The sequence below is a fragment of the Papio anubis genome, chromosome 5 (genome assembly GCF_008728515.1).
Source record: "Papio anubis isolate 15944 chromosome 5, Panubis1.0, whole genome shotgun sequence".
In the NCBI taxonomy this organism is placed as follows: Eukaryota; Metazoa; Chordata; class Mammalia; order Primates; family Cercopithecidae; genus Papio; species Papio anubis.
This window is the reverse complement of record NC_044980.1, coordinates 94,930,590-94,995,079: the sequence shown is the minus strand read 5'-3', so window position 1 is coordinate 94,995,079 and position 64,490 is coordinate 94,930,590. Positions and strand designations below refer to the sequence as shown.

Below are 64,490 nucleotides of genomic sequence, written 5' to 3'. Positions count from 1 at the left end.
CTGCTCCCGGGAAAGTGTGGAGGGAGAGGCACCAGTGGGAACTGGGGCTGCTGCAGCGCTCGCGTTCCGGGTGGGCGTGGGCTTGGTGGCCCCACACTTGGTGCAGCAGGCCGGCACCTGCTGGGCTGGATCCAGGGACAAGCTCCCTCTGGGCTGCCAGAGTCACCGGGCTAGGTGTGGCAAAGTCCCAAGGTGAGTGCCATTGAGAGGTGAAGCCAGTTGGGCTTCTGGGTCGGGTGGGGACCTGGAGAAATTTTCTATCTAGCTAAAGGATTATAAACACACTAATCAGCCCTCTGTGTCTAGCTAAAGGTTTATAAATGCACCAATCAGCACCCTGTGTCTAGCTAAAGGTTTGTAAACACAACAATCAGCACTCTGTGTCTAGCTAATCTGGTGAGGACTTGGAGAACTTTTGTGTCTAGCTCAAGGATTGTAAATGCGCCAATCAGCACTCTGTGTCTAGCTAAAGGTTTGTAAATGCACCAATCAGTGCTCTGTCAAAGCGAACCAATCAACTCTCTGTAAAATGGACCAGTCAGCTCTCTGTAAAATGGACCAATCAGCAGGATGTGGGTGGGGCCTGATAAAGGAATAAAAGCAGGCCACCAGAGCCAGCAGCTGTGACCTGCTTGGGTCCCCTTCCACACTGTGGAAGATTTGTTCTTTTGCTCTTTGCAGTAAATCTTGCTGCTGCTCATTCTTTGGGTCTGTGCCACCCTTATGAGCTGTAACACTCACTGCAAAGGTCTGCAGCTTCACTCCTGAGGCCAGCAAGACTAAGAACCCACCAGAAGGAATGAACAACTCCAGATGTGCCACCTTTAAGAGCTGTAACACTTACTGTGAAGGTCTGCAGCTTCACCTCTGAAGCCAGAGAGACCACGAACCCACCAGTAGGAAGAAACTCTGGACATGTCCAAACAGCAGAAGGAACAAACTCTGAACACACCATCTTTAAAAACTGCAACACTCACCGCGAGGGTCTGCGGCTTCATTCTTGAAGTCAGCAAGACCAAGAACCCACCAGTTCTGGACACACCATTCCTTCTGAAACTGCTGTAAAGTATAGAAAAAGAGAGAATCCTCCCTAACTCATGTTATGAGGCCAGCATCATCCTGATACCAAAACCTGGCAGAGACACAACAAAAAACAAAAAATTTCAGGCCAATATCCCTGATGAACATCAATCAAAAATCCTCAGCAAAGTACTGGAAAACTGAATCCAGCAGCTCATCAAAATGTTTATCCATCACTATCAAGTTGGCTTCATCCCTGGGATGCAAGGCTGGTTCAACATATGCAAATCAATAAATGTAATCCGTCACATAAACAGAACCAACGACAAAAACCACATGATTATCTCAATAGATGTAGAAAAGGCCTTCGACAAAATTCAATAGCCTTTCATGCTAAAAATTCTCAATAAACTAGGTATCTATGAAAAGTATCTCAAAATAATAAGCACTATTTATAACAAACCCACAGCCAATATTATACTGAATGGCAAACACTGGAAGCATTCCCTTTGAAAACTGGCACAAGACAAGGATGTCCTCTCACCATTCCTACTCAACATAGTATTGGAAGTTCTGGCCAGGGCAATGAGGCAAGAGAAAGAAATAAATGTATTCAAATAGGAAGAGAAGAAGTCAAATTTTCTTTGTTTGCAGATGACATGATTGTGTATTTAGAAAACCCTGTCATCTTAGCCCCAAATTTCCTTAAGCTCATAAGCAACTTCAGCAAAGTCTCAGGATAAAAAATCAATGTGCAAAAATCACAAGCATTCCTATACACTAATAACAGACAAACAGAGCCAAATCATGAGTGAATTCCCATTCACAATTATTACTAAGAGAATAAAATACCTAGGATACAACTTACAAGGGATGTGAAGGACCTCTTCGAGGAGAACTACAAACCACTGTTCAAGGAAATAAGTGAGGACACAGACAAATGGAAAAATATTCCATGCTCATAGATAGGAAGAATCAATTGTGAAAATGGCCATACTGCCCTTAGTAATTTATAGATTCAGTGCTATCCCCATCAAGCTACCACCGACTTTCTTCACAGAATTGGAAAAACTACTTTAAACTTCATATGGAACCAGAAAAAAGCCTGCATAGCCAAGACAATCCCAGGCAAGAAGAACAAATCTGGAGGCATCATGCTACCTGACTTCAAACTACACTACAAGGCTACAGTGACAAAAAGAGCGTGGTACTGGTCCCAAAACATATATAGACCAATGAAATAGAACAGAGGACTCAGAATTAGCACCACACATCTACAACCATCTGACCTTTGACAAACCTGACACAAACAAGCAATGGGGAAAAGATTCCCTATTTAATAAATGGTGTTGGAAAAACTGGCTAGCCATATGCAGAAATCTGAAACTGAACCGCTGCCTTACACCTTATACAAAAGTCAACACAAGATGGATTGAAGACTTAAATATAAGACCTAGGACCATAAAAATCATAGAAGAAAACCTGGGCAGTACCACTCAGGACATAGGCATGGGCAAGGACTTCATAACTGAAACTACAAAAGCAATGGCAACAAAAGCCAAAATTGACAAATGAGATCTAATTAAACTAAAGAGTTTCTGCACAGCAAAATAAACTACCATCAGAGTGAACAGGCAGCCTACAAAATGGGAGACAACTTTTGCGATCTGTTCATCTGACAAAGGGCTAATATCCAGAATCTACAAAGAACTTAAACAGATTTACAAGAATAAAACAAACAACCCCATCAAAAAGTGGGCAAAGTATATGAACAGGCACTTCTCAAAAGAAGACATTTATGCAGCCAACAGATATATGAAAAAATGCTCTTCATCCCTGGTCATTAGAGAAATGCAAATCAAAACCACGATGAGATACCATCTCACACCAGTTAGAACAGCAACTATTAAAAAGTCAGGAAACAACAGATGCTGGAGAGGGTGTGGAGAAATAGGAACACTTTTTCACTGTTGGTGAGAGTGTAAACTAGTTCAACCACTGTGGAAGACAGTGTGGCAATTCCTCAAGGATCTAGAACTAGAAATATCATTTGACCCATCAATCCCATTACTGAATATATACCCAAAGGATTATAAATCATTCTACTATAAAGACATATGTACCTGTATGTTATTGCAGCACTATTTACAATAGCAAAGACTTGGAACCAACCCAAATGTCCATCAATGATAGACTGGATAAAGAAAATGTGGCACATATACACCATAGAATACTATGCAGCCATAATAAAGAATGAGTTAATGTCCTTTGCAGGGACATGGATGAAGCTGGAAACCATCATTCTCAGCAAACTATCACAAGAACAGAAACCAAACACCGCAAGTTCTCACATTTGGAAGTCGAACAATGAGAACACATGGACACAGGGTGGGAAACATCACACACTAGGGCCTGCCGGGGGTGGGGGACTAGGGGAAGGATAACATTAGGAGAAATACCTAATGTAGGTGACAGATTGATGGGTGCAGCAAACCACCATAGCACATGTATACCTATGTAACAAAAGTCCCCATTCTGTACATGTACCCCAGAACTTAAAGTATAATAAAAAAAGAAAAGCAAACAAACAAAAAGAAATACTGAAGTATATATACTCACATATATAAATTCTATCACAGAGTGAGTATATTTTTAGATTGAATTATTAAAAGTGGAATTGTGAGGCCAATGATTTGGTTCATTTTATATTCTGGTCAATATCAACAAATCATTCTCCATAAATGTAGTGTCTTATTACATCTGTACCAGAATGTGTGTGAACATTTCCTTATAATTTCCTTACAACTTAAAAGTGGAATTTGTAATGTCAGAAAGTCTTGGCAAGCAATAGGATTGTATAAAATAGTTATATTAATTAGAACTTATTCAATTGCAAATAACTGAAACAGTTTGAACTGTAATAAACCTAGCAAAATAATTAAAAGTAAATAAAATATTTATTCGAAAAATATGAAGAAGACTTGAACAAATAGATATAAAAAACAAAAAAGCTTGTTGTGTTTATAGATTAAAATTAGGAAATTATGCAATGTGGATCCTCCTTTGCAACTCCTCACTTTTTCTCTCAGGGTGCCACCTTCATTCCTTCAGACTTCTTTCCTTGATAAAGAGCCTGGCCCTGAGCATCCCTGAAGTCATGTTCTTTTAGTTTCTATCCAGAGGGAAGTTCTTTTTCCTTCCCTCTGAAAGGAAAAATTCAGCATCAACAGAAAATTCACCAGGATAAGATTCTATTTTGCCTGATTCATGTCTCTTGCCCCAAACTTAGCAAATATGAGTAGGGTGCTATTATTGGCCCAGCCTTGATCATCTATCCACAGATCATCTGGACAATAAGAACTGCTGCCACTGCAGGGGTGTCATTATTTGCTCATGAGTAACTTCCATTTGTCTCTCAGATCACACTGTATGGGGGGATCACACTTCTTAACATCTGGCTCTAGAGAGAGCAGAAGACAAAAGTTCTTGTGGCTGTGTGTGAAGAAGAGCAGGAAGAAGAGAAAAGGACAAGGAGAAGGGGAGGAGAGAGAAAAGACAGTAAAGCAACACCAGTAAATGAAGGAGAGAGATGGAGAAACTAGAGAAAGCAAAACAATGGTGGAGGATGGCGGATGATTGAACAAGGATCCTTATGGTAGTAAAGAAAAAAGTGGGTCAGGCATGGTGGCTCACGCCTGTAATCCTAGCACTTTGGGAGGCTAAAGTGGGAGGATCATCTGAGGTCAGGAGTTCGAAACCAGCCTGGCCAACATGGCGAAACCCCGTCTCTATTAAAAATACAAAAATTAACCAGGCATGGTAGCCTGTGCCTGTAATTCCAGCTACTCGGGAGGCTGAGACAGGAGAATCCCTTGAACTCGGGAGGCAGAGGTTGCAGTGAGCCAAGAAGATTGCACCATTGCACTCTAGCCTGGATGACAGGGCAACTCTGTCATTAAAAAAAAAAAAAAAAAGAAAAAGAAAATAAAAAAAGAAAAGAAAAAAAGATGGGGAAAGAAAGAACATGAATTATCAACAAATTGAGTATACAGTCCTGCTTCAGAGCTCTGTGCTTTAAGAAAAACTTACATGTCCATGGAAAATTGCAACTACACTTTGAAAAACATGCCTCTAGATGAAAAAGCACTGCTTATTTGGAAGACTAGGAAGGATATTTTGCTAAAATCTCTTTTGAGTCTTGCTGCCTGACTGGATATAATTGAAAATTGTTATTATCTTATAAGTGTTTTATAATGTGAGTAAAATGTGCCCTGAACTCAACCCCTTCAGCACACTCCATACATCTCTTAGCCATGAAGAGCAAAGCACCGAGTACATTTTATACTGTGTTTTGAAACCACGCATAAAGAGGGAGAATTGGTCTGCATATCTGAATTCTTTGACTAAGGCCATGGAGAAACATGATAAGATCTAAACCAGTTATTCCTCTCAAATCAATGATAAAATAAAATAAAATAAAAAAACCCAAGTATATCACGTAATTGGCCTCATGTCTATTTGTGAATAATTTTCTTAAGCTAGTAGACACATATTTATTTGGTGGTTAATGTGAACTCAGTTTCCATAAATATAAACATGTTGTCTCATAGGAGGGAGGCTGGAAATCTTGGTGGCATTTGGCTTTATTGATCTAAAGTGACATGAAATATTTGTGTACAAATATACTCTAAAACATATTGCAATGAGATTTTTGGCAAGGAATTCTTTTTTGAATATCAAACTTAATCTTAAAGTTTTCATCACAACACTTTGCAGCAAAACAGTTACTGTTTCTCTATGACTAATTAGATGACTCTTAAATCTGACCATCTGTATCCACTATTGCAGTACTGTTGTCTGATGAGTGTAGTCTTCTTTCTTCAAAAATAATGGTGCATTCATTGAAAGCAGGGAGAAAACGTTATCTTGCATGTGCTCTTAAAAACGTCTAGTGTAGATCTAAGCATGTGGTGTATACTTAATCCAACTTCATTGACTTGATGTGGTTTACCTTATCTTTTTTTTTTTTTTTTTTTTGAGACGTAGTCTGACTCTGTTGCCCAGTGTGGAGTGCAATGGCGCGATCTTGACTCACTGCAAGCTCCGCCTCCCGGGTTCACGCCATTCTCCTGCCTCAGCCTCCGGAGTAGCTGGGACTACAGGCTCCCGCCACCACACCCGGCTAATTTTTTGTATTTTTGTTAGAGACGGGGTTTCACCGTGTTAGCCAGGATGGTCTCGATCTCCTGATCTCGTGATCTGCCCGCCTCGGCCTCCGAAAGTGCTGGGATTACAGGCGTGAGCCACCGCGCCCGGCCTTACCTTAACATGACTGTCTACAATATGGTGTGGGTCAGCCTACAAAGTTACTTCTTTCCAGATAATACGATTGCCTAACCCCTCTGTCCTTGACATTCCTTTCAAGCTATCCAATATACTATCCCTGATCCTAATCTTGGTGAAAGCCAAAGGAGGGCATAAGGATATGTGAGTCACCTTATGTTCTTTCTCTTTATATCTAATTTTTTTTTTCCAGTCTATAGGGCCATATTATGCGACTTTTTTTTTCTGCTTTTATTACTGAAACTTCTCATTATATTTTTAGATAGATTAATGGCTTGCTATTTCCTCACTGTTGTATTTTTATAGCTGAATCAAGGCTCATGGCTCTGCATTGTGTTTTCTCATATCCAATTTGGCAAAGCAAGTCACACGGCTGGTCCTAAAATCAGAATTGGTACAGCTAAGGACTGAACTATGCCCTCCATCTTCCCAAACTAAAATTCACATGTAGAAGCCCTAATCACCAATGTGACTATATTAAAAGATAACCTAAATTATCTTTTAAAAGACAATTTAGGTTAAATAATGTCATATGGATGGAGCTCTAATTCAATATGACTGGTGTCCTCATCAGAAGACAGAGAGACACCAGGGATGTAAGAGACGGAGAAAAGTCCTGATGAGAACACTGTAATGAGATGGCCATTTGCAAGCCAATGAGAGAGACCTCAAAAGAAATCAAACTTGGTGGCATCTTGGTCTTGAATTTCTAATCTGCAGAACTGTGAAAAATTAATTCCTGTTGCTTAAGCCACCCAATATGTAGTATTTCTTATGGTAGCCCTAACAGACTAATGTAGGTGGGTTGTATAAAAGTTCAGAAGAAAAGGAATGGTTATATTATAGACAGGACATTAGTGTCATCAATGTATAAAATAAATCTGCAAGGATATTTTCTATAGTACCCTTCTTAGTGTATTCTAATATTTAATGCTAAATAGTTACTACATAAATACATACTATTTACTACATAAATATGTAAAATTGTACATATTTACATAACATAATCTGACATATAATACACAAAAAGAAAAATGCACAAATGAGTGTGAAGTATGACTTTTGCCCAAAGTTAACACACCCAAGTAATCACCATCAAGATTAAAATATACAACACTGATTCCTGTGTGTGTGTTTTGAGATAGCAATGAATTTATATTTAAATAGATAGCCAATAAATCATAAAAAAAGTGATTAGAAATATAGCTGTTTCCTACTGCATGCCAACTTTGCTGTAAATCAGGTTTGATGTGTGGTTCTCACAGCATATTCTGTTCTATTGTGCTATTTATACCAGTACCATATTCTCTTAACTGCTGTAGTCCTACAAATTTACTGTTCTTATTTAAGACAGCCTGAGGCATATCTGCTTTTTTGCCTTTTCATAGACATTTTAGAATCAGCATGTACATAAAAAGACCTGCTTAGGTTTTGATTGGAATGACATTAAATCTACAAATCAATTAAGAAAAAAATGATATCTTTACAATATTGAGTTTTATGATTCATCAATGTTTTATGTTTTTATTTATTATATCTTAATTCTACTCAGGGCTTTTAGTGTAGTCATCTTCCAAACAGCATTCATTGTACCCATTAAGTAATTCCTCATCTCCCACCCACCTACATTTCTGCTTCTTCACTATTTCTTCACCATTTATGTCCATGTGTGCACGTTATTTAACTCTCACTTATGAGTGAAATGTGATGTTTTGACATTCTGAGTTATTTCACTTAAGATAATGGCCTCTATTTCTATCCATGTTGCCACAAAAGATGTGATTTTATTCTTTTTTTATGGCTGAGTGTGCATACACATACAAACACACACGAACACATACTTTCTCTCTTTACACACACACACACACATGCACACACTCTTCTCTACACACACACAAACATACACACACACAAGCACACACCACATCTTCTTTATCCAACCATCCGTTTATTCCATATCTTTGTTATTATGAATAGGCTGCAAGAAACATGCATGCTGGTAGCTTTTTGGTATAATAATATTTTGGGGGGGAGGTAGATAACACAGTAGTGGTATTGCTGGATCAAATGAGACTAGTATTCAGTATTTATTTTAGGAGGAATATTCCTTCAGTTTCTTTCTATCTAAAAACATATTTATTGTGCATTGAATTCTAACAGACACTAATGCATTTTTTTGTTGTTGTTGTTTTTTTTTGAGGCAGAGTCTCGCTCTGCCGCCCAGGCTGGAGTGCAGTGGCCAGATCTCAGCTCACTGCAAGCTCCGCCTCCCGGGTTCACGCCATTCTCCTGCCTCAGCCTCCCGAGCAGCTGGGACTACAGGCGCCCGCCACCTCGCCCGGCTAGTTTTCTGTCTTTTTTTAGTAGAGACGGGGTTTCACCGTGTCAGCCAGGATGGTCTCGATCTCCTGACCTCGTGATCCGCCCGTCTCGGCCTCCCAAAGTGCTGGGATTACAGGCTTGAGCCACCGCGCCCGGCCTTAATGCATTATTTTAATTAATTTTTTATTTTATGGTAAATGTAGATTCATGTGGTATTGCAAAAAAATATATAAAGGTATTCGGTGATCCTTTATATCTTTTGTCTGATTTTCCAGATGCTAACATCTAGTAAAACTATACTGTAACATCACAATCAGGATATTAACCTTGATACACTCTACCGATCTTACTAAGATTTCCCCAATTTTGTTAATTTCCTCATTTGAGTTTGTATTTCTGCATGTATTTAATTATATGCAAGTTTATCACATGCACAGATTTAAGTATCCACCATCACCTTTTTTATTAGTCCATTTTCACATTGCTGATAAAGACATACCTGAAACTGGGAACAAAAAGAGGTTTAATTGGATTTACAATTCCACAGGGCCGGGGAGGCCTCAGAATCATGGCAGGAAGCAAAAGGCACTTCCTACATAGTGGCAGCAAAAGGAAATGAGGAGGAAGTGAAAACAAAAACCCCTGATAAACCCATCTCGTGAGACTTATGCGCTATCATGAGAATAGCACAGGGAAGACTGGCCCCCATGATTCAGTTACCTTCCCCTGGGTCCCTTCTACATCATGTAGGAATACTGGAAGATACAATTCAAGTTGAGATTTGGGTGGGGCACAGCAAACCACATCATTCCCTCCAAGCTTCTCCCAAATTTCCTGTCCTCACATTTCAAAACCAATCATGCCTCTCAACAGTCCCCCCAAAACTTAACTCATTTCTGCATTAACTCAAAAGTCCACAGTCCAACATTTCATCTGAGACAAGTCCCTTCCACCTATGAGCCTATAAAATCAAAAGCAAGTTAGTTACTTCCTAGATACAATGGGAGTACAGGCATTGGATAAATATAACCATTCCAAATGGGAGAAATTAGCCAAAACAAAGGGGCTACAGGCCCCACCCAAGTATGAAATCCAGCAGGGGAGTCAAATTTACACCTCCAAAATGAACTACGTTGACTCCAGGTCTCAGATTCAGGTCATGCTGATGCAAGAGTTGGGTTTCCTTGCTATTGGGCAGCTCCACCGTTGTGACTTTGCAGGGTACAACCTCCCCACTCCAGCTGCTTTCATGGTCTGGCATTGAGTGTCTGTAGCTTTTCCAGGTGAATGGGGCAAGCTGTTGGTGGATCTACCATTCTAGGGTCTGGAGGATGGTGGCCCCCTACTCACAGTTCCACTAGGTAGTTCCCCAGTAGGGCGTCTGTGTGGGGGCTCCAACTCTACATTTCCCTTCTGCACTGCCCTAGCAGAGGTTCTCTATGAGTGCCCCCCTCCCTGAAGCAAACTTCTGTCTGGACATCCAGGCATTTCCATACATATTTTGATATCTAGGCAGAGGTTCCAAAACCTCAGTTCTTGACTTCTTGCCTCCCTCTAACAGCCTGATCCTCACCCCAGTCAATAGCAATTGCAATCACTAATCTTTTCTTCATCTCTATACTTTCTGTCATTTCAAGAATCTTATATAAATGGACTCATATGGTACGTAACCTTTTGGGATTGGCTTTTTTCACTTGGTGTAATTGCCTTGACATTTATCCAAGTTGTTGTGTATGTCAGGAATTATTCAATTTATTACTAAATACCATTTCATGGTATAAATGTACAACACTTTGTTTAACATCCCCTCATTATAGAATATCTAGGTTGTTTTTAGTTTGGACCATAATAAAGCTACTATGAACTTCATATATACATTTTTCTGATGTTTTCATTCTCTGGGAAAAACAGTATATAGTTAGAAATATTATTTTAAATGTAATATTTTTTATTATTAAGAATTAGCATGTATACTAGGAAGAAAGTATACAAAATAAATATACTCATGTAATCACCATCCATGTCAAGTTACTGCAAAGATAATACCTATCTCATCTTTGAACACTCTGAGTTAGTTTTGCAAGGTTTTGAATATTCAAGAATTAAAACATGACATTCTTCTGTGTCTTATTTCTTCACAATATAGTTGCCACATTTATCCAATGATTTCATATAGTTGCAGCTCATACAATATTCTGTCATATAAATATCACACAATTTTTAAATTGACATTGTACTTGTTAAGTTGGGGAAATCACAGAAAATGCTGCTATAATTATTCTTATACATATTTTTTAGGCATACAGTTATCCATTTCTGTTCAGTACACACTTTGGGTAATAATTTCTTAGAATGTAATATGAGTATGTTCATAAATATGAGAAATTGGCAGTTTTCTAAAATAATTTTATCGATTTACTCTCCTTCAGTGGTGGATGAGAGTGCAAATATGGTTGCATTTCATTTGTGCCAACATTTGAAAATGTCTTAAAAATTTTAGCAAAACTTGTGGAAGTATAATGGTATCTTTTGTTTAATTTGCATTGTCCTGATAAATAATGAATTTGAATACCTTTTAAAATGCTTACTGATCATTGGTATATCCTTTAGAATATACCAATGCGTATGCTATGTTGTAGAATACCTTTTTAAGTCTGGTTTTTATTTTTCTGTTAGATTGACATTTTGCTGAATTGTAGAGATTGTTTTTGTATTTACATTTTAAGCAATTGTATTGCAAATATTATCTAAATATATAGATTGCTCACTTATTGTTTCAATAAGTTTTTAATATACAACATAAATTCATTTTCAGTACAATCTCAATTTATAATCTTTTTCTTTTTATGCTTTTTATGCTCCACTTGAGAAATATTTTTCTTAGTCAAATTGTGACAATATTACCCTCTTATATTTCAGAAACTTTATTCCTTTTATTTTTTACATGTAAGTCAGCAATCCTCTTGGCATTAAATTTTGTGTATGATGTGAGGTATGAATTAAGATTCATTTTTCCTCTCTTTGGGTAAATGATTAACTCAATAACATTTATTTTGAAAAACATTTAATGTTCTACATTATGGTATTTGTAATTAAATAATAAATCAACATGTCAATTCTGTTCATTCATCTATTTGTTCATTCTTGCACCAATATCACGTTTTAATTATTAATCTTAAAACTAAATATCTGTGCCTGAGAAATTAAGTTCTTCACTTATTTCCTCAATCTTCAATATTTTTTTATCTTTATGAGTTTTGAAGTCAATTTGTCAAATTTTATAAAAATCCTATTGGGATTTTGATTGGGTTTGCTGAATTAAGAAGATACTTTTGTAATATTGAGCCTTCTAATCCATGAATATGGTATATACCTCCACTTATTCTTATCTAGACCTTCCTTCATTTCTTTCAGAAATATCATATACTCTTATTATTAGCAATATACACTACATAATAGTGTATATCAATTAATATATAATAATATATATTATGTATATAATATATAGTATGTTAACATACATATAGTCATGTTTTGCTTAATGATGGGGATATATTCTGAGAAATCAATCAGATCAGATCAGATCAATCAGGTGATCTCCTGATTGTCTGAACACCACAGAGTATACCTACACAAACCACATATATTATATAGTTTAGGATATATCATATAACATAGGTGTGTAGTGGGCAATACAATTTGTGGTATTGCTCCTAGGCTGCAATCTTGTACAGCATGTTACTATGCTGAATGCTAGAGGCAATTGTAACACACTAATAAGTATTTGTGTGTCTAAACATATAACATAGAAACATAGAAAAGATACAATTAACATATGGTATACAAGATAAAAATTGGTACACCTATATTGGACACTTAAAAAGAATGAAGCTTGCAAGACTGGAAGTTGCTCTGGGTGAGCCAGGAAGTGAGTGATGAGTGACTGTGAAGCCCCAGGATGCTACTATAGAATTTAGAAATGCTGTACATTTAGTGTACAGTACATTTATAAATTAATTTTTCTTTCTTCAATAATAAATTAACCTTAGCTTACTATAACATTTTTACTTTACAAACTTTTTTATTTTTTCAACTTACATATTTATTTATTTTGAGACAGCATCTGGCTGTGTTGCCCAAGTTGGAGTACAGTGGTATAATCACAGATCACTACAAACCTCGATCTCCTGGGCTCAAGGGATCATCCCAGCTCAGTCTCCTGAGTGGCTAGGACTACAGGTGTGTGCCACCATACCCAGATAATTTTTTGTAGAGATGAGAATCTCACTTTTTTGCCTAGACTGCTCTTGAACTCCTGAGCTCAAGTGATTTTTAAAATTTTTTGACTCTTTTGTAATAAGACTTGCTTCAAACACAAACACATTATACATCTGTACAAAAATATTTTCTTTATTTAATCTTTATTATGTAAGTTTATGTCTATTTAAAAGAGTTTTTTATTTTTTACTCTTTAAACATTTTTGTTAAAACTAAGACACAAAGTCACATATTACCCTAGGCCTACACAGGGTCAGGATTATCAAGATGTCTCTAGGCACTAGGAATTTTTCAGATCCGTTATAATCTTAGGGAATTACCTTTGTATATGCAGTCCATTTTGGACTAAAATGTATGTTTTGCCAACTCTATTATGCGTAATATTGTGTTCCTCTTGTTTCAATAGATTTATTTCTGTTTTTGATGTGGAGTCTTGCTCTGTAACCCAGGCTGGAGTGCAGTGTGACAATCTCGGCTCACTGCAGCCTTCGCCTCCCAGGTTCAAGAGATTCTCCTGCCTCAGCCTCCTGAGTAGTGGGGATTACAGGTTCATGCCATCATGCCCAGCTACTTTTTATATTTTTCATAGAGACGGGGTTTTACCATGTTGGCCAGGCTGGTCTTGAACTCCTGACTTCAGTGATCCAACCACCTTGGCCTCCCAAAGTGCTGAGATTACAGGCGTGAGCCACTGCACCCTGCCTATTTTTGATAATTTTGATGGATTAAGTAGTACCTCTGTTTTTTTTTTTTTTTTTCCAAATGCACAAATTGGATTGTTTTATTGTCACTCCTTGGTTTAGAGCTGATGTAAAATAATCAGATTCAGGATTGTTTTTTTGAGACCAGATTCAGGATTTTAAGAAAGAAGAGTATAAGACAGGTATTTCAACTAGATTAGGATAATAATTTTATTATTTAATCTTTAAAAAACAATTTTTGAATTAGAGAAGTTTTTGATTTACAGAATTTTTGCATGCAAGTTTTTGCAAGATAAGTTTTCTTAGATACCCTGAACCCAGTTTTCCTTATTAGCATTTATGTTAACTATATTATTATATGTTTGTCAAAACTGATACACTATTATTCACTTAAATCCACCTTTTATTCAAACGTCATTAGTTTTTCTATAATGTCCTTTTTCTGTTCCAGGGTCCTATCAAGTAGCTATGTTTCTGCGGGATCCTCTGGATTTTGACAGTGTCTCAGAATTTCATTTTTGATGGCCTTGACAGTTTGGAGGATTATTGGTCAGAAGTTTTGAAGAATGTCTCTCAGCTGACTTTTGTCTGTTGTTTTTCTCATGATAAGACTATGGTCGTGGATTTTGGGGAGGAATATGACAAAGGTAGTGTCATTTTTATCATGTTATATTAAAGGTATATAATATAAAGGCATCTTACTACTGTGATATTCCCTTAATGTTATTTGTCAGTGTTCTTTTTATTTTTAAATTCAGTCTGCCAATCTCTGCCTTTTAATTAGTGTATTTAGATTATTTTAGTTAAGGTAATTATTGATATCTTAGGGTTTAAGTTTGTCATTTTATTATACGATATCTTTTCGTTCCCTCTGTTTCTCACTTTTCGTTACTCTTTTTATAACTTCTTGTTGGTTAATTGAACATTTTTAAAGATTAGACCTTAATTTATTTAATACTTTTTTGAGTATATAGTTTGTATAGTTTTTTATTTTTTTTATTTTTTGAGGGACAGAGTCTCACTCTGTCACCCAGGCTGCCAGGATGGAATGCAATGGCATGATCTTGGCTCACTTGCCTCCCAGGTTCAAGAGATTCTCCTGTCTCAGTCTCCCAAATACTGGGACTGCAGGCATCCACCACCACGCCTGGCTAGTTTTTGTATTTTTAGTAGAGATATGGTTTCACCATGTTGACCAGGCTGGTCTCGAACTCCTGACTTCTGCTGATCCGCCTGTCTCAGCCTCCCAAAGTGCTGGGATTATGGGCGTGAGCCACCGTGCCTGGCCTGTTTGAATAGTTTTTATAGTGATTTCTCTAAGTATTACAATATACATATGCGACTCATCAGTCCTCTGACATCAATGTTTTAACATTTCAAGTGAAGTATGGAAAACTTACTTTCATTTAGGAACTTTACTCTCCATGCTATTGTCTTGAGTATCAGTTAGTGTTAAACATTTTTGTTTCAGTTTTTGCATATAGTTTGGAAAACTGGTGGGGAGAAGAAAAGGCTATTGTATGTACCTATATTTCTGCTTTTTCTATTGCTATTTATCTCTTTGTGTTCTAAGATTCTTTTATCATTTACTTTCTGTTTGTAAAACTTCTTATAGCCATTCTTTAATGTTAGGTCTTCTAGTGACAGAGTTTTTAAATTTTTCTTTGTCTGAGAATGTCTTTATATCCTCTATTCTTGAAGGATAGTTTCACTAGAACTCACTTTTTATACTTTTCTTTCTTCCAGGATTATACCAGTCAGCAAATGCTATGTAATAAACCACTTCACAAATTAGCAACTTACAATAACAAACATTTATTGAACTATGATTGTGTAGTTTTGCAATTTAGGCAGGCTCTGCTGATAACTTTTGTTTCAACTAGATTTTCTCAATTGTCTTAAATCAGCTACCAATCAACGAGAAAGTTCCACTTCTAAAGGTTGGTTGGCTGTAAGCCTGAGCACTTTAGCTATTAGTATGTCATCTTACATGTATGTCTCATTTACAGAACATGTACACATAGCAGTAGAAGGAACCAAGAGAGAAATCAGAAAACTTAAAAACTTTCCAAGTCACAAATACAGCCTATATACAAGAGATATCAGAAGAGAGTCTATCTTTTGATCATATGATCTACAAAGTCACACTGCAAAGGCAGTGGGTTGAAAAAAAGTGTAGGGACCTGAGGCCGTTTTTGAAATTGGTTTGCTACAAGGATCTGAAAACTTTAACCTGTCTTTGTAAGCCCTTAATGGTACCAAAGAGATTTAGAAAATATTTTATCAATATTTTCTGTTTTCTTCTCATTGGGAAAGTATGTCTCACACAATTTAATTCTCCATAGCTGAAGGGGAAGTCCTACAATGATATTTTTTAGAACAATGATTCTGAGGGAGATGAAGATTATTTGTACTTCTGGAAAAGGTAGGCATCTAAACCATAAGACTAAAAATGGTATAAACAGCTTAAAATAGAGTTCAAAGCACTTTTGATTTCCTTCATATATGATGAATATGAGAATTAAGATAATTTAGCAACAGCTGTCTAATCAAGATAGAAATAGAACAGTAAAAGGAACATGGCAATCATTGTTGTGAAAGAGAAATAGAATATAAATGGAGAATCAACATGAAGCAGTGGATCTATGTTTAATATTATGACAAAATAAATGAACTTCTGTGTCAAGAACTATGGTAAACACAATAAAAAAGGCAAGGTGGAGTTCTTTACAATAATAATACTCATGTTTTATTTTTATTGCAATGGAATTATTTTCTAAGGATAAAGATCAATAATAAGACAAATCATGCAGTCTCAAATTCAGTTCCCTGAATTCAACATAGAATTTTTAAGATGTCTCCCTGTTGTAATATGTGACTATAAAGTTTAATTTTTCATAGTAACCTTCAATAAAAGCAAATTAAAAGTCATATTTTTCTGAATCAGAAAAAGGATATTTGTTAATTATGTGTTTTAAAATAGAATTCTAGGATATTTATTAAGGCTATTTAAAAATTATATTTTAGAATGGTTAATAGTAAAAATATCCAGGATGTTTGTTTTTAAAATAATGAAAAAAAGCAAGCATAAACATGTTGTAGTGTATACATTGAGGACAAATGTTTTTAAGTGTCAAAGGAAAATGGAAGTAGAAAATATTAAATTGGAAAGCTGAAATCAAACAATATAATTATTATAGCAATGACAGTATGTGGTCCAAATTTTTTTAATTAATTGTTAAGGAATCTCAGATTTTTATTTTTGTTTTTACTTCTTTACTTTTTAAGTTTTATTTAAAGTTCAGGGGAACATGTGCAGGTTTATTATACAGGTAAATTTGTGACTTGGGGGTTTGTTGTACAGATTATTTCATCACCCAGGCATGAAGGCTAATACTCTTTAGTTATTTTTCCTGATCCCCCTCCTCCTTCCACCCTCCACTCTCTAAAGTCCCCAGTGTGTGTTGTTTCCCTCTGTGAGTCCATAGGTTCTCATCATTTAGCTCCCATTTATTAGTGAGAACATGTGATATTTGGTTTTCTGTTCCTGTGTTAGTTGCTAAGGATAATGGCCTCCAGTTCCATCCATGTTCCTGCACAGGATGTGATCTCATTCTTTTTTATGGCTGCATAGTATTTCATGGTGTATATCTACCACATTTTAAAAATACAGTCTATCTTTGATGGGCATTTAGGTTGATTCCATGTCTTTGCTATTGTCAATAGTACTGCAATGAACATATGTGTACATGTGTCTTTATAATAGAATGATGCATATTCCTTTGGGTATATACTTAGTAATGGGATTGCTGGGTTGAATGGTATTTCTGTCTTTGAGTCTTTGAGGAATTACCACACTGTCTTCCACAAAGATGGAACTAATATACACTCCCACCAACAGTGTATAAGCATTCGTTTTTTTTCTTTTCCACAATCTTGCCAGCATCTGTTATTTTTTGACTTTTTAAAAATCCAGTTCTGACTGGTGTGAGCTGGTATCTCATCGTGGTTTTGATTTGCATTTCTCTAATCAGTGATGTTGACTATTTTTTCATACTCTACCGATAGCTTCTTTTGCAGTGTAGAAGCTCTTTAGTTTAGATCCCATTTGTCAATTTTTGCTTTTGTTGCAATTGCTTTTGGCATCTTCATCATGGAACTCTTTGCCCATGCCTATGTCCTGAATGGTATTACCTAGGTTTTCTTCCAGGGTTTTCATAGTTTTGGGTTTTGCATTTAAGTCTTTAATCCATCTTGAGTTAATTTTTGTATATGGTGCAAAGAAGAGGTACAGTTTTAATCTTCTGCAGTTGGTTAGTTATCCCAGCACCATTTATTGAACAGGGAATCGTTTCCCCATTGCTTGTTTTGGTCAGGTTTGTTGAAGATCAGATAGTTGTAGGTGTGCGGTCTTATTTCAGGGTTCTTTATTATGTTCCATTGGTCTATGTGTCTGTTTTTGTACTAATATCATGCTGTTTTGGTTACTGTAGCTCTGTAGTATAGTTTGAAGTTGGGTAGTGTGATGTCTCCAGTTTTGTTCTTTTGGCTTAGGATTGCCTTGGCTATTTGAGGTGTTTTTTGGTTCCATACGAATTTTCAAATAGTTTTGTCTATTGTGAAGAATGCTAATGGTAGTTTAATGGGAACAGCATCAAATCTATAAATTGCTTGGGCAGTGTGGTCATTTTAATGTTATCAATTCTTCCTATCCTTGAGCATGGAAGGTTTTTCCATTTGTTTGTGTCATCTGATTGCTTGCAGTGTTTTGTAGTTCTCCCTGTAGAGATCTTTCACTTCCGTAGTTAGCTGTGTTGCTAGGTATTTTATTCTTTCTGTGGTAATTGTGAATGGGAGTACATTCCTGATTTGTCTCTCAGTTTAACTGTTGTTTGTATATAGGAATGGTATTGATTTTGCACATTGATTTTGTATCCTGAAGAGTCTCAGATTTGGTAGTTAAAAAGCAATTCAGTTCAACAACATGCCATTTTCAAGCTTATGGATTGAAGAGTGTTGGTAACAAGGTAGCCAGCAACAAGGCCTTAAATGGAGTGAGAACACCAGCAGCATCTTGCTCAGTGTTGTCAGGGCAACTCTAGATATATACGCTTCCGTTCTAAGGTTTATTGAATTTACTGTCCGTATCTTTTCTATTTTGGCAGTTAAAAATGAAAAGACTATGTGATTATAATAAAATTAACTGAAGAAAACCCATGAAAGTAATCTGCAAAATAGTATTCAAGTGTTCTATATTCATTAACCAATTATAATTTCTGTATCAATTGCACTGTCAAACTAAATGCATAATTTTTCAGAGCCTGTGCTGTGAACTCAACTGATTATCACAAAATTAAGCTGCATGCTTTCAAATTAATACATATCACCAATGCTAAAATTCCTGAAGAATGAATGACGTTTGCAATCATACTGATGCAGGAGGAGGATTAGAACACCACGGCTGGTTTTGCTCTGCAGTACTGACTCTTGGTAAAGGCTCCAGGTGAGTAACCTGCAGTCACACTGCTGCACTCATTTTTGAGGCATTGGGAGGGGAGAGTTTATGGTTCTGTAAAAAGGTAAAATATCAGGCCAGGAAAATGACCTTATTAGACTTGGGCTTGGCTAAAGGCTGATGCTGTATGTTAGAAGGCTTGCTCTTGATTATGCTGCTCACTGCCAATCCACAGGAAGATAAAGAAAGGGCAGAAAGAAGATGCAAAATGTTTTTCTCTCTTTGGTTACCTTGTGGACATCTGCCATATTCTTTCTCTGCGTCTCCGACCCTCTCTGCAGCTGTTGGCTATAAAACTTTGGGCATGTGTCTGTCAGTACTGCTAATGCCCACTGCAACAACGGCAGGATCAGTGTCAGAACCCAGATTCTGACACTTGAAAAACTGAGATTCAGAGTGGTGAGTGCTACAGTCCAATGCCGAGTATTTAGTAGAACTGGAGAGAATGTTGATTATCTGCAAAGACTAGCACCAAGGCTAATATGCCATAAATTTTATTTGCCCTCAGCCATATTCACCACTTGGCTCAGATTCCAGTCTGGAATAGGCTAAGACTCTGTGCATCTACTTCTCATAAAGATCAGCTGAAGCTACAAAAGTATCTGCTTGTTTATTTTCTTCTGCAGATGTCAGACATGTGTGGTCAACTTTGGTTCTCAGCAAACAACACAAGGTGGGCTCAAGATGGGGCCTCTGACACACACTAGTAGACATATTCAGAAATCTTAAGTTGAACTCAAGATTTTGTAAATTTAGTAATATAAATATTCCAAGACCCAGTGGTCTCACTCTCCAGAGCTTGTTTCTTTGACAAACGACTGCACCTAAATAAAGATGTCAGTTAAGACTGAAGTGTTTCAACTTTCCCAAATGTTAAAAGTTTATTTTTAATTTTCTTAAGCCAGAAATTCTTGTAATATTCTTTAGCTTTATAAGAATTTCCTAAAACTAATGGTTCTTCAGAGGATTGATATTTGAGATGAGTAGAATCTCTATTTCTATTAAAATGATTTCATCGTTTTCTTCTACTTCAAGAGCAGGTCAATTTTTAAATTTTATTTCTAAATACTTCTAGTGACCTGTTGACCACTGGCAGGCAATTACCATAGTGATCAAACTGTAGGTAGATATGTGGGGTGGAGTGACAGCTCTAACTTCTAACTTCTTCTTCTTCTTTATTTATTTATTTTGAGTCAGAGTCTCGCTCTGTCATCCAGACTGGAGTACAGTGGCGCAATCTTCTTGGCTCACTGCAACCTTTGCCTCCTGGGTTCAAGTGACTGTCCTGCCTCAGCCTCCTAAGTAGCTGGGATTACAGGCATCAGCCACCATGCCCAGCTAATTTTTGTATTTTTAGTAGATATGGGGTTTCACTGTGTTGGCCAGGCTGGTCTCGAACTCCTGACTTCAAGTAATCTGCCTGCCTGGGCCTCCCGAAATGCTGGTATTATAGGTGTGAGCCACTGCACCTGGCCAAGATCAAACTTCTAAAGTGAGCATTCACAAATATAAGCACACTGATGTTCCACTAAGTATGGTTTTGATACAAACCTCTTAAGAGTAGACAATAAATACAAAGAGTAGAAATAATTTAATGAGTTGGAGATACATATGTGTGTTATTTACAAAAATTTACAAATCCAGAGTCAATGGGAGACCAAGTAAGACAACACAACATTTTTAAAATTAAAAGAAATTTGGGGATTCAAGGTAAACGGAAAATGGCACTTTAAACCTAATAAACCATGTAACTGTTTCCCACCATTTGATGATAGCTGAGGTCAGTTGAAGAGTGGCAATAATTAGTTTTTACTTTGAGGTTATCACTCAGTAAAAATCTTCCATGATGAATAGGGTTTTGGAAATAAATATAATGCGTGCATAGTGGTTTAGCTGTGTTTTTGGAGAGTTCACTTCCAGAGACGCTCTACCAAATAAGCTGGAGGTCTTTGAGCCTTTTCATCCTGTGGTTGCTCATTCTCTTCACAGTGGCAGCTTCTTGGGAACTTCCACTTGCTTTCTATCCCTTGCATTCTCTCCTTAGAGTGCCTAGGGAGACAGTTACGGGTCTTAGATTGCAAAGTAGTCTCAAACTGAGACACTAGGATGCAATGTTCCAGATTTTGTAATTTTTCTTTAAATTCTCTAGGCTGCCTTATTTCCTCCTTTCCTCCTTCCAGGCTTCCTGAGTAACTACCTAACCCCTGCTCCACCTCTCCAGTCGACTTAGCAGGAGCTTCTTCCTTTGTCACCCAGCTATATCATCTATTTTTTTGAAAATTGTCCTGCCTTGGAGTATTATTGAAAAACAACCCACTTCTACTTTCCAAAATTCATACTTTTCTTATTAGATCTCAATACGGAAGTTTACAAATATTGATGAATTAATGATTCCACAGGCAAATGTAATGAGATGTTTATACGTAGCCACACCAGAACATGCCATTTATGTTTCAGATGAAGATTATTTGAAAATAATAACTCAAAGTAAAATGGGTTGGGAATTTAAGGCAACAAAGTGGGCACGGGAATTATATTTGTCTTGAGGCAGGTCTTAGTGGAGCTCTCAGAATCAGGGAATTTGCACTAGAGAGGCCTCTGCTTTAAACTGGACCTGGAACTGCCTGAATCAGGTGTCTGGAAATTTGTTATGCCACTGGAAGCATTCATTCTGTAAATGTCAGAGTTAAAGAAAATAGTAGAGGCTGCTGAACAAATTTTGACCTCATGGGTCCATCTCTGGAGTACAGTGTAATGCTTTGTACCAAGACCTTTTCAGATTTCAACTTAGTTTTCACTTATTTTATACTTATTAGATGCTTTTGCCTGCACAGCAATCACACTCCCTATATAATACATAAATTCTTCAATCCTGTATCAGGTCCCCGTGAGAGTAAGAGCACTTTTATCCTCACAGAACTCAGGCAGTTGTGATAGCATCATGCAGAGGGGCAAGGCCTCAGGGCCCCACAGTAATGATCAGTTTCCTCTTTTACCCATTGCAGCCACAAGATGGCAATGTGACAATTTAAATACAATCTAGAATTCTGTTTCATCTAGCTGGGAGGCTTTTAAAGACAGTGGAATCCACTTAAAGCAAATAGCTTACCTGATGATATTCCACAACGTATTAATGTTTGTGTGTGGTTCAGGAGATGGGTGACCCCTATAGTCAGAGTGATTCAGCCTGGGACAAAATGTGATTCTACAGCCACACCTCTTGCCTTCTTGGTTTCTTCTCTAAAGTGCTCCTGTATAACGGTTGATGCAAAAGTCCGTGGAATCTGCTTTTACGCAGTAATGAGAAGGTTTCAGATGACATTGACTGGCATTAGAGGACAATGGCAGTCACTGTGGTCTTATTTTTCTTCCAGGGAGAGGCAGTCAGACTGAGTAAATTCCCAGCAAGGAATTAGCTTTTGTAGGGCAATAAATCTTATCCCTTTACAGCTAAGTCATTTAGCAATTCCTCCAAAGTTCATTGTTTTTCTCAGTGAGTGAATGTATGATGAGCTTTTCTTTATGAAAAATGTATCATTTAGGTACTTGAATCTGTGTTGTAGAATACAGAAGGATTCATTTTAGAGAAATGTTTAACTTATTTGAGGACCACACAGTGTGAAATATGTATGTATATGTTTACTTTTTAGTAAATTTAGGGTATATTTCCTTTCTTATAACCTAGAATTTCAAAAAAATATAAAAACTAACTGCTTAATAGAAAGTTTGTGCAGATCAAGACAATAATTCACGTAAAACACTTAGCGTAGTCCTTGGCAACGTAGACATCAAACATCAAATGTGTTAATTATTGTAATATTATTATTTCTGTTGTTATGTTTGTAGTTGATGTCACATTGATGCTTTTCCATGGGAAACAGCTTGAGTCTGTCACAAAGTCACAGATAAAATTTCTTACCCAATTATCTGTTTTGGAAATGGAAAGACAGTAATATTGATAGCTAATTCATGTTGATTAAAATGGTAAAGTATATGTGTCTTATACAAATTATCTTGATTAATTTTCACAATACTATGAGGTGTGTAAGTATATATACACATATACTATATACGTATTTATATGGTAATGTCAATAATATGTACATTATATCTCTATATGAGAAAAAAATAAGAATTTTTGTTTCCTTTGTTTAATCTCTATCTCTTTATTGATCTATTTGATGGGATGTTGTCATCATACATTTCTTTACTTTTTTAAGCATGGTTTTTTATTTTTATGAACATATTTGTAATGGCTGCTTTGAAATCTTTGTTAAATATGCCATCTGGGTCAGTTCATGGGCAGTTTATCTTGCCTGTTGTCTTTCCTATGAGTGGGTCGCACCTTCGTGTTTCTTTGCATATCTTATAATTTTTTGCTGAAACTGGATGTTTCAGGTAATCTGCGTAGCAACGATGAATACTGATCCATCCATCTTCAGGTTTTTGTTGTTGTTGTTATTGTTTGCTTGTTTATTTGTTTAATGATTTAAATGGAAGTCTAAGTGAAGAATATTTCCCCCACAGTCTAAAGTCTCTGTTGTAATAACACTCAGAGGGCAGCACTGGGCGTGTGCAGTCACCCTGGGATGATGGCAGTTTTAGCAAGATTCTCTTGGACCCTATCTTTCCTCTAGCTCTCTCTAAGTAAAGGTGTCTGCCTTGGTTGGTATCATATCCTGCTGTTGGCCTCTGCTAATTGACAGTACACTACTGTTTGTTTTTGACAATGCCTTGGACACAAATTGCTCCATGGTCATTTGGTTTCCTTTATAGGGTTGGTTTTTGAGGACTGATACGAGTTTTTGAGGTGTGTTATGAACCCAGGAGATCACTTCTTAGGTGTCTTTTTACCTGATTCTCCCTAATAAATGTGCATTCTATAGCTCCGCCTGTTCTCTTAGAACGACTAGCCCCCTCTTACTTGCTTTCTTCCCAAATCTTCATTGTTTTGAAAGCACCCTTATGTGTAAGTTTTAACATGCTCTGTTTCAAATAAAGCTAGTTCCTTTGGGGAGAACTTTGCACTGCCTCCACCCTTTAGCAAAATCTCTGAGCTGCTTCTCCAAGGTTGGGGACAGAAGTGACAGCTCTATTTTATGAGCCCAGGACTGGGCAGGGATGGTAGCCTCTAGTTTTCTTGCTTTTCTGCCCATATAGAACCTCCACTGTAGAGTGAGCTGGTGTAAAAGCATTAGGGCCCCAGCACTTTTGTCTTGCTGTTATGAATTGAATATTTTTTGCCCACCCTGCCAATTTATGTGTTGCAGTTTTAACCCCCAACATGATGGTATTGATTATATTAGAAGGTGGAGGCTTTGAGAAGTGATTAGGTCATGAGGGTAGAGCCCTCATGAATGGAATTAGTGCTGTAAACCCAGAAAATCTGAGACAGGTCTCAGTAATTTAGAAAGTTTATTTTGCCAAGGTTGAGGATGTGAGTCTGTGGCACAGCCTTAGGAAGTCCTAACCACATGTGCCCAAGGTGGTCGGGGCACAGCTTGGTTTTATATATTCTAGGGAGACATGAGACATCAATCAATATATGTAAGAAGTACATTGGTTCCATACAGAAAGGTGGTGACAACTTGAAGTAGGGAGAGGGCTTCCAGACCACAGGTAGGTGAGAGAAAAATGGTTGCATTCTCTTGAGTTTCCGATATGCCTTTCCAAAGGAGGCAATCAGAATATGCATCTATCTCAGTGAACAGAGGGATGACTTTGAATAAAATGGGAGGCAGGTTTGCCCAGAGCAGTTGTCAGCTTGAGTTTTTCTTTTAGTTTAGTGATTTTGGGGGCCCAATATATAGTGCCTTCATAAAAGACATCCCAGAGAGCTCTCTCACCTCTTTCTGCCATGGAAAACAGAGTGAAAAGATGTTCATCTGTGAACCAAAAAGTGGTTCACTAGACACCAAACCTACTGGCGCCTTGATCTTGGATGCCAGAACCATGAGAAATCAATGTTTGTTGTTTAAGCCACCCAGTTTATGGTAGCTTTGTTATAGCAGCCCAAATGAACAAAGACACCTACCATTCCTGGGGTAGATCTTCTGCTCTATGAGTGTGGGCTGGCTGAGTAAAGGGAGTCCTGACCTCTTAGCTGAAATAACCAGGAATAAATCTCTGCAAATTGAAGCTGAAGTGACAAGAAATAGAAATAAGCTTTCCTCGTCTTATAGGGAGATACTATATTCCTTGACAAGGAACTGAGGGGCCACATCAACCTTGAATTGAGCTTCTTTGAAAATGAGCTGGCATGGGGGAGACAGGGAATGCACTGTGACTCAAGTGCCATGGATTCTTGGGGTTCCTGACAGGATTTAGTATATTTTCTCCAATAAATGTTTCTTCTTTACTGTATGTCCTTAGGAAAATTGCCAGACTGTAAGGGGTTATTTGTAAAAAATTTTAATCATTTATGATTGTTTTGCTGGGGAACATGACTGCAGAGCTCCTCAAACTGCCACTCTGGAAATGTACTTCCTATATATCCTATATTCCTGAATGCTTACAGTATTTACTGTAAATGTAAGCATTTACTAAATGGCTTATATTTACTGAATGTCATCGAGGAATAAACATTTAAGTGCTATCTCATTTATTTTTTATTTTTTATTTTTATTTTTTAACTTTAAGTTCAGTGGTACATGTGCAGGTTTGTAATGTAGGCAAACCTGTTTCATAGGGGTTTGTTGTACTGATTATTTCATCACCCAGTCATTAAGTCTAGTACTCTTTATTTTTCCTGATCCTCTTCCTCCTCCCACCATCCACCCTCTGATAGGCCCCAGTGTCTGTTGTTCCCTTCTTTGTGTCCATGTGTTCTCATCATTTAGCTTCCACTTATAATTGAGAACATGTGGTATTTGGTTTTCTGTTCCTGCATTGGTTTCCTAATGATAATGGCTTCCAGCTCCATCCATGTTCCTGCAAAGGACATGACCTCATGCTTTTTTATGGCTGCTTAGCATTCCATGGTGTATATGTACCACATTTTCTTTATCCAGTCTACCACTGATGGGTATTTCGGTTGGTTCCATGTCTTTGCTATTGTGAACAGTGCTGCAATAAACATACCCATGCGTGTGTCTTATACACAATAATGGGATTGCTGGGTTCAATGGTACTTCTGTTTTTAGCTCTTTGAGGAGTCACCACACTGCTTTCCACAATGGTTGAACTGATTTACACCCTCACCAACAGTGTATAAATGTTTCCTTTTCTCCACAACCTTGCCAGCATCTGTTATTTTTTGACTTTTTTTTTTTTGAAAATTATACTTTTAAGTTTTAGGGTACATGTGAACAACCTGCATGTTACATATATATACATGTGCCATGTTGGCTTGCTGCACCCATTAACTCTTCATTTACATTAGGTATTTCTCCTAATGCTATCCCTCCTATAGCCCCCTGCCCACTGACAGGTCCCAGTGTGTGATGTTCCCCGCCCTGTGTCCAGGTGTTCTCATTGTTCAATTCCCACCTATGAGTGAGAACATGCAGTGTTTGGTTTTCTGTCCTTGTGATAGTTTGCTCAGAATGATGGTTTCCAGCTGCATCCACGTCCCTACAAAGAACATGAACTCCTCGTTTTTTATGGCTGCATAGTATTCCATGGTGTATATATGCCACATTTTCTTAATCCAGTCTATCATTGATGGACATTTGGGTTGGTTCCAAGTCTTTGTTATTGTGAATAGTGCCGCAATAAGCATACGTGTGCACGTGTCTTTATAGTAGCATGATTTATAATCCTTTGGGTATATACCCAGTAATGGGATGGCTGGGTCAAATGGTATTTCTAGTTCTAGATCCTTGAGGAATTGCCACACTGTCTTCCAGAATGGTTGAACTAGTTTACACTCCCACCAACAGTGTAAAAGTGTTCCTATTTCTCCACATCCTCTCCAGCACCTGTTGTTTCCTGACTTTCTAATGATCGCCATTCTAACTGGTGTGAGATGGTATCTCATTGTGGTTTAGATTTGCATTTCTCTGATGACCAGTGATGATGAGCACTTTTTCATGTGTCTGTTGGCTGTATAAATGTCTCCTTTTAAAAGGTGTCTGTTCATATCCTTTGCCCACTTTTTGATGGGGTTGATTTTTTCTTGTAAATTTGTTTAAATTCTTTGTAGACTCTGGATATTAGCCCTTTGTCAGATGAGTAGATTGCAAAAATCTCCCATTCTGTAGGTTGCCTGTTCACTCTGATGGTAGTTTCTTTTGCTGTGCATAAGCTCTTCAGTTTAATTAGATCCCATTTGTCAATTTTGGCTTTTGTTGCCATTGCTTTTGCTGTTTTAGTCATGAAGTCCTTGCCCATGCCTATGGCCTGAATGGTATTGCCTAGGTTTTCTTCTAGGGTTTTTATGGTTTTAGGTCTAACATTTAAGTCTTTAAAGCCATTCTGACTAGTGTGAAATAGTATCTGATTGTGGTTTTGATTTACATTTCTCTAATGATCAGTGATATTTAAGCGTTTTTTCATATGCTTGTTGACTGCATGTATGTCTTTTGAAAAGTGTTCATGTCCTTTGCTCACATTTTAATGAGTTTTTTTTTCTTGTAAATTTAAGCTCCTTATAAATTCTGGGCATTAGACCTTTGTCAGATGCATAGTTTGCAAAATTTTTCTCCTATTCTGTAGGTTGTCAGTTGACTCTGCTGGTGGTTTCTTTTGCTATGCAGAAGTTCTTAAGTTTAATTAGATCCCATTTGCCAATTTTTACTTTTGTGAAGTGCTATGTCATTTAATCCTCACAATTACCCTTTGTGCTAGATAGATATGATTTATCATCATCTATCATCTGATAGATTCAGATGATCTATCTGAATCTAATATTGAGACTCAGATTACATAGCTTGTACAAGGTTACACAGCTAGTAAGTATTGGAGCTTAAATTTCAACTAAAGTCACTCTGACTTCAGAGCAGCTTCACTTTGGCCATAATGAATGGGCAGTGTGGTGCTCTATAGCCAGTCTTCCTTGAGCTAAACCCTGGTTCTGCCACTTACTAGGTGGGAGACCTGGGGTAAATGACTTAATTTCTTTTTGTCTCAGTTTCCCTGTACATAAAACTAGTACTTTCCATGTAGTATTGTGATAAACATTGAAGGAGGAAGTATATAAAAAAGTATTATGAGAGTTCTTGAAACATATATGGACTTAATAATTATTAGTTTTTGCTGCTTTATTTTCTACTTTTATTCTTATAATTTCTTTCTTCCATTTACAAATAAATTGTTTCGTTCAACATGAAAACAGAGAAAAAATCCTGTTCACTGAAACTGACATACCTGTTGAGTCTCTGAGTATAGTTTATACTCTATCTTTTGAAGAGAGGGAAAAAATACTTTCAATCCCCATAGCTCATAGCATTTCCTTTGGCAGATTTTGAGTTATTAGCCTTTTAATAGTTATAGTTTTTTAACATGGAACCACTTTTACTATAAAGTAATAATACTTTTCTCTATCTTTTTTGATAAAATGGCAATTTTCTCCTTTAGAAACACTTATAATCTTTTGTAAGACAACATGTACTCCCTCGGAATTTGCCTCCTGGTCATTAGGCAACAACTGAGATGAAGTCACAGCACAATCCTGCTGGGGAAATACTGGGCCTGGCGAGGGAGGAAAGAGATTGTATTAGTTTTCTATGGTTGCTATAACAAATTGCCATAAACTTGGTAGTTTAAAACAACAGAAATTTATTCTCTCATCATTCTGGAGGCTAGAGGTCCAGAATCATTATTACTGGGTCAAAACTTAGGGCTGTACCCTACCTACAGTTGCTAGGGGAATCTATTCTTTGCTTCTTTCACCTTCTAGTGACCACTAACATTCCTTGACTTCTGTCCACATCACTCCAATCTTTGCCTCCATGGTCACATTGCCTCCTCCTCTTCTGTGTGCATGAAATCTCCTTCTTTCTTATGAGGACACTGGTGATTACATAGAGGGCCCATCCATAAAATGCAGGATAATCTCTCCATATAAAGATCTTTAATTTAATTATATCTGCAACGACTCTTTTTCCTTACAAGGTAACATTTATAAGTTCCAGTAGTTAGGGAGCTCTAATCTGATAAGACTGGTGTTTTTATAAGAAGAGAAAGAGATACCAGACTTGCTATTTCCATGGCATTCACATCAAAGAAAGCCATGCAAGGACACAGAAGCTGGCCATCTGAAAGCCAGGAGAAGAGGCTTCACTATATACCAACCTTGATTTTGGGCTGCCAGTTTTCACCACTGTGAGAAAATAAATTTCTGTTGTTTAAGCCACCCAGTCTGTACTATTCTATTATGACAACTTGCTATGGTAGGACTGTGACCCCCAAAGTTCAAGTGCTGGAAACTTAACCCCCAGGACAACAATGTTGAGAGGTGGGAACTTTATATAAAGGGATTAGGTTATGAGGCTCTGCTCTCATGAATGGATTAATGTTATCACAAGAGTGTGTTGTTATAAAAGAGGATTCATTCTCCTCTTTCTCTCTCTCTCGCCATGTCATGAAGCAGTAAGAAGGCCCTCACTAGATGCATGCTTTTTGATCTTGGACTTCCCAGACTTCAGAGCCAGGAGCCAATATATTTTTGTCCTTTATAAATTACCCTGTCTCAGGTATTCTGTTATAGCAATACAAAATAGACTAAGACACAGCCCAAGCAGACTCATACACCCCTGTTGCCCAATTATTACTGTAAATGGTCAGTTACAGCAACTCCAGCCTAAGAATGGCATGCTGACTTGGGCCCAGTTTTGCGTGGTGTAAGGGTTTGGGTCATGCCACTAAATAAGCCCTTGGGACCAGCAGATGTAGTAGCTGAGAGTCAGGGGAATCTAGCATTAGTGTTGGAAGAATGTGAAAATCATTGTCAACGATAGATCAAACAGCAGTCTCTATCTACTACTAATCTTCCTCTTAATATCTCCCAGGATGTGAGGCTGACTAAATTCCTGAAGATGCAGTTCTAGGAACATATATGCAGATGTGGTTCTCAGTGGTGTGAAAGGGTCTATAGGGATAGGAATATCAGCCACCAAGATCTCCCTTCAAGAAATAAATTGCCTCAGGTGCTGCAGCAAACAGCTTTCAGCTGTCAGCTTGTTGAGTTATTGTCTCCACTGCACAACTGTTTTCAGCTAAAAGCATGTTTTTCCAGGGTCATTTTACATCTACTGACTGATACAGGCAGGGGTGTAAAGGCCCACTTGTTTTGTTCAAAAGCAGGACAACTCTGAGGGGCCATTTTAGCTTCAGGTGATTCCTGGGGTCTGGTGAGGCTGACAGACCTGCACTGCAGTTTGACCTTTTCCTCTGTGCACTTCTGCTTCCTTCCCTTCCTGTCCACATCTGCGGAAACAACTAGTACTCCCTTATACACATCTTTTATTGTAAGCTCTATCTTGGAAGCTGCTTTCCAGAGATCTCACGCTTAGCATTCACTAAAAATTAGGGTAATCTTATTATAATGGGGAAAATTTAAAGCCTCCAATTTTCCTTTAGGGTCCTAGGCACGAATTTTATGGCAAAATGCAGAGTCACTCTTTGTCTCCTTGAGTTTAATTTTTTTAACTTTTAGCTCCCACACTCAGTATGTTGTTACATGAAACAATTGCTTTTTGGTTTAGCTTTGTGTGAGTTTGTTTATAATAAAAAATCTTAAATGTACCTAACAGATGAGGAATTTATGCATTAAGATATGTACCTATGTTTTACTGTAGTCTGCCCTAATAGAATCTTTGCACTTTGATGCATCCTTTCCCTAGAAGGCTTTAAATGTTGAAGGCAGATGGGAAAAGACTATTATAATAGAGCCAAGAAATATTAAATTTTTCTTCCATGGGTGATATATAACAAGATATAATCTTATAATTTTTGTTTCAGAATTGTGTCAAAGCAACAGCCACTGTAATGGATATTAAAGGGGACCAAAAAATGGGACAAGCTGTGTGTGATCTGTTTATGTTGAGATTAGCCATCCATCCTGAGTAAGACAATCTATAATTCTGTAATTACAATCTGCAAACTACATGAAACAGCAACAAAAAATTTTCAGTATGTGTATCACGATAGGAACAACACAATAAGTCTATCCTACTTTGTTAATTAATTGCTTTTCTGAACAGTTCCCTTAATATATTTCTTTGATGTCATGAGATACCGTTTCATACCAGTTAGAATAGCAATCATTAAAAAGTCAGGAAACAACAGGTGCTGGAGAGGATGTGGAGAAATAGGAACACCGTTACACTGTTAGTGAGACTGTAAACTAGTTAACCATTGTGGAAAACAGTGTGGTGATCCCTCGAGGATCTAGAACTAGAAATACCATTTGAGCCAGCCGTCCCATTACTGAGTATATACCCAAGGGATTATAAATCATGCTGCTATAAAGACACATGCACACACATGTTTATTGCGGCATTACTCACAATAGCAAAGACTTGGAATCAACCCAAATGTCCATCAGTGACAGACTGGATTAAGAAAATGTGGCACATATACACCATGGAATACTATGCAGCCATAAAAATGGATGAGTTCATGTCCTTTGTAGGGACATGGATGAATGTGGAAACCATCATTCTGAGCAAACTATCACAAGGACAGAAAACCAAACACTGCATGTTCTCACTCATAGGTGGGAATTGAACAATGAGAACACCTGGACACAGGGCGGGGAACATCACACCCTGGGACCTGTCAGTGAGCAGGGCGCTATAGGAGGGATAGCATTAGGAGAAATACCTAATGTAAATGAAGAGTTAATGGGTGCAGCAAGCCAACATGGCACATGTATATATATGTAACAAACCTGCACACTGTGCACATGTACCCTAGAACTTAAAGTATAATAAAAAAAAATTAGCTGGGCATGGTGGAGAGTGCCTATAATCCCAGCTACTCAGGAGACTGAGGCAGGAGAATCGCTTGAGCCCAGGAGGCAGAGGTTGCAGTGAGCTGAGATCATGCCATTGCACTCCAGCCTGGGCAACAGAGTAAGACTGTTTCAAAAAAAAATAAAGTAAAATAATGTGAATATAACCCCCCAAAAAATATTTCTTTGATGTCTCAAGTCTGTTTATTCTATTGAGGATCTCCTGGGATCGCTAGTGTTCCTCCATTGCATCTTGTTCCTATAAAGGGAAAAACAAGTATTAGTGTATTTCAATCAATGAAACAGCCTTTAAAACGTTAAAAGGTCTATTTTATGTTACAAATAAATTATTTAATAAATCTAAATATCAAAGGGTGTTTTTATTTTGCTATAGTAACATAAATTAATGGAATTTTATAAACTAAAACACATTTTAAAGTTAAGCCCTTTGAAAATTGCTAACTATAGATTTAAAATGTTTTCACCACAAAAACAGATAAGTATGGGATGTAACAGGTATGTTAATTCGTTTGACTTAGTCATTCCACAGTCTATACATATATCAGACCTTCATGTTGTACACCATAAATATACATAATATTTTGTTATTAAAAATAAATTTTTTAAAAATATGCTTTCTTAGTCCTTTATCGTACTTACTTTATTTCTATGGCCTATATTTAAAGTTATGTAAGTCCATTGTTACCTCCTTTATTTAATAATATGTCTACTTTTTATTTTCTAACTTTTAAAAAATAAATAAATGTATTTTCAATGGACATTTGCTGTTTCACATAGTGGCTTTATACTCTGATTTCTGCCTTTAGTCTCCATTGTACTTATAATGGCATTCAATTTCTTTTTAAAAAATTATGCCTCCTTCACTGTGAAAATTTTAGTGGGATTATATATCCAGATGCCCTGCACATGACTAATGGACAGAAAAAACAAAAAAAAATTGGAATTCATGCATTCCAGTGTTGGTGACTGGTGGGAGAATATTCAGCAGTGTTAGCATCCTTGACCTTCGAAGCATGCTTCCTCTTGGTCCTTTTACCCAATTTGGATCTCTGATTATTCATACTGATGTCCTAAGTTTCTTGACAACTTTCTAATAAATTCCATTTTCAATCATGTTAACCAGCCACTTTATGTTGATAGCAATAAAAACAAAATCTCTGACTGATTCAAAATTTTAAGAGTGCATAAAAATATCAAATGTCAGAATTCTATAAGGAATATAAAATAGAGGACTATTCCATCTAAAGTGTTGTAAAGACAAATAATTTTGAACTTTGTCATTTAATAACTCTATTATTCATTTTCTTTCTGGGTCATTTAATCTACTTTTAGAATATTTTCTCCATATATGCTTCAAGAATATATTTGACCCAAGAACTTCTCTTAACCCTACTGAATGTTGTTTTTATTGTGGGAAGGGATAGACTCTGTCTGACTACTGTCAGAGTGAAGGGTCATTAATCCTAATATTCAGGTTAGCAGGTTTGGGGAACAGGATTTGAATCAAGTAGCAACTATGCTCATGTTGACCATTGGTTCAGCTATTTATTTATTCATTGGGAAAATATTCATTGTGAACTTTATGTGTGCCAAGCATGTATTAGATATTAAAAGGAGATTGTGAAAAAACAGTACATTTCAATTCAGGGTGAGAAATACCCTGAGAAGCAGAAGCATGGAATGCTGTGGGAGCCCAGGAGGCTCCTGAAAAAGCCAAAGATGAATTCTTAAAGGAGTCGATGCTTGTTGGGGTCTTGAAGAATGTGTAGGAACTATCTCAGCAAAGAATGTGGAAAGAAAGAACAAAAAGCCTGTGTGTGAAATCATAGGAAAGAAGGATAGTATATTTGAAGAAACAAAATAGTTCAATGTGAGTCGAAGAGAGTTGGAGGGTTGATGTTAGGGGTTTGACAGTTGACTCTAAAAAGGATGGTGGGTACCAGAGATGCCATGTTCAGGAGTCTGGGCTTGATGGATATGCCTGTGATGAGCTTGGGAGCTATAGGAGTAAAATACACATTTTAAGAGAAATCACTCTGAATGCTGTACAGAAAATGCACTATAGAAGGCCTAAAATAAAAACGGAGAAATCAATTAAACCTATTTTAAGAGTCCAGGTAAGAAATTGGAGGAGACCCCTAAGGCAGAGACCCAGTATAATCAGTCTAACGCCCCTCCCAGATAATCACCAAAGGAGGAAACATACAAGTAGATATCACTTTTCAGTGTTAATTTTAAACATAAGTCTAATAGGTAGACTTCATTCATTCACTCATTTATTCATTCATAAATTGAATGTTATTCTATACCCTTGTCAGGCATTATTCCAGCCACTTTGTGTATGGTAAGAAATGAAGCAGTAATACTATGTACCTCATGTATCTCAGCCAGAGTTCTAGCAGGGAACAATGAGACATTCCAAATTGCATAATTTAAGAGTGTTTTAACAAAAAAAAATTTGTAAAGTATGTATGGAAATCACAGAGTAGAAGGCTGTTTCCTGGGGTAACAGGTGTAATCAGTTTTGACCTGGAGAAATAAGGAAGGGGAATGGTATCCATAAATTGGAAGTAGAGGGCCTTGTGCAGAGGGGCCACCTTGAGAGAAGCTGTGACCTTCATTGGGGCTGGAGGTTTCTGCTAATCTCAGGTTACTTCTCATAGTAGGGGCTGGAGAATAAATATCCCTACTACTCCTTTATCACTCTTCCCTATCATGCTCTTCTATATCCTGCTGGGGCCCTCGGCTCAAAGAAATGGAAGACAAAAGGCAAGGTGGCTGTGTGATGTTTTCTATGCCAGTCTACATCCCAGAGCAAACGTGCTACCGTAACATATCTTTTTGCTCTGGAATGTAGATTGGCATAGGAAATGACCATATTGCTGAAATCAATTTATAGGTTAAATGCTATTTCTATCAAACTATCAGTGACCTTCTTCACAGAATTAGACTTCATGATGAATTCAATTTCATGATGAAAACTGCAATTGCTGAAAGCAATTGCAACAAAACCAAAAATCAACAAATGGAATGTGATTAAGCTAACAAAGTTTTGCACAGCAAAAGGAACTATCAACAGAGTGAATACAGAATCTACAGAATGGAGATAATTTTGGCAAACTATGCATCTGACAAATGTCTAATATCCAGAATCTAGAAGTAAGTGAAATAAATTTACAAGAAAAAAAACAAACACCACTAAAAAGTAGGCAAATGATATGAACAAACACTTTTGAAAGTAAGACATGCAGCCAACAAACATATAAAAAATACTCAACATCACTAATCATTAGAGAAATGCAAATCAAACCACAGTAAGATATCATCTCATACAGTCAGAATGGCTATCATTAAAAAGTCAAAAAATAACAGATGCTGGCGAGGTTGTAGAGGAAAGGAAATGCTGATAGACTATTGGTGGGAATGTAAATTAGTTTAGCTATTGAGGGAGGCAGGGTGGGAAATTCTCAAAGAGCTTAAAACAGAAGTGCCATTTAGCCCAGCCATCCAATTATTGAGTACATATATTCAAAGAAATATAAATTATTCTACCATGAAGATACATGCACACATATGTTCACTGCAGCACTATTCACCATAGCAAACACATGGAATCCACCTGAATGTCTATCAGTGAAAGAGTGGATAAAGAAACGTGGTACATATACACCATGGAATACTATGCAACCATAAAGATGAATGAGAACATGGATGATGCTGGAGGCCATAATCCTATGCAAACTAATGCAGGATCAAAAAGCCAAATACCGTATGTTCTCACTCATAAGTGGGAGCTAAACATTGAGTACATGCAGACACAAAGAAGGGAACAACAGAAACTGGATCTCACTTGAGGGTGGAGGGAGGGAGGAAGAAGAAGATTTAAAAAACTACGTATCAGATACGATGCTTATTACCTGGATGACAAAATAACCTGTATACCAAACCCCTGTGACATACAACTTAATCTATATAACAAACCCACACATGTACCCCTGAACCTAAAATAAAAGTTAAAACAAAATAAAACAAAAAAACAGATATGTTGCAGAAGGTTGAAGAGTTAACTGGGAGGAGCAAACTAAAGGTGTCATGCCTTGAAAATAGCTTGATATGTGGTGGCTTTTCTCTTTAGAGAGTGCATGTGGTTATCCTTTCACGGCTTTGTCTAATGTTCGTTTTACCTTGATTTCACCCATATGGAATGTAGGGGGAAGAAAGAGATTTGTATACTGTGGTTTTCTCTATGTTAGCTTCATCTTGCAGGTATCTCTGGATGCCATCCCCTTCTTCAAGACAGCTTTCTTTTTGAAGTAGGCAGGTTCCTTTATAAACAAATTGGATATGCTAAACTATATATTTGTTAACATTGTATTCAAAATAATATGCAATGGCACTCATGTGTATTTATGTGGTTCTGCAGCATCTTGCACTTTAGGTAAACTTCAGCATGTATAAAGAAGAATTTGAGTCAAAAAATTGTTTGCAAAGACTTTGCTTCCTTTTCTTGTGGCCTATGTTTGCCCATATGTGAATTATTTGGCATTTTTGCTTTCCTCAATGTGTTGTAATGATGAAAGGCTTCAGTGTCAGGCCTGTAAAATCTATTGCCCTCTATTACTTTTTTCTATATAAATAGAAGGTGACAATAGCAGCTTTTGTCACTGGCAATTTCAAATTCATTATTTTGAATAGAACTGATATCCAGGTTTTTAGTTGGTCTTCTATAAAGTAAAAGATGCAAAAATGACAGCAGAGTAAATTTACCTAGGTACAGGAAATTTGTGTATTTTCATTTTAAATTGTCAAAAAATAAATTTTTCCTGGTCTGTAATCTATAGCCAATGCTATATTGATGGTACCAGCTGGCTTGCAGTTTTAGTAAAGATAACAGCATGGCTTTGGTGGTTTTCACTTTTTTAGCATTTAAAATTAAAAAATTATTTTTGGAAGGGGACATTATTTCTTTTAGTAGTCAGTTTCGGCAAATCTGTAAAAGTCATGCTGTCAGGCAATATACCATTTACTCCTACTTACTCATTACTCATTCATTTACTCATTGAGATTGTTAGCATTCTCAGAATGCTGGAAGGAAAGAGATTATAAAGAGTTGAAGACTTCAATCATATTTCGAGATGTCTTGCAAAGAAATGTTAATAAAATGCTTTGATGAGAAAGGAAAGGAGGTTGAGTCTGATCAACTACACAGATATTTATTACAATGATTTACTTCTTTAGAATATTCCAGTGTTTTGGGGAGTATCACTTTTTCATCTATAATATACTTTATTTACATGGAGGAATCATAGACATTAATAAAAAAAAAGAACTTCCATGAGGTTTTAACAATAGGAAGGCATGTCCTTAGCAAACTAATGCAGGAACAGAAAACCAAATACTGCATGGGCTTACTTATAAGTGGGAGCTAAATGATGAGAACTTACCAACACAAAGAAGAGAACAACAGACACTGGGGTCTACTTGAATGGGGAGGGTGTGAGGAGGGAGAGGAGCAGAAAAGATCACTATTGGGTACTGGGCTTAATACCTGGGTGATGACATAATCTGCACAACAAACCCCTGTGACATGAGTTTACCTATGTGACAAACTTTCACATGTACCCTTGAACCTAAAATATAAGTTTTACAAAAGCTGCCCCTGCTCTTTACTCTCACCAGCAAACATTGTAAATTGAGCAATATTGTATCTGCTGGGACAAGGAGAATCCAAAAGTAAAAGGCTGTTTTCTTGGAATAACTTAAAGACTGCAGCCAGTGTACATGGCCTGCATCTAGGGAATATGAAGGGCCGAAGTCCTCTGCGGGCCTCCTCGGAATGCTATCAATGCTGCACAAAAGAATCCCACATTTTTATGCCTACTATGCAGATGGACCTTGGAGGCCATCCAATGTCAGTCAGGAAGAGAGAAATGTAAATATAACATTTCACCCTGATTCTTTAAACTTTGATAGCTATAGAAAAGCAAGAAAATACGAGGGGAAAAAAAAGTCAAGTGGAAGTGAAGAAATGGATTTTATCTCTTCCACTGTAGATTTTGAGCAATAGGTTAGGCCTGCAGTGGGAGAAGAAAGTTTTGAATTGAAAATGAGAATAAAGTTTTGATTTAGGATGAATGCTTTTTCAGTACCTGAAGGTGAATATTACTTGCTGCTGAACATGGATTTTGTTCCCTGAAAGTGACTTGAAAATCGTGTGGTATGAATAAAATGTGGCCAGAGGAATAGGAATGAAGATTGAACAGGGTGTGTTTGAAGACAGGGTTTGTAGAAAAATAAATCCATTTCCTGGTCTCAATAAACTGGTAATATTATGATCACAGGATTTTTTGTATGTTGAATTTGAAGCACTATAGCATAGTCAGTACTGCCTTCTGAATAATTTTGTTTCATTAGCAGTATAATAAAATGGTTGAAATTGTTTTGTTTGTGCAAAATATATGTGGTGTCCTTTGATCACCCAAAGTAAACTGAGTCACTAATCTTTATCCCTACCCCTGATACCTTCTCTTCTGGTACTTATTTCTATAACTCCTAGGGAAGTTTCCATTAAGACTGACCCAGCAATGAGACAGGTAACACTTCATCCCAGTTTCAAACATAAGCATCTTTGAATAAAAATGCAAACAATTGATAATGTAAGAAGTTGAATGTAAAGAAATAAAGAGGTGAAGTTTTAGTTTTAAAAAGGAAGAACAACTAAAGAAGACAGCAATGGAAAGGAGAGTCTATGGCCATACCGCCCTGAATGCCCCAGATCCTGTCTGATCTCAGAAGTTAAGTAGGGTCAGGCCTGGTTAGTACTTGGATGGGAAAGGAGAGAGTCTATACACACCTGGGAAGGAAAGGTTAATTCAGGTGCTAATGAAGAATTTACTCGCAGATGTAAAGAGGGTTTGAAGTGTGGGGAAGGTTTGGAAAAGATAATAGAATTAGGTAAAATGAGGAGTTTTTTTAAGTCATGGGGGAGTTCTATTCTTACAAAGAGAGAGAGGGGAAGAGAGAGAGAAACAACAACAACATAGGATTGATAGGAACTAAAGTGGAAGAACAAACAAATAAGAAAGGGAACATTTTATGAATGCCATATGTGTAATTTAAGAGAGTTAAAAATGAAATTCTATTTAGCTTTATCACCTTGGTGAGTTTTAGGCATGGATCTACAGCATCCTGGATAAATTGCAACATAATCTGAATCAGTTAAATTACTTCCCAAGCTGCTTACACCATTTGAAGTTTAATTTCTTGGTGACTAGGCAGGATGCTTATTTTTCTCTGATGATTCAAGCTGAGCATTTTCTACAAAATCTGGAGAAGTTCATAATGGAGATTTGTAATCTCCCAGAATAGACCTGATTAAAAAATTATTTTAACTAAAGGAATGTATTACACCAACTCGCAGTCTAAACGTGGCTTGAATCCTACTCATCGGAGTAATGAATGATTCATGAAGCCATTAGTATGCCTTCCCATGTTGTATGCTCACACTATTCTTCATCTTTCTCCTTCCCTCTATTCTGACAGTTCAATCTTTCACTCTCTCAGCAGGTTTTCTGATTGGCACTTCAGTAGTTTATACTTATGTTGCTGGTCTACCATCCATAGCCAATGCTATGCTGCTGGTAGCAACTGGCTTGCATTTTTAGTGAAGATAACAACATAGTTTTGGTGGTTCTTTTTAATTTCTTAAGCATCTTAAGTCTTTAAAAAATGTTTTTGGAAGGGGACATTATTTCTTTCAGTAGTTGGCTTGGGCAAATCTGTAAAAGTTACGCTGTCAGGCAATATATCAAAGACACTCAATTATTTAAAGAGCAAAATACACAAAGTACTGATATTTGTTCATTTAGCATATATAACAAAACTACCTTTATTATAGAAGAGATGGAATCCCTAGACTATCTTCCTCAGTTTATGCTTGAAAACATTGATATTTAATAACCCAGGGTAAAGGACAGGTAATCAGCAATTCTCTTGAACAGTGACTAACATTTGATATATATTCCTGTCCTCTTTACAAGCTTCATGCAGTCCTGTAATTTTATATCTCATTATGCTCACTGGCATCTAATAAAAAATGCCAATGTATAAATCAACTATGAAATTAGCCTAATAAATTGTGTCACACTTTAGAGTTTTTGAAAATCTTCATTAACCTTTTCGTAACTTATTGAAATAAAATGGAAACTTGCCTTTTTTCACTTTCATGTATATGCATGCACACACACAAACGTACACATAGCAAATTTGGTTAATTATTTGAGGAATTTACTATTAGCCTTTATTTCACAAATAATTTAAAAGATTATTCAGATATCTGCTTCTGCCTGGGATATAGAAAACTGGAAAAAGTCCATCACTCTCAACCAAACACAAGAACAAGCTAAATAAACTTAAAAATTATAACTTTTTTGTACATACCTGAGAGGTGAAGTTACAGGACAAGTTATCTGATGTCTAATGGAAAAACAAGTCTTTGCAAGGGTATAAGGCTCCAAAAATAGTCTCAACTGTGCATAGACAGAAGGATGGGATCTGGGGCACTGTGCAGGCATGAGGGATCCAGTTAAACAGTGTACCAAATTGATAAAGGCTGAGTGTGGGTTACAGTGAGAGGATACCCCTGGACTGCCAAACCACTGACAAATGGGGAATTTGCATTTATTCTCTGGTTCTTCTCCATGAAAATCCAATGGCTACTCCCAAGAAATGCTGAAAGTGGGAAAATCATCCTTCTGTGGTGTAGACCTGAAAGAGGAGCAGCCAATACTGTGAAAACGGCTTTGAAGAATTCCCATCCTTTGTAAAATTAAAGCCTTTAGCCTCCAAGAGAACAGCAGCAAGCCTTGTGGCCCTCAGAGCACAACTAACACAAAACCAAAATGTGTTATCCTTGAGAGAGAAAAAAGGTAAATTGAACTTTGTCAAAATAAAATTGTTTTTGCTCTAAAAAAGACACTGTTAAGAGAATGAAGTGACAAACAATAGAAATAGTTTGTTAATGTGACAAACTATGTGAAAATATTTGCAAATCACCTGATAAAAGACTTATAATCAGAATATATAAAGAACACTTAAAACTCAATATTGAGAAAATAAAACAATTGAAAATAGTCAAACGGTTTGAACACATGCTTCATGGAAGATATATTTATGCCAAACATGAAAATTAAAAGATACTCAACATTATTTATCTTTAGAGAAATTCAAATTAAAATGGCTGTGAGATACCACTACACAGGTGCTTATGTAACAACAACAACAACAAATCTGACAATAGTGGGTGTTGCTAAGATGCAGAACAAAAAGAACTGTAATCCATTGCTTCTGGAAATGCACAAATGGTATAGCTGTTTTGTGGCTATACAGTGTAGAAGACAGAGAATATTGTTGTTTTCTATAAAGATAGATTTTTACTTCCAGTTTCCAGTTTTATATGTAAGAAGCTGGGAAGTCACCACTTTGTCCTAAGAACAATTAAAAAGCTAAACAGTCTGAAAAATCAACAGCATTTCTTGGATCCCTAAGACAGAGGGAGGACATGGAGACAAGCTTCCTCAACACTGGAGAGACAGATAGGCAAATACAGGGAGTCATGGCTTACCAGAGGCTCCCAAGTGGGAAATCATTGTGGGAACCAGTGGTACATAGAAAAACCTGAATTGTAATCGATGAATTGCTGGAAACTCAGTGCCGATAACTCAGAGTTAAAAACTCTAGGACACCCAGTCATGGGATGCTTCCACAATACTATGAGATTTACCTTCAGGAGCTTGACCAGATTCCAGCAGTGGGGGAAGAAAAGGAGCCATTTAAAAATACACCAGAGTGGGCCAGGAGAGGTGGTTCATGTGTGTAATCCCAGCACTTTGGGAGGGCGAGGCAGGAGGATCACTTGAGTTATCTGAGGTCAGGAGTTCAAGACCAGCCTGATAACATGGAGAAACCTCGTCTCTATTAAAAATAGAAAATTAGCCTGTAATCTCAGCACTTTGGGAGGCCGAGACGGGTGGATCACGAGGTGAGGAGATCGAGACCATCCTGGCTAACACGGTGAAACCCCGTCTCTACTAAAAGAAAAAAAAGAAAATTAGCCAGGAATGGTAGCACATGCCTGTAATCCCAGCTACTCACGAGCCTGAGGCAGAAGAATCGCTTGAACCTGGGAGGCGGAGGTTGTGGTGAGCCAAGATCGTGCTATTGCACTCCAGCCTGGGCAACAAGAGCGAAACTCTGTTAAAAAAATTATATATATACCAGAGCACTCTGTTCTTAACAAGGGCTGCTCTCAGAAGCAAGTAGTTAACCAGGGCGTAACTGGCTGAGGTATTATTGGAGCTTAGCTGATTTGGGAAACTGAAATGAAATACCCAACTCCAGTTAGCTTCCCTGTGGGAAACATCCAACTCTAGCCCATCTAGCCATGCTGTCTCACCTAAATGGGAGAGAAAAAAAGAAAAAAAAAAAAAGCCTGAGAAACACTTGCAAAGTTCATGGTCCAGGGGCATAGCCTCACTAAAAGACCGAGACCTGATTATAGATTGCTTCCCCTTCCCTGATACCTTACCATCATATTACTAAAGTCCTATTTAGAGTAATCCTTTTTATCCAGTATTTCATGTAGTGCTATCAAAAAACATTGCATTGTATACCATAAAGCAAAAAGCGTAAGTTGAAGAGACAGAACAATCAGAACCAGCTATGTCTGGGGTGTTGGAGTTATCTGACTGGGAACTTAGCACAGCTATGATTGATAGGCCAAGGGCTCTAATGGATAAAGGGAACAGCATGCAAGAGTAGATGTGCAATGTAAGCAGAGTGATAGAAATTCTAAGAAAAAATCAAGAATAAATGCTAGAGATCAAAACACAGCAGAAATGAAAAATACCTTTGGCAGGTTTATTAATACACTGGACACAGCTGAGGAAAGATCTGTGAGCTTGAGAATATATCAATACAAACTTCAAAAACTGAGAAGTGAAGAGAACAAAGACTGGGAAAACCAGAACAGAATATTCAAGGACTGTGGTACAACTACAAAAGGCATAACATGCTTATAATGAGAGAAAAGAGAAAAAGGAACAAAATAAATAGGTGAAATGATAGTGACTGAGAATTTTTCCAAATTAATGCCAAACATGAAACCTCAGATCCAGGAAGTTCCAAGATCACCAAGCAGGATAAATGCCAAAAAAACTACACCTAGGCATATTATTTCAAACTATAGGAAATCAAAGATAAATTCTGAAAAAAGCTGGGGGTGGTGGAGCGGGTAAATACTTTACCTACACAGGAACAAAGATAAGACACTCATGTCCTCCCCAGAAACAGGACCCAACTATATGTTCTTTATCAGAAACCCACTTTAAACATAGACACATATATATTAAAAATAAATGGATAAAGAAAAATATACCATGCTAACACTTATCAAAAGACAGCAGAAGTAGCTATATTAATTTCAGGCAGAGTAGACTTCTAAACAGGGAAAGTTATTAAGAATAAAGAAGAGCATTACAAAACAATAAAGGAGACAATCTTCCAAGAGACATAACAAGTCTTAATTTGTGTGCACCTAACAATAGAGCATAAAACTATATGAGGCAAACACTAATAGAACTGCATGGAGAAATAGATGAATTCACTATTATTGTTGGAGACAACACCCTCTATCAGAAATGGACAGATTCAGCAGGCAGAAAATCAGTAAGGGTATAGTTGAACTCCATAACACCATCAATCAACTACATAAAATCAATATCCATAGACTACTCCGTCTAACAACAGTAGAATACGCATTTTGTTTTTTCTCAAGCTCACATAAAACGTTCCTCAGGATAGACCATCTTCTGGGGCATGAAACATACCTTCAAAAATTAAAAGTAAAGTCAAGTTAAGTTTAAAGCAAATAGATCATAGAATGTCTGTTCTCAGATCACAATGGAGTTAAATTAGAAATTAGTAACAGAAAGAAAAATACAAAATCTCAAAATACATGGAAATGAAACAACACTTCCAAATAAGACATAGTTCAGAGAATAAATCTAAAGAGAAATCAATAGCTATTTCAAACCAAATGAAAAGGAAAAGACTACATATCAAAATTTGTGGATTGTGGCAAAAGCAGTGTTTACAAGGAAATTGATAGCATTGAAACACAGAAATATTAGAAAAAGAAGAAAAGGGAAAAAATATCTAAAAGAGGAAATTAGAAAAGAGGAAATACCTAAAACCAATAATATAAATTAGAAAAGAGGATATTAGAAAAGAAATACCTAAAGTCAATGATATAAATTTTTACCTTAGGAAACTAGAAAACAAGAGTAAATTAAATCCAAAATAAGCAGAAAAAAGAAATAGATATTAGAATAGAAATCAATAAAATTGAACATAGAAAATCAACAGACAAAAATCAATGAAACCCAAATTTGAGTATTTGAAAAAGATTAATTAAATTGGTAAGGGTCTAGCTAGAGAAACTAAGAAAAACAGATAACATAAATTACTAACATCAGAATCAGAAAAAGTCATCATAGATCCTATGGGTATTAAATGGATAATTAAGAAACACTACGAATAACTTTATGACCACAGATTTGATAACCTAGATGAAATATAACAATTCCTTGAAAGACACTATTTGCCAAACTCGTACAAGAAGAAACAATCTTATCAGGCCTATGTCTATTAAAGAAATTGAATAAATAATTAATAACCTTCAAAAACAGCAAGAACCAGGCCCAGATGTGTTCATTGTCAAATTCTAGTAAACATTTAATAAAAAAAAAAATTATACCCATTCTCTACAGTCACTTTCAGAAGGTAGAAACAAAGGGAATATTTCCTAACTCATTGTGTGAGGCCAGGATTATTGTAATATCAGGCAGAGACATTACAAGAAAACTTAAGACACTTATTACTTCTTCATATAAATACAAAAATCATTAATAAAATATTAGCAATAAGAATCCAACAATTTATAAAAAAAATTATACACCATGACCAAGTGGGATTTATTCTAGGTGTGCAAGGCTGATTCAACATTCAAAAACTAATTAATATAATCTTTCACATCAACAGGCTAAAAAAGAAAAAAAGCATGATCATATCAATAGATGCATAGAAGCATTTGATAAAATTCAACACATTCATAATAACAACTCTCAGTACAGTATGTATAAAGGAGAATTTAATCAGCTTGATAAAGAATATCTAAAGGAAAAGTTATACTAGTATAATGGTGAGAAATTTGAAATTTGAAGATCAGGAAGAAGGCAAGAATGTCTCTACTCATTGCTGCTTTTCATTTCCTATTTTTAAATTTTATTTAAAAAATTATTTTTTGTTTCAATAGTTTTGGGAGTACTGAGAGTTTTTGGTTACACGGATAAATTCTTTATTGGTGATTTCTGAAATTTTAATGTACCTGTCATCCAAGCAGTGTACAATGTACCTGATATGTAGTCTTTTATCCCTCCTCTTCCCAACCTTCCCCCATCAGTCACCAAAGTTTATTAAATCATTCTTATGCCTTTGCATCCTCATAGCGTAGCTCTCACTTATAAGTGAGAACATACAATATTTGGTTTTCCATTTTTGAGTTACATCACTTAGAATAATGGTCTCCAGCTTAAACCAAGTTGTTGCAAGAGGCATGGTTTTATTCCTTTTTATGTCTGAGTAGTATGCTGTGGTTATCATGCCTTTTTAACATTACACTGGAAGTCTTAGTTAATACAATAAGATCAGAGATGGGAATAAAATGAATACAGAGTAGAAAGGAATAAATAAAACTGTCTCTGCAGATTACATGATCATCTATGTAGAAAATCCAAAAGAACTGACATTTAAAAATTTTAGAACTAATAAGTGATTACAACAAGGTTCCAGGATACAATGTTAATATACAAGTCAACTGCTTTCTTATATACCAGCAATAAACAAGTGACATTTTAAACTGAAACCACAATTCCATTTACATCAGCACTCCCAAAACTGAAATTCTTAGGTATAAAGTTAATACAATACATACAAGATTTCTATGCAGAAAACCACAAAACTCTTGACAAACAAATAAAAGAAGAAATAAATAAATGGGGAGGTGTTCAATATACATGGACACAAGAGGTACAAGACAATATTGTCAGGATGCCACTTTCCAACTTGATCTATAGATTCAATGCAGTTCCAATCAATAGCCCAGCAAATTCTTTTGTGGATCTGGCAAACTGACTCTAAAAATTTACATGGAGAGGCAGAAACCCAGAATAGTAAGCGTGGTATCGAAACAGAATGAAATTGGAGGACTGACACTCACTACCCAACTTCAAGACTTACTATAAAGCTACAGTAATCAAGACAGTGTGGTGAAAGACAAACAGATCAATAAGTGAAATTAGTCAAACATGGAAAGGAAGTATTGCATTTGCTCACTTACATGTGGAATCTAACAAAAAGAAGTTAAATATACAGACATAAAGAACAAAATGTTAGTTACCAGGGGTGGGTGGGGAACAAATGGGGAGATGTTGGTTAGAGGATACAAAGTAGCAGCTATGTGAGATGAACAAGTCTAGAGATCACATGTACAATGTGAGTTCTATAGAGGGCCATATTCAGCAATAAAGTTGTATTGAATATGGGATGCATGCTTAATAAGTAGATTTTGATGCTCTTGTCACAAAAACAAAAATGAAAAGAAATGAGTAACTATGTGAGATGATGGATATGTTAATTTGCTTAACTACAGTAATCTTTTACTATCTATATGTATCTTATAATATCATATCATATGCCTTAAATATACACAATAAAATTATGCAATGTGATTTTTACACTGTTTTAAAATAACTTCCTACAAAAACTTATTCTTCCAAAGGAAGAAATGGTGACATTTTAGCCGAGAAGCCTGGCAAACACTACCTTAATCAAGTGATCAAAGTGAACACTGTCAGTAATCACTAAGTTTAAATTCTGAGACTCCTGTTAGAATGCAAAGTAAAGACAACAGCCTCAGTAGTATGTAAGTGTTAATTTCCTTTTTTTCAGTTTTCACACTGGATTATGTAGAAGATTGTCTTCATCGGTATGGAACATAATATACTAATGTACTTGGGGAAGAGAAGTATCATATGACAAATTTACACTCACATAGTTTAACAATTTTTGAAAAAGTTTTACAAATTTTATATTGTTTGAAATTATTTTAAAATAAATTCAAAAAATATGTTGACAGTCTTAACTGCAATTTACATTCCATATCTTGTTTCTTGCTTTAATAAACATATTGGTGCATTCTACGAGATCAATTAAATTAGTAATTTTGCTAGACATTTTTCAGAGATTATAAAAAAATAAATTTTATGTACTGGATTGAGATTTAGTGTGGTAAGTTCCCAGAAATCATGAGGCAATGTCACATTTATGTTACATTCTAGAATAATTCAAATATTTTATAAAAACTATGAATCTGCAAAAACATACAAATTATGACAACTTTTTCATATTAATAATATCATAATAAAGAACAAATTTAGTTTTAAATTAAGGAAAATCTTTAACTCTCCACTAAATATCAATAACATGTTGATCTCCAACTGCTATTCAAATATAATTGCTGAAGACTTGTCTCAAAACGTTAAGGCAGGCAAGACAGAAAGATTAATTTAAGACCCTAATTGAACTTTTTCTAAGTTATTACAAAACAATCACTTAGATTAATTTAAGACCCTAATTGAACTTTTTCTAAGTTATTACAAAACAATCACTTAGAGACTGAAAATTATTTTCCTTTCCTAGACTACATGATCTAGTTTCTTCTGAAATTTTTTTAGAGGATTCAGAAACTCATGTGCTTTAAACAATCAGGTTAGCCTAAAGAATGTCATATTTGTATAGTTCAGTCACTAGATAAGGGCTTACAGCAGTATTCATTGAGTCTATGGGAAAAATAACATATTTTGTCATGTTATTGCCTCTTTGAATCTGAAAATGCCATTAAAATATTTGATGTAGCAGTTTACTAAATGGTGTCAAATATTTAACCTGTAGAAAATGAGATGTTTGAACTCTAGTCACCCATGGATCAGATTTCCATTTTTGGACAATAGAAGATACTTGTTCAGGAATGTGTATCTGTGAGTGCTCAAGAAAGAGAGAGAGAAAGAAGGAAAAATAGAAAAAGAGAGAAAAAGAAAATGAGTGAAATATGAAATTTTTATTTTCATTTATGGTATTTATTTGGGGTTAGTAGGGTTCTTTTTAAACAATCTAAGATCCTAGACTCATAATTTAAGCATAACATAAAATGGAATTATTGACATCTCAGAGCAATTTATGAGTAAGGAACAACTTCAGGTGATATTCAGGTACCAATATGCAAGCTGAGAGACCTCGATAGGCCATTCTTGACCTGTTATGGACAACTTGATACGCAGAGCTACTTTGCTTTAGGTTTTAGAAGTTTCCTCGCGCTGGTGGCATTCAGAGCCACAGAGTATATGTTTCCCCAGTGGGCCGTGAAAAGCCCTATCAGCTCTTGCATTTTGTTAAAAAGACAATAAAACTATACTAGAAATTGCGTAGTCCGAGGAAAACCTGAAGTTTTTGATTTTTGAATAGATCTGATATGCATTCTAACACTTGATCCTAAGTGGTACACAGAGGTTGGCCGTTGGTCAGTATTGCAGTATCATACTCATTGTCGAGAAAGTTCATAGCTTTCTTCTCATAAAAAAGAAAATCATATACTTTTTCTTGGGCTTCTCATGAACAAGTCTCATGATGAAATCCCACAATTTCTGTTGATGCCATGATTTTGGAACACTGTTAAGATACAGAATAATACAAGTTTCTTTTCCGAATGCTGAACTTCAAAAAAAATGCATAAAATTTCAGAGTTCACAGAAATTCCAAATGATAGAATGAATCTGAACTCTTTGGAAATCTGCAGTAGCATTACATACAATTATTTATTTTTCAAAATACCTGAAAAAACTAAAAGTTTTTCTAATACTTTTTTTCTGTCAAAGAAAGTCAGTTGGAGGGAAGTTGACCATGTCAAAGTGCCTCATTCTCAGGACCCTGAGATCAGACATTACCTTAGACTTTGATATAGCTACAATTAGTGTGGAATGCTGAGTTTCAAGGGGTCTAGGAGGTTTTGAATGCTGTAATATGAAATATAACCCAAACTTCTTGAGTTGAGTATCATCATGACAATTTTGGCCATATTTGCATATTACCTATACTCCTGTTTACTTTTTAAATTTTTCAAAAGCATAGACTCACTTTATGTTTAAAAATATTTATTTAAAAGTGAAACTTAGGCTGGGCATAGTGGCTCACACCTGTAATCCCAGCACTTTGGGAAGCCGAGGCGAGTGGATCACCTGAGGTCAGGAGTTCACGACCAGTCTGACCAACATGGCAAAACCCCGTCTTTACTAAAAATACAAAAATTGGCCAGGTGTGGTGGCACCCACCTGTAATCCCAGCTACTCAGGAGGCTGAGACAGGAGAACTGCTTGAACCCAGGAGGCGGAGGTTGCAGGGAGCAGAGATCATCTCACTGCACTCCAGCCTGGTCAACAGAGTGAGACTCTGTCTCAAAAAATAAACAAATAAATAAAAGTGAAACTTTATAGCACTATTGCATAATGTCTATCCATTGACAAAAAATAGAAAATAACCATAATGTAAACTAATAACAAAGGAACTCATGTTTCCTACTGGAAAATAACTTTGTTTTTGCTGTCAGATAGGCCTGGATTAAATATTTGTGTTTTATATGTACAATTCAAATATTTAATTGGTGACCCTGGGTAATCTTTTATAATATCATAAACTCAGTTTTCTTACTTGTAAAATGGAGGTAATTTCACCTTTTAGTGTTATTCTAAAAAAAAAAGTGTAATAAAATGATATGAGAAAACCAAATAGCAGTACTAGGACAAAGTAGGCAATCAGTAAATAGCAGCTCTTATGATAATCATCCATGTGTTAAACTGTTTTCTGCAACTCTCATCTCCACCTGCTAAAATCTTACTTCAGATCTAAATTTAAATATTACTTCTTCCTCCAAGATTTGTTTCATTTTTCCCTGCTGTAAATAAAATATTACTCTAATATTTTGAAATAATTTAAAAACAAAAACATAAAAAGAAAAAATTAAAAATGCAAACTTTTTTTGTCTTTTATTGCATAATTTACCTCAGTTTTAAAAGAAACAAAGCATAGTTAATCCAAATACTTGGTGACCATTTTTTTTTCAGAGAAGAGATGTTTTCATGAAACTGGTTTGTTTTTTAATTAACAGAAGGAAGACTTTACATTGTTATGATTTATTTTGAAGTTGCTATAACAATATATATACATAAATTGCACGAGAGAAAATTTTTAAAGCAGATTCTATTGAGACTAAAGAGATTATAACTACCAGTCCTAATGACTCTAATAAAAAAGCTCCTATAAAGAACAAAATTGTGTTTATGCATATTTTTCAGCTATACTTGAAACAGAATGCCAAGCACACTAAAATTTGCCATTGTAAGTACTTCTCCTTTTAATGACCTGAGACATGTTTTGTTTCTGTACAATTGGATATATTCCTACCAGGACAGCAGGCTATTAAACCTGAAGAGATCAGAGTACAGCCCAAACTAGAATAATGGCCAATGACTAATAAACGTCTTCACCCACGTTGTAATTTTTCCTAGTATTATTAATATATTTCAAATAAGTTTGTATAATTAGTAAGTAGGTATTTAAAGTAGCTTAAAAATGAACCCCAATGTTTATTACTTTTTTTTTTTTTTTTTTAAGAGGAATGTTTCCAATTTTTTAACCATTCAAGCCTTGGCAAATTTACAAGACAGTAACAACTGAACATCTCCCAAGCAGGTTAAGTAAAAAAAATACATAATGTGAAACCAGTTCTTCTCCACACCTAAATTCAAATGCAATAAATTAGCAGATATGCATAACCCTCATTCTCACCTGATGACTTTTTATCTTATTTGATTCAGTCTATGCTAAAGATAAAAATGTGAAGATTTTTTTCCCTATGATTACAGCAGGCACTATCTGAACTCAGAGGATGTACCTTTCTTTTAACACTGCATCATTTTTCAACTGCTGCTGTAACAAATTTATTTAATAAATAACAAATTTATGTAATAAATTTATTTAATAAATTTAGCACACATTTAGTGATTCAGAACAGCACAAATTACTTGTACTTCTGTAACCTAGAAATGCAACATGGGTCTCACTAGGCTAAGATCAAGGTATCAGCAGAGCTGCTTTCCTTCTGGAGGTTCTAGGGGAAAACTTATTTTCTTACCTTTTCCAGCTTCTAGAGGCAGACTGCATTCATAGCTTGTGTTCTCTTCCTCCATCTTGGAAGCTAGCAATGTCTCATCTCTCTGACCCAAACGAGAATGTTCTCTGCTTTTAAGGACACAAATGGTGATTAGATTGGATTCACCTAGATAATTCGGGATAATCTCTCAAGGCCCGTACCATTAATCATATTGGCAAATGTGAATACGTAAGGTCACATATTCACAGTTTATGGACTGTGACATCTTTGGGGGTCATTTTTCTGCCTTTCATACACTTTCAACCAAGAAAGACAGTATGCTTTTACTATGAGAAACACCTGTTGCTATTGTTTTGCCAAAAATCTGTTTGACAAGGGTCTGGGGAAAGCAATGAAAGGACAACTTTTCATTCTACCTTGTTAATAGTGAATCACTTAGAATGGTTTATGTATTTTAAAAAGAAAAATTGAGAGAATATAAATAATGAATGAAAAAGTATGTGATCTTTGGAGCCATTATTTCCACAAGCTCAAGAAACTACAGTGCTGGGATTTAAGTCCAGGCAGCCAGGTTGCAGAGGGTCTCAACTATTAACCACCATTCTATACAGTACTTTATGCAGGGGAGGAAATAATCCCCACCTGAATAAGTTAATATGAAACTTAAATAATCAAATGTATATGAAAGACCCAGCACAGTACTTTAACCAAGGTCACTACTCAAGACTGCTAATTACCTTACCTATGCACACATCTATTTAATCTAAGGTAAAGTAGAACAATAGCAAGATGCCAGAGAAAGGCATTTCTTGGGAAGGAAAGAAAACAAGAGAAGAAAAAAAGATAGAAAAAGAGGGAGAAGTAAAAGGGAGATTGCTTTCTCCATTTGGCCAGGGACCATAAAGGGTAACGATTAAAAGCAGAGACTTTCTAGAGCAAGACCTGAGCATTGTGTGCACTCAATGTAAATATCAGTTTGAATCTTGTATTCAATGTTTCTCAAATTTTTTTGATGTTTATCTTCTCTAAGCACACAGTTCCTTTAGTAAATGGTTATCCATCTCTTTGGGGAAGGATTGGGGAAAATTACTACACTATATATTTTTAAATGGTTTGGTCAGCTTCCTCCTGAGGAACTGGTCTTTTCTTCAAAAAATGGGTCTAAGTCTATGTATTAGTTTGTTTTCACACTGCTGATAAAGACATACCCGAGACTGGGAAGAAAAATAAGTTTAATTGGACTTACAGTTCCTCGTGGCTGGGGAAGTCTTAGAATCATGGTGGGAGGCAAAGGGCACTTCTTACATCGTGGCAGCAAGAGAAAATGAAGAAGAAGCAAAAGCAGAAACCCATGATAAACCCATCAGATCTCATGAGAATTATTCACTACCATGAGAACAGCACAGGAAAGACTGGCCCATCAGTCAATTACATCCCCCTGGGTCACTGCCACAACATGTGGGAATTCTGGGAGATACAATTCAAGTTGAGATTTGGGTAGGGACACACCCAAACCATATTAGTCTAAAAACTGTGTGATGAAAACTGGGCAATATCTTTTTAATGGGAAAACTGTTTTTGGTCTTGTGATCTTTGACTTCTTTTTGTGGTGCAAATAGATGTATACCTTTGTTGTCTCCCAATTTTAGAGGGACAAGTGATTACATCAATTATCTTCAGGTTAGTTTCTCTACCTCATTATTCACGCCTGACTTTGCCATTTTGTAGAATAAGTCCACCTGGTTTCTGAAGGCTAAGCGGGACCATCTCTTCTCTGTTGTTTTAGGATTCTATCATCCCCATTGAGTAGATTTGTATCAAACTCTCCAACTCTGAGCCCTGGTCTATAGGAGAAAGTCATGAAACTGCAGGAGAGGCACCTATGAATTCTCTCTATATTGAAACTTTTTTGAAACTTTAAAATTATTCAAAAATAAAATAAAGGTTATTAACAATGAAATGCTAATCATTATTATGTAATTGATATGATTTTATATACATTGTTCAAAATAACACTTTTAAGAAACATTGTAATTGTCTTGTATGTAATACAATCTAGTAGGATTGCATTTTTTCTAACATAATTATATCATTATAGTTGCTATAGACATTATGATGTAATATTGAGAAACAATTCTAAAATTGTATAATCAATTCAATCTTGTCAATGGTTGTATCATTAAGAATCTGCTAAACTAAGTAGCTTGGTCAACTGGATTATAAAAGATGCCACACCACTTCTTTGATTACAACTGAGTAGAAGGCATTCCAGGATAGGCCGGGTGCAGTGGCTCATGCCTGTAATCCCAGCAATTTCAAAGGCCAAGGAGGGTGGATCACTTCAGGCTAAGAGTTTGAGACCAGCTTGGTCAACACGGTGAAACCCTGTCTTTACTAAAAATACAAAAAAGATTGGCTGACCATGGTAGTGCACCTGTAATCTCAGCTACTTGGGAGAGGCTGAGGCATGAGAACAGCTTGAACCTGGGAGGTGGAGGTTGCAGTGAGTTGAGATCACACTACTGCACTCTAGCCTAGGTGACAGAGCAAGACTGTCTCACAAAAAAAAAAAAAAAAAAAAAAAAGAAGAAAGAAAGAAAGAGAAGAAAAAAAGGGCATTCCAGTATACTTTACTGATCCACCATGAAAAAAGGCAAAAAGGCATTGGCACCACCAATAATGACAAAAATGAAAACTTTCCAACAATAATGCCACATTAATATGGAATCAGGAGTAGCAGTGTAGCAATTAGGGAAAGGGAGAGAAAGAACATTAATTGTTTCTGACAGCCTCATCTCTGTGTTTGAAATTCTCCAGATTGTGGAGAAAACAAATTGCCAATTAAGTGACTCATACACTGCAATTACATTCAGTAATCTTTCTGAGTTTATTTCTGCATAAGCTGTAGGTTATTGGCACAGAAGACAAAAAACAGTTGATAACGGGTAAGGCAGAAGATGAAGTCAAACTCCATTTTATCTGGAGACCACAAATATATTGGTATGCTTATTCTTACTAAAAATTATAGTTCACTCCCAGGTACTACCTTCTATCAAGGTAAAATGTAAGAAAGGTGAAATATGATAAGGATAAAAAAAAAAAAAAAAGAAGGTCCAACAATAGAAACTAGCAGAAAGTAGAGAGAAGGGAGATTTTTTAAAAATACATATAATCATCTATAGTATTGCATTTTTATTTGCTCATCATGCATTTTCTTCTCTCTTTTGAATAATGGACTTCCTCTGGAACTGGAAGCTGCAATGAGCCTTGATGGTGCCACTGCAATCTAGCCTGGGTGGCAGAGTGAGACCCTGTTTCAAAAAATATTAGATAATATAAAATTAACCATAAATTATATAATAGCAAAATTAATAAATACTTCAAACCTCATTACTTCTTAATCATTTTATTACATTTTATTATGATCTGTGCTCTTTAAGTTATTTATATCTATTAAATTTTTATGGTGGAAGTGCCATGTAACAGCACAATACTGCTTATCTGTTCCCTAATTCTCACTCACGGAAGTCATGTTAGTAGCTCAAAATTGGTCATGGTGGGAACATTCATTTCATGGAAACTAGCAAATGCTGCAAATCAGGGCACTCTCCTCCACCTTGAATTGCTGGTTGGTAAACAATTTCCAACACAGCACTGCATGTAACTTTACATAAAGCCATCTTTCCTTCAAGATGAAAAACCATTTTTCCTTTGATAACACTAAAGTAAGAGAGTGTAGTCCTTCCTAGGAATATGTGCAGATGGATCTCCTGCCTTGCCGGGGATCCCAAGGCCAGAATATGTAAAACTCCTGGTTCTCTGTGTGACCCTAAGCAGCTGCTCTGCAGAGACTCCACGCAGCTCTGTGTATCAGACCCACAGCCCTGGTGGCCTGGCCTCACTAGGGGATCTGCTGATCCACGGGTTGCAAAGATCCATGGAAGAAGCGCGGTTTCGCCAGTGCGGCCACAGAATCACTCACCTTTTCCCTTGGTTGGCTGCACCCAGCCGCTCCATCCCCTCCACCTCCTGCTGCTTTTCTTCATTCTCTGTGGGTCAAATTGTTTACTCAGTCAGTCCCAGTGTAAGAACCTGGATATTTCAGTTGAAAGTGCTGAATTCACTTGCCCGTTTTCATTCCCCTTCATGAGTGCCAGGGACCACAGCTGCTTCTAATCGGCCATCTTGGATCGTGCGAACAGTACTGTGTTCAATATTATTTAGTATTATTTGCTGGTCTTCTTCATTTTCGAAGCTTCTTGCTGCAGTGATTTGGAAGTAAAGAGTAGCTTTTACTTAAATAATACTTGAATTCTTAGCTGATTAATAAGATCCTTTTGTATTCACCATTTTTGATGGAATTTTAGGTAGTAGAACATATGCTTACCTAACTGGACGTGGATATGCAATTAGGAAAATATATCATTTAAATGTGAGGTGCTTTTAATTTTCTGTGCAAACTTTCATGATCCTAAAATATAGACATAAACAAAGAGCTAAAATTGAAAAAGCAAAAGATACTCCGTAGTGTTTCCTCCGCAAGTTCTTTGGAATTTCCAATGACCTTTATATTTGACTATCACATCTGCAGTTTGGATTAAAGCAGATCATACTTTCATTTTAAAAGTATAAGCTGTTATTTAAAAAAAATAGTTAAAAATTGTGCCATTCTTTTTTTATAAGGACATTCATTTATTTTACAATTCTTTTTATAAGGACATTCGAATGTCATTCATTTTCCTATCACCAGGGGTTTGTCTTTGCTAGTTCTTATGTTAACGGCCAGGTTTCTAAAACAGACTAATAAGATAATAGCTAGTAAAGAAAAGCAAAGCCAAAAATGAATCAACCAAAAAATAGAAATAGAATACTTGGTGTCTTGGAAGGCAATTTGTGTATTCTGCCAAGTGAAAGAGTTGATGTCAAATCTTGCATTATTAAAGGACTTTTCTCAGGAATTATCTTGACACAATTTTGAAGCTTTTTTTTTTTTTTTTTTTCATTAGGAAACTAATTTCCACCTAAGTGGTAAAACCAAGTTCAACTTGATTGTTATAGTGACAAAGATCATCCTGTCAAATCAGATGGACCTATGTGAAGGCATTATTTTTTAGACAAATATAGAAAATTAAGTGCTAAACAGAAGCACAAAAATAAAACTCTAATATTATAAAATAAGCTTTAAAGATAACTTGTCTCTCTTCTTTCTTTAAAATGGAGTATATAATGGTTGACTCAATCTATTTTAGAAAATACCATGAAACAAAATTTATTTTCTCATTGACTTAAAAATTTCATTTTGGTCATATTGAATGCCTGAGAGACATTTATCTTCTATATTGTTTTATGTTCTCGTTGTTAATATTATTTGTTTTTACCTTCCAATCTTGTAAGGTTTTATTCTCACAGCCTTTCATTTTCTCTGATTCTTTTGTTATTTCTAAATCATTTTGTGAAGCCAGTTATGGCTAATGGAATAGATCTATATCCTTGGATTGTTTCAACAGACTTGGTTTGCCTCTCTGGCTTGTAACTTCCTGTGGTAATTTGTAGCTCCAGCTCTGACTCTGGAATAGATGTCCAATAAATATCTACTAAGAAGATGAATAAGCTTTTTGCCCTAGAAAATTTGACATCCTATTTTTAAGGTATATAAGCCATAGTTTTTATACATTATGAAGTCTTCAGATTAAAGTGTAATAATTTATTGAAATTGAATTTCTCAATGACAAAGTAGATGACTTTGTTGCATTCCTTGAATGTGGCATTGATTGTAGTACAATAGTAGATTTGCAATATGAATTCCTAGTTGATACAATTCATTACTCTCAGTCTAAGAAGTGCATGCTACGCAGGTAATGTGAACTCAGAGCTCATTAATAACTAGAAATTCAAGTTAAAACTCAGGGGCTTGACAAGACATCAATGCAGAAAATCACATTGATAAATACATGCCTTTGTGAGATGGTAACTATTAGATTTGTGCAAAAGTAATTGCGGTTTTTGCCATTAAAAAGTAATGGTTAAAATTGTAATTCTATTTTTGCACCAACCTAATGCTATCAAGAAGGCAAACAAAAACAAAAACAAAAAACACCACAGTAAAATATTAAGTCCCCTGTCTGGGTGGTATGGAATTAATATTTGTGCCCCCCTAAAATTTATATGTTGATGTCCAATCCCCAAAGTAATGCTATTTGGAGGTGTGGCCTTTGGGAAATAATTAGGTCTTAAAGGTAGGACCATCATGCATGGGATTAATGTCCCTAAAAAGAGAAGCGGAGGCCCAGGATATCAGGATCTTTCTTTAGTTCACGCCATGTGAGGATACATTGAGAAGACAGCCATCAGGGGACTAGGGGAAGAGCAAAATGGCACAATAGAAGGCTCCACCAATTGTCTGTCCCTCAAGGACACAATTTAACAACTATCTACACACAAAAAAGCACCTTCATAAGAACCAAAAACCAGTTGATCACTCATAGTACCTGGTTTTAACTTTGTATCACTGAAAGAGGCACTGAGTAGGTAGCAAAATAGTTGTGAATCACCAAGGCCATGCTTCCCCAACCCCCTGGCAGTGAGGGTCTGGTGCAGGCCCTGCGGAAAGAAAAAGCACAGTGATGGTGAGGCATTGAACTCAGTTCAGCCCTTTTATAACAGAAAGTAAAACTGGACCACACTCAGCTGACACCCGCCTACAAAGGGAGCATTTAAGCCAGCCCTAGCCAGAGGGAACTCATCTATCCCAGTGGCTGGAACTTGACTATCCACAAGCCTCGCCACTGTGGACCAAAGGGCTCTGGGGATAAAAGTGAACTTGAAATACAGTCCAGGCCACAAAAACTGCAACTCATAGGTGAGTTCTAGTGCTAAACTGGATGAGAGACAGCGAGCTGGGGCACTTTGTGACGCACTGAGACAACAGCAGGGTGGCTAAGGGAGTGTTGGCATTACCCCTCCCCTAATTCCAGGCTGCAAAGGTTAGGACTCCAAAAGAGATCCCTTCCTTCTGCTTGAGGAATGGAGAAGGAAGAATGGGGAGGACTTGTCTTGCATCTTGGATAGAAGCTTAGCTACAGCAGGATACAGTACTGGTAAGTACTTTCTGGACCTAGCCCCTGGAAAACATTTCTAGGCACAGCCTGGGCCACAAAGGAATCCGCTATCTTGAAGGGAAGGCTTGAATCCTGACAGCATTCATTGTCTGCTAACTGAGGAGCCCATGGGCCCTGAATAACCAGCAGCAATATTCAGATACTACATTGAGAGCCTTAGACCATACACTGAGACTTGCTGGCTTCAGTCAGACTTGGCACATCACCAGTTGTGGTTGCTATGGAATAAGACTCCTTCTGCTTGAGAAAAGTGGCGGGGAAAGTAAAGGGGATTTTGTCTTACACCTTACGTACCAGCACAGCCACAGGCGGGTAGAGCACCAAGTGGCCTCTTGGGGTCCCTGATTCTAGGACGTGGCTCTTGGATGGCATTTCTGGACATACCCTGGGCCAGAGGTGAGCCCATTGCTCTAAAGGGTGAGCCCCAAGTCAGGCAGTATTCACCACAAGCTGAATGAAGGACACTTGGACCTTAAGGGAACACAAGCAGTCGTCTGGCAGTACTCCCCATAGGCCTGTGGTGGTGATGGTCACAGGCTGAGACTCTTCTGCCTTTGTAAAGAGGAGAGAATAGTGGGACATACTGTATCTCGTGGTTTGAGTGCCCAGTTCAGCTGCAGAACAGTGGAACACCAAGTAGATTTTCAAAGTTTTGACTCTAGTCCCTGGCTCCTGGATGGCATTTCAGGATCTGCCTGAGGCTTAAGGAGACTTGCTTCCCAATAGGTAAGAACACCAGCTGGCTGGCTTTGCCATCTGCTGGTTGTAGAGCCCCAGGACTTTGAGTGAACATAGGCAGTAGCCTGGGAGTGGTTACAGCAGGGCTTGGGTGAGACCCAGTGTTGTGCTGCCTTCAGGTCTGACCCAGCACAGTACTAGTGGTGGTGGCCACAGTAATGCTTGTGTCATCTCACTCCCAGCTTTAGATGGTCAGAACAGAGAATGAGATATTCCAGTTGTTTGATAGAACATAAGGAAAGAGAAAAGAGTTTCTGCCTGATAACCCAGAGAATTCTTCTGAACCTCACCCAAGACTGTCAAGGCAGTATCCTCTATGAATCTGCAAGAACCATAGTGTTACTGGGTTTGAGGAGCTCTGTAAAGCAGATCCAACTAAGTTCACAACATACATGCCCTTTCAAATATCTGGAAAGTCTTCCCAAGAAGCATAGATACAAACAAGCCCAGAGTGCAAAAACTAAAATAAATACCTAACTCTTTAATGCTCATAGACAGAAGAACTGAGACTTGCTGGCTTCAGCAAGTATCAAACCATCCAGGAAAACATGACCTCACCAAATATACTAAATGAACTAAGGCACTAGAGACCAATCCTGGAGAAACAGAGAGATATGTCACCTTTCAGATAGCAAATTCCAACAGTTGTGTTGAGGAAACTCAAAGTAATTCAAGATAACACAGAGAAGAAATTCAGAATTCTATCAGATAAGTTCATCAAAGAGATTGAAACAAAAAGAATCAAGTAGAAATTCTGGAGCTGAGAAATGCAATTGGCATACTGAAGAATGCATCAGAGTCTTTTAATAGCAGAGTTGATCAAACAGAGGAAAGAATCAGTGAGCCTGAAGACAAGCTAGTTGAATATGTTCAGTCAGAGGAGACAAAAGAAAAATAAAAGAATAAAAAACAATAAAACATGCCTCCAGGATCTAGAAAGTAGCCTCAAAAGGGCAAATCTAAGATCTGGCCTTAAAGAAGAGGTAGAGAAAGAGATCGGGGTGGAAAGTTTATTCAGAGGGATAATAACAGAGATTTCCTGAGAAAGATATCAATATCCAAGTACAAGAAGGTTATAGAACACAAAGAAGTAAATTACCTCAAGGTATTAATAATCAAACCTCCAAAGGTCAAGGATAAAGAAAGGATCCTAAAAACAGCAAGAGAAAATAAACAAACAATATACAATGAAGCTCCAATATGTTTGCTTTTCAGTGGAAACCTTACAGTCCAGGAGAGAGGGGAAAGATATATTTTAAGTGATGACAGAAAATAACTTTTACCCTTGAATAGTATATCTCTAGGAAATGTCCTTCAAGCATGAAGGAGAAATACTACACAAAAGCTGAGGGATTTCATTAACAGCAGACCTGTCCTACAAGAAATGTTAAAAGGAGTACTTCATTCATAAAGAAAAGAATATTAATGAGCAATAAGAAAGCATTTGAAGGTACAAAACTCACTAGTAATAGCACATACACGAAAATACAGAATATTATAATACTGTGACTGTGGTGTGAACTTTTATGTAGAAAGACTAAACAATGAAGCAATTCATGCATAGACTGGCTGGAGGGATGAAAAAACAAGACTCAGGAATCTGTTGCCTACAGGAAACACACTGCCTATAAAGACTCGCATACACTGAACATAACAGGGTGGAAAGATAAACCAAAAAAAAGGGCAGGAGTCACTATACTTATATTAGACAAAATAGATTTCAAGCAGAGACAAAGAAGGTCATCATATAATGATATAGAGATAAATTCAGCAAAAGAATATGATAATTTCAAATATATATGCACCCAGCATTGGAGCACCCAGATATATAAAGCAAGTGTTATTAGAGCTAAAGAGAGAGACCTCAATTCAGTAATAGCTTGAGATTGCAGCACCTCACTTTCAGCATTGGACAGATCTTCCAGACAGAAAATCAACAAAGAAACATCACACTTAAACTGCACTATAGACCAAATGGAACTAATAGATAGTTACAGAACGTTTCATCTAATGGCTGCAGAATACATATTGTTTTCCTTAGCGCATTGATTGTTCTCAAGAATAGACCATATATTAGGCCACAAACAAGTCATAAGTAATTAAAAAATTGAAATAATATCAAGAATTTTCTCTGGCTATGATGCAATAAACCTAGGAATCAAGAACAATAGGAATTTTGGAAATGGTGTAAATACATGCAAATTAAACAACATGCTTCTGAATAACCAGTGAGTTACTGAAGAAATTATAATGGAAACACAACATATGGAACAAATGATAATGGAAACACAACATATCAAAATGTGTGGGATATAGCACAGACAGTACTAAGAGGAAGTTTACAGCTATAAGTGCATACATCAAAACAGAAGAAAAGCTTCAAATAAACAAGCTCCAACTTAGCAGTGCATCCTAAAAAACTCAAAAAGTAAAAGTAAACCAAACCCAAATTAGTAGAAGAAAAGAACAGAGCAGAAATACATGAAATTGAAATGAAGAAAACAATATAGAAGATCAATGAAACAAAAAGTTTGTTTTTTGAACCATAAAGCAAAATTGAGAAGACAGCCATTAACAAATCAGGAAGTGAGCCCTAGTCATTTGACAGCCAATCTCCTGGTGCCCTGATTTTGGACTTCCCAGTCTTCAGAATTCTGAAAAACTAATGTTTGTTGCTTAAACCATTCAGTCTATGGCCCAAACGGACTAAGAAATTGGGACTGAGGTGCTTATACACATTCTCTAGGTTCATCTGGAATCTCAGAGGCCCTGAAACACTTAAGAAGCTGTGTTTTTACTATTGAATCAGCAGTATGATCTTACCCTTGGCAACAGTAGTGTAGTGAAGACCAGAATCTTGTTCTAATAAATACACCTTGGCTGGCATAACTATAGAATCGAATAATTCCTCTTGCTTCCCCTTTTTCGTTTCCTCTCTGCACTTTATGGCTATTTCTGATAAAAATAACCATACGGTGCAGAGAGGCTGCATGCTGGAAGGGATAGTAAGGAGCTGAAGATTCCACAATTTCATAGTTTTGAGCTCATTAAGAAGTTCTTCCTTATTTTCCTTTGTGAGTAGTTTAACCTACAATTCTCTAACCCAATAAATGTAGGAAACAGTTATTACAATTTTAAAGGGAATCAGAATGAGGAAATAAACTTTGTAAGCAGGAGTAATTGTAGGATTTTCAATGTAATATAACATATTTTCATAGCAAAAACATAGGATTAAGGATCAGGAGACTTTAACTGTAGTCCCAGCTCTGCCATTGACCAGCAACGTGATTCTGTGGACCGGATTTATTAATCAGTACAATGAGGGATTTAAAATATTCTTTCTTTGCAGTCACACATTGTGTGATTCTACCATGGTTCTCACCACTCTTGTTAAATAAAGCATTCAATCCTGAGCTAAACTCCGAATCCTTAGTACTGCACTTGCTTTAAAATATATTTAGCTACTTCTTTAAAAAATGAGAAATAGCATGTGCATACCTTTCTGAAGCCACCGGGCTTTATATCAACTTGTTCTTGACAGTTTTATACTCAAAAGACAACATATATCAAGGGGATGGTCCTCTCTGTAACTTTTGACATATTTTACATCATCATACCAATGCATTTTCAGCTACTTATGCCAATGCCACGGTGGTAGTGAAGGTCTTAAAGTGTCCTTGGTTGACTTAAGCAAAATGGAGTTTTCTGTGCTTCTTAGCACTTTGTATTAAAAAGTATATATCTTATAGTGAGTATTGTGGGTAGATTACTGCAGTCAGTGATAGAAGAAATGCATCTTTTTGCAGGACACAGAAGTCAGTACTCAAATTGCTTATGTGTGAGTACCCTTGAAAGCTCTAAAGGTCACTGTGTTTTCCAATGACAGTGGTAGGCTAATGCTCTACATTACATTCAAGTAGCACCAATTTATTAAAATACAGTGTAGAAAAATTAACTAGCCTAGCTGAATCCTAAATTAAGACATTTGGTGAAGTCTAGGTGTTTTCCAAACTTTAGTCTGAATTAAGCCTTGTTGATGCCAATAACTGTTACGTTTTTTTCTATATTGATGCTGTTTCTTCCAAAGCAATTGCTATGCTTTGTAAGAATCCAGTTAGTCAAATATAGATGTTTTTGATTTATTTCTAAAGAATAATTTATGATCTCGTTGAAGAAGGATTTGTTGTTCTTCAAGTAACATCCTGAAGTTCATATTTTCCCCAATAAATCTAAAAAGTCATGGATTAAAATGTAGCTGCAAATGCAACAACTTGGACAAATCTCAAAAACATTATGTTGAACAAAAAAAAGCCCCTCCATTTCTATACCAACCTATGGTGATATATTTAAGAAAGTATTTTAATTTGGAAAGGCAGGGAGAATGGGAGCAAGGACCATGGATTTCCTCAAGAGGGACATAAGGGGTACTTTCTAGGGTGATGGCAGTGATTTATATCTTCTTTCATGTAGTCATTATACAGGTATAATACAAGTGTCAAAATTCATTGACCTAAACACTTATGATCTATGAATTTTATTGCATGGAAATTGTACTTCAATTAAAAAGATCTGAAAAAGAATGTTCTGAAAAGTTGATATTTGTATACAAAAATAATTATTAAAACTTGCAAGTAAAAAGCAAATGGGGACTGTACCTTTCAGAATGAAGCTTCAAGAACTCTTTGAACCTTCTCCCCAGTGAAGCAACCAAACAGGTAATAATTACATTTAACTACCCAATCATTTGAAGTTTATAGAAATTGTCCTGAAGGCACATGGCAAGTGTAAAAAATATTTATTAAAATACATTTACTAAATCACTGCAGTGAGAGTCTGTGGCATTTAGGCCACAGCCCACTCTCTCTCCCCATCCCCACCTCAGCATAAAAGAAGGCACACTCAAAGCCTGTGTAACTTAGAAGAATGGGGTCTTTCTTCCCCCAGATCCCAGTTTAGACTATAGTCTTAGCTTGAGATGAGCAGACCGTTTGCATTTCTCACTCCCACTCAGTTACACGTTTCAGAATCTATTCTACACTAGAAAAGTTGAGATGTCTGGGACTTTCTTCTTCCATTTATCTCTAAATTGCAGGGTAGATATTCTACCCTAGGCACAGCAGACCAAGAATACTGAGCCCCAATCATTTGTGACCAAGAATACTGAGCCCCAATCATTTGTGCCTTAACTCACTCATAGGGC

At 36.5% G+C, this 64,490-nt stretch overlaps 1 long non-coding RNA gene across 2 annotated transcripts; it reads left to right on the top strand.

Annotated features, from left to right (window-relative positions):
• Positions 1-13,724: 13,724 nt before the first annotated feature.
• Positions 13,725-20,426, top strand: LOC103885282. 2 transcript variants are annotated; one of them, XR_002522671.2, is made up of 4 exons: positions 13,725-14,311; positions 16,010-16,089; positions 18,983-19,167; positions 19,355-20,426. It is a non-coding gene; the product is annotated as an uncharacterized LOC103885282 (long non-coding RNA). The 2 variants fall into 2 exon arrangements; XR_002522670.2 differs by having other exon boundaries at positions 18,983-20,426.
• Positions 20,427-64,490: the final 44,064 nt, after the last annotated feature.